Source organism: Ambystoma mexicanum, chromosome 10 (genome assembly GCF_040938575.1).
Source record: "Ambystoma mexicanum isolate Mex_15411 chromosome 10, UKY_AmexF1_1, whole genome shotgun sequence".
NCBI lineage: Eukaryota > Metazoa > Chordata > Amphibia > Caudata > Ambystomatidae > Ambystoma > Ambystoma mexicanum.
The window spans coordinates 819,314,003-819,386,091 of NC_090932.1; positions in this window are offsets into that span (position 1 = coordinate 819,314,003).

The following is a 72,089-nucleotide window of genomic DNA, read 5'->3' on the forward strand; positions in this document are numbered from 1 at the left end:
CTCATTCGTTTTCAGGACAGGCAGATGGGCAGAAGAGACTAAAGAGGAGCCACCTTTCAGAAACAACATTACTTCATGGTGGGGATACAGAGGCCTACGCTGGGCGGACGTCCACAAAACATTAGCGGAACTGGTGGCATACAGGGACCCACCTGAATTCCTGATCATACATCTAGGGGGCAACAACCTAGTCAACACAACTAGATGCACTCTATGCGAAGAAATGTGCTCCTCCCTAGCAGGCATTTCGCACAACTGGAGGGGTGCCGAAATATATTTCTCAGCCATCTTACAAAGAAAGAAATGGCTAGGGGCCAACTGCTACAAAGCTATAGACATATCCAAAAGAAAACTGAACAGGACCATAGAGAGATTCTGTATGACTAGAGGACTGGGTTTCATAAAACACCCAGCCATTACACTAGGCAACCCAGACCTTTTCCTCGACGACGGCACCCATCTGTCTAGCCAGGGAATGGAGCATTTCTTTCGGGAAATCAATACAACTCTTGCTCACAGGGGCTGCCTCTAGGGCATACTCTTGGGGGAACACGGCCAGCCAGGAACCAGCCCGTGTGGGGCGACACGGGTACAAGGGGGTAACCTCAGGACCCGGTGCCCAAAAGTATGATACCATCATGATATGTGATATTGTTATTGTCATAACCCATATCTGTACAATAAAATCCTACAGCATTTTTATTGCCAAGACTTGAACCAATTTGTGAGCCTATCATTATGGGTGAGGGTTTGGGGTTCGGCCATTACTAATGCATGCATATGGGTTCAGCAGTTATGGGCAATGCTGCATGGGCAACCCACAAGCGAGGCAGGGTAACTGCTGTTACCATCAGCAGCTGGGAGAGGGGCAGCCCCAACCCCTCGCGCCTGCTCCTCTCCTTCCCCCCAGCTACGGAGACACGCAGTCCTGGCAGCACAAAAGCCACGGAAGGGTAAGGTGCGAACAGTCATTGCACCCTTCCTCCAAACAGCAAGGTGCTAAGCGACATAAGGAAACAACCATCAGGCAGGGCCCAGGTTCAAAGATCTGCCCCCACCAGGGGGTCAGACAGTCGGCAATCCGGCCGGGGCTGCGACAACAGCGGCCCCACCACATACACAACAAAGACCCAGGGCCTCCCTGGGTCCTATAAATGAGAGCAGCATGCTCAGAGTAAACACAATCTGTTTGTGGACCCTGAACGGGGACCCAAGCAAACAGGAGGTTCACTGTTTAGTCAGTGTCTTCCAAATCTTCTTGCTTCTTTACCACAGAACCCACCCACCCTACAAAAGGGGAGAAGAACAAAAAGAATTACAAGGCACTTTACGGTGCCCGCAACAAGTTGTGGGACACAAGAAGGCGGCACAGGTCTGAGGGGGTAACCTCAGGACCCGGTGCCCAAAAGTATGATACCATCATGATATGTGACATTGTTATTGTCATAACCCATATCTGTACAATAAAATCCTATGGCCTTTTTATTGCCAACACTTGAACCAATTTGTGAGCCTATCATTATGGGTGAGGGTTTGGGGTTCGGCCATTACTAATGCATGCATATGGGTTCAGCAGTTATGCATTTACCCAATACCCAGTTCAATCCATATTGAGTGAATGGTGCTGGCTGTGGAACCAGCAAAGCCAGTCAATATATTTCCTGCAATGGTCAAAATTGGTCTTCAGTCCGTCAACATGGCCATGGTACAGCCCCCTCTAGATGACCAATGCTCTTTTGCTCTTTTGTCAACATCACCTGCAATTTTGGTGCTCTTTGTTTTAACAATATAACTACTCTCCCTAAATGTGGTTAAACAATGTTCATTTTAACCAAATGCACATTTTAAATTGCATTTCCATATCAAATCTGTCGTTTGCTGTACCTGTGTAATTTTAACAGACTAAGGACCTCATTACACGGTACGCGGGAAAAAACTGAATTTACCGGCATGGCGCTATTAACGTGTACGCCCTCACAAGAGGGCGGCAATAGCGTACCATTACGAGTTCGCGGACACGAGCATAGCGCCATGCCGGTAAACCCCCTACCGCCATGGCGCTAAAGACCCAATAAAGTCACCTACCGCCCTTGACCAATGTGCTGATTGCACCTCTGCCCTCCTGCTGCGTGGAAATATCAGTCACCGCTATTAGCGGTGACCGTTATTTTGCGGAACCGGAAATAGCGTCATCGCACAGGAACAGGAAATAGCACGGCTGCCATCTTCAAAAACACAATCCATTGCCATCCTCCTACCCCCGGACCTGTTACGAGTTGCTCAGAGTTGGAAATCATCCTGTACACCTGCATCATGCCCAAGGCCTTCAAAAAAAAAGTACTGACAGGCAGCGCAAGGAGAAATTCACTCCTGAAGAACTGAACATGCTCACACAGACCCTGGCAGAGAATGCTGATGTCGTCTTTGCTAATGACATGCGGCGGCCCACAATAATGAAGAAGAAAGCCATCTGGGAACAAGTGGCTGAAAAAGTCAGTGCAGTCGTCACCAGCACCCGCACAGTGCGTGAGTGCCGGAAAAGATGGGACGACCTCAGGCTGCGGGTGAGGGGCATCCTTGCGGAGAACCACCGGATTGCCAGTGAAGGAGGAGCTGGTTCACCCATCCGACTCAAAGAATGGGAGGAGACCTGTGGGAACCTCATTGCAGTTGAATCCATCGAGGGAGTAGGAAGCATGGAAGTCGGCGTGGCTACCACTTCGGATGCAGGTGAGTGTACACATGACAGAATGCGATGTGAATGTACTGTTTGACCCATGTGTCAGCACAGACTCCTCTCATGCATGGACACACATCCACACATGCATCCATCCCTCCCCATGTCAGTGTCAGACCCAAACACACACACATGCGCACATCACCACTCACAAGTCCCAAATACAACCATGCATGGCTGAGGCACTGAACTGGCACATCACCTGCATCCACAAGTACTAAGTCCCAATGGTGACAACTGCATCATTGATGTTAACTGCATTAAGTATATTGAAAATCAACCAATGCCATCCCCCTTCTTGTCCCTGACAGGCTCACACACAGATGGCGAGGATGCCGCTGATGTATCCCTGGCACCAGCGACTAGTAAGAGGCCAAGGGCCCAGGAATCGGAGGACACCCCCACAACTTCCAGGGGCAAGGGGGGAAGGTCACACCTGATGACCATGAAACACCGACGAAGTGCCACTGTCAGGGCAGCAGTAGCTGTACCACAAACTGCAGCCACACCACTGGAGGAGATCCCACAGGCACCAATAGCAGCCACCGAGGGCCCACCATCAGCTGCGGCAAGCTCCGCTGGTGAGGCAGCTGTCACTGCCCCCCTTTCTGATCCAGCGGACACCATAGTTGACCCAATGGGGATGCACACCCCAAGCCCCCCTAGTACCGCAGAGTCTGCACCATTCCAGACCCCCAGGGTCTGATGTGACTGTTGAAGAGAACAATCCTGCCATCATGTCCCCCATGGTGGCTTCACCAGCTGCAGTGGCTGCTTCTGAGGGCACTGCATCCAGTGCACAATCACCCAGCACTTCCCTCCAACTGACCACCATCCTGGAGCATCAACGAGAATTGACTGTGCTGGTTGGGCAGCATGTTGAGGAGGTTGCCCATCTCAGGGAAAACATTGCAGAGACGGCGAGGCACTCCACTGACAGGATGGACGCCAACACTGACAGGCTGTGTACTGAGATTTCAAGGCTCAGGGAGGTCCTATCTCACATGGCTGACACCATGGACCGCCACTTCTTGCAACAAGGACAGCCTGCCCCATCATCATCATCAGGATCAAGACAGACAAGCCCCCTCCGGCGCTCAACACGCACCACCAGGCGCTCGTCTGCCCATTCTCAAAATGCTGCCACAGACAATGACAAATAGGGGGTTGATGGAAATTCCACTGCGTGCATGGCCAAATGCATGCATGGCAGGCACATGAGTAACTGTTGTGGGGGGTGGGGGGAAGGGTGTTATGGGTGTGTTGTGGGGGGTGGGGGAAGGGTGTTATGGGTGTATTGTGGGGGGTGGGGGCAAGGGTGTTATGGGTGTGTTGTGGGGGGTGGGGGGGAAGGGTGTTATGGGTGTGTTGTGGGGGGTGGGGGGAAGGGTGTTATGGGTGTGTTGTGGGGGTGGGGGGAAGGGTGTTATGGGTGTGTTGTGGGGGGTGGGGGGAAGGGTGTTGGGATGTTCAGGGACTTGCACTTTTTCACCTTTTCATTACTCAATACACTGGTTTATGTTCAAAACACAGGCCTGGACATCCTCATTGTGTCTGTGTACTTTATTGGCAACAGGGTCCATTGCGTGCTCACAAACATACACCAGTGCATTACTAACAATATCCATGTGACAGTACGAAAACATATTCCTCAGAATATTTGGTTGATCAGATGCTGTCTCACAGCACGTCCATCCTGCCCATCCCCTCTTGCAAGACCTGCATCCCCTTCACCTCCGTCCTCATCACCATCCTCATCAGGTGCTTCTATTTCAACTTCAGGGGGCAGTGGCACATTCCGTCTGATACACATATTGTGCAACATGACACATGCCATGGTGATCTTGGACACCTTCTCATGTCCATACAGGAGAGCGCCACCAGACCTGCTAATGCACCTAAAACGTGACTTCAGAAGGCCAAATGTCTGCTCGATCACGATGCGGGTCCGGGTATGTGCATGGTTGTATTCCTCCTCGTGCCTGTTCTGTGGGTTCCGTACAGGTGTGAGGAGCCAGCTCTTCAGGGGATAGCCCGCATCACCTGTTTGGGGGAGGGAACGGGGTCCTGTCACTGTTCACCTCAAGAGCGGCCTGTTCAAATGACACAAATTGGCATTGCATTGTGATTCACGTACACAATTGACAGCATACATGCAGATGGTCTGTGTGACAGCAATGTGCAAGGGGGAGCTACACCCTGCAAGTGGACATGCCCCATCAATGCCTCAAGCAGTAATTGACATGTCCTGGGTGAGGCGAGGTCTCTGGTGTCCGTGGGGCCAGGCAGATGTAGTTCTGCACTGCTGGTGTACTGCCATACCAACATTGATGTTGCCATGCAGAGAGGCATCGCTTCAGTGGTGGTATAGGTGCGTGGTGAAATGCTATGGCTAGCGTTGATTCATTTGCATGCATTATGGGGCACATTGCATATTTGGTGTTGGGGTGGACTAATTCAGGATGGCTCTCTTGATGGCATGTGTAAAATGTAATATTTTGTGGCGTGGAATGTTGTGCAATGTGTATGTGGATGGATGTTTAATGTTTCTAGACCTGGATTGTTATCTATGTTGTGTAACTTATACCTGCATGTCGGTTAATCTCAAGTACGTTGCGGCCTTCCCAGATGGACATTGGCGTACATCTGTATGTGCATTTGTCTGGCGGACGACAAGCTACACCCATATTGAGTATGTATCTCTCCCCCCCAATACACACCCAGTTGGAGTATGTATCTCCCCCCCCAATGCACACCCAGTTGGAGTATGTATCTCTCCCCCCCCCAATACACACCCAGTTGGAGTATGTATCTCTCCCACCCAATACACACCTAGTTGGAGTATGTATCCCCCCCCCCAAAACACACCCAGTTGGAGTATGTATCTCCCCCCCCCAATACACACCCAGTTGGAGTATGTATCTCTCCCCCCCAATCACACTGCCATGTGCTTGCCCTGCTACTCACCAAGTAGCCACAAACATTGTGCGGTTTGTCGCTCCATGTAGAATGGGATAGTTGAGTTCCGCAGGACCATGGAATCATGGGTTGATCCGGGAAATCCGGCACAGCAATGTGTGATTAGCTTGTTGGCGTCACATACCATTTGGACATTGATGGAGTGGAATTGCTTCCGGTTTCGGTAGACTACTTCATTGTGATGTGGGACCACCAATTCCACATGGGTACAGTCAATGGCCCCGATGCAACTTGGTATGCCTGCCAGTGAATAGAAACCAACTTTTGTGTTTGCAATCTCCTGTGCAGTCCGTGGCATGGTTATGTGTTCAGGTGCATGCTTCAGGAGGGCATCGAGTACCTGGTTCAGCGTGCGGGAGAATACTGGTTGTGAGATGCCATGCATCTGTCCCACTGTATGCTGGTAGGTGCCTGTGGCCAGGAAGTGGAGCACACTCACCACCTTCAGTAGCGGGGGGATGGCAGTTCTGATGTCTATGAGGCTCACAATGTCGTTGTGTATCATGTCCACGATGCTGGTGATGGTATCCCGGTCAAGATGGTACAGGGTGTGTATCTGCTCAGGGGTTTGATTAAATGGACTGGCTCTGATCCTGGGGATTGGTGGGTGCCTCTGTGGTATGATTAAGTGACGTGGCGGTGCTTGCTGTGCCTGCCTTGCCCTCCTCCTCCTCCTCCTCCTCCTGCATCTCCTTTGTGCTGCCTGCTGTTGTTGCAGCTGCACTGCAATGAGGTCCTCCAGGCCATATAATGCTGCCAGTATTGGAACCATCTTGGTGTGGGAAGGGGTGTGGTGTGCTCCTTTTGAGCTGCCACAGTCTCCATTGCCTCCACCTGTGCTGATTGTGTCCACCTGTGGCAGGTGGGAACACTGCTCAGTTCTCTTAACGAGTGGTTCGCTATACCGCTATTAGCACCATGGCGGTAAGGGGTTTTGCGGGCTTTACCATGCCGCTATTAGCATGTCCACTAGCCTTGTGATGTTGTGCTAATAGCGGCATGGCATAATTTACGGGATGGAGGGTCGTGCGCACGCGGCGTGCCCGCTATTAGTGGCACCGTAATTAGAGGTGCCGCTAATAGCAGTGAGCCGGGTCATAATCTGCATGGGGATTTAACGTTACCGGTATTCTGTTACCGGTAACGTTAAATCCATAATGCCTACCGTGTAATGAGGCCCTAAAAGTCAATGTTCCATTTAAGTCAATGCATATACCATAAATAGATAAAACCTGATTTAAAGTCAAGAGTGCTGAGTGGGGCAGTGCATTGGCATCTGGGGAATTGTAGATGGGGCTTAGGTATCACTAATACCTTCACACATTTCTAATTTGAAATTACTACGGGCTATTCTGACAAACCAGACCGCTGTTTACGGCATCGTACTTTACGATGCCGTAAATAGCGGTCCAGGCGCGCGATACAACATGGTGGCATTACCGGCATGCCGTAAACCGGAGCTGATCACAAGCCATGCGGACATGCAAATAGCGGCCTACTGAAGCCCAAATAGTACCTTACTGCATGGAGTAAATACCGGCATCTCCGAGAAGGTGTTAAGAACCCTGAGCAGTGTTTCCACAGGTGCACACAATTAGCACAGGTGGAGGCAATGGAGTCTGGCACAGCACAAAAGGAGCACAACCACACACCACACCCCCTCCCACACCAAGATGATACCAATAGTAGTAGCATTACTGGAGCTGGAGGCCCTGCTTGGAAGGCTGCAACAACAACAAAAACAACTTAAACAACCACAGGCCCCACCAAAGAGGATACACAGGAGGAGAAGGAGGGTGAGACAGGCCCAGCATGCCCCACCAGTGCAGCCACCATGACCACGCCGGCAGCCCCCAATCCCTTGCATCAGAGCCCCTTCAACCTAATAGCAGAGCAGATCCACACCCTGTACTGGCTTGACCGTGACACCATCACTGCCATAGTGGACCTGATACATGATAACATAGTGAGCCTCATAGAAATACAGCCATCCCCCCTCTACTGAAGGTAGTGTCTGTGCTCCACTTCCTTGCCACAGACACTTACCAGCACACAGTGGGGCACATGCATGGCATATCACAACCCTTATTTTCCCAGATACTGAACCAAGTGATGGATGCCCTCCTCAAGCACACAAGGGACTACATATCCCTACCACGGATTCCCCAGGAGATATTCGATACAAAAGTTGCCTTCCATGCACTGGCAGGCATGCCCAATTGTATAGGTGCCCTCGACTGCATCCACATCGAGTGTGCAACGCCAGCAAGATCATCACACATTGCTTTGCCCGATATCCAGGATCAACTCATGACTCTTTGGTCCTACGGAACTCCATGCTACCACGCTAAATGGAGCGACATGCTAGACGACATGCCTGGCTGCTTGGTGGTTTGCCTGACTGGGCCATGGCAGTGCATCGGGGTTGTGAGGTGGGTGGCTACATACTCCACCTGGGTGGGAAGGGGGGGAGATGCATACTCCACCTGGGTGGGAAGGGGGGGATATGCATACTCCACCTGGGTGGGAAGGGGGGGAGATGCATACTCCACCTGGGTGGGAAGGGGGGGAGATGCATACTCCACCTTGGTGGAAATGTTGACACCAGTGCACAATGTGCACCTCACTGAACACTGTGCCCCAAAGCAAGTGAAACGGCCCATGACTACCAAATCCCACAGTGATGAAGCAAGGCCAACACCTAACACTACATGACTAACAGGTAACCAGGCCACATCCCACAACACATGCACCACTCATTGGCGGCCCTCACACACCGTAAGGCCATCCTGCACTATACACTCCATATGCACTATGTTGCTGCCTCCAGCATATCACCACACAGGACAGTCATCCCTGGGAGTGCATTGAAGTGAGCCTAACAGGGATACCAGTGCATGTCACTGGTTCCTCACACCCATAGGAGTGCTGCAAGTCACCATGGTACTGATCAGTGCACACCATAAACCGTCTTGAAGATGCTACCCCCTCCATCATTCCATTGCACAGGACACATAGCGGGGCCAGAAATGGGGTCAATGCATCCAGGGACATGTACGTATGGGCTGTGTACTATGTACTATGCACATCCTGCACAACAGCCCCAGCATGAGGACAGCCCCTCAACTAGCAACTCGACTCAGACCAGTTTGCTCCGTCGGTCGCTCCATACGCAGTGCCGCCAGGACATGCCTCCCCCTGGCCTGGGAGCGCGCAGTGACATTACTGCCATCCACATGTGGGCTATGTGGACCCTATCAGACTAGTGTGGGGTTGTTGTGGTGGGAGGGGGAGGGGGTGAGAGTGTGTTTGGGAGTTGTGGTGGGAGGGGGTGGGTGTGAGGGTGTTTTTGGGAGTTGTGGTGGGAGGGGGAGAGGGTGAGCATGTGTTTGGGAGTTGTGGTGGGAGGGGGCGGAGGGGAGGGTGGTGGAGGGTTTGTTTTTTCACATTGAAATTTTCACTTTAAATACACTGGTTGTTCATCTAAAAAAACAGAGTGGACATTCATCAATGCGCATGTGTCATTTAATGTTGCACAGTGCATAGTGTACGTGTATCCCCACACCCAGTGCCCGATGTCCTGACATCCTCACACCTTGTGACACTTGTGTGTCAGAAATATTGTCCAATCAATGCTTGCCGCACGGCATGTCCCTCCTGTGCATCTGCACCGTGATGCTGTCCTGCCCCTTCTTCCTCCTCCTCCCCTTCATCATAATCAGGTGGTAGCAGTTCCATGTCAGGGGGCAGGGGCACGTTCCGGCGGATGCACATACTGTGCAGCATTACACATGCTATGGTGATCTTGGACACCTTCTCATGGCTGTAGATGAGTGCCCCACCCGACCGGCTGAGGCAACGAAAAATCGTGCCTTCAACAGGCCAAAGGTCTGCTCAATCACCACACGTGTACGGGTATGGGAACAATTGAAGTCCTCCTCGTGCGTGTTCTGTGGGTTTCGGACAGGGGTCATGAGCCACGGCTTCAAAGGATAGCCACCATTACCTGCATGAGGGGGAATGAAGGTAAGTGTTTGTACATTCATGGCAGACAACTGAACTAGTCTTACATGGCAGCAGGTGTCAAGAGCATCGGCTATGCGGCCGAGGACCTCACAGAGCCGGTTGGTGCTGTCCGTTATCACCTGGCCCAGTGCCCTAAATTCATCCCGCCACTCCTCCCTGGCCTGCTGATTGTCCTGCATGAAATCAGTGATTGGGGCTGTCAGCTGCTCAGCCCGCTGTGCATCTGCGGCTGATGTTGTGGCCCTGCTGGGAATCAGGCTGAGATTTCCTGTCGGCGCTTCCTCAAGGGAACTGGCCACAGGACTGGCATGTCTCTGTGTTGGTCCTTGGCCAGTTAGCTCAGGTGTTTTGGTGTCACCCGAGTCACTAAAGGAGACCTGGGGGTTAGAGTGGGCATCAGGGGTGTGGATGACTTCAAATGTGTCCTCCTCAGTCGCTCCACAGATGGAATTGGGGCTGTCGGCAACATCGAGGGGGGCCGTAGCTGCCACCTCCCCAGCCACACTCGACTCCTCAGACTGCGGCGTTGGGCATGTGTCTGCAGCCAGTGCAGGGAGGGGTCGGGGCGGGGGTGGGATTGGTGCACCCTCCATGGGCCTTGCAGGAGCCGGTGGTGTGCGTACAGGTGTTGTCTTCCTCGCTGGGAGACGGCGGCCCCTGCCTTGGCCACTGGAAGTACTGGGGTGGTTGCTCTCCTGCTCCTCGCTGTCATGCTCACTGTCTGTGGGGGTGGAAGAGAGGGATGGCTTGAGTGATGATTTCAGAGCCAGCATTTATACATGGTTACAATAGCACATTCAGATATTTGTGGGTTATCGGCATTTGGGTGGGACACGGCACATAATTCAATACTTGGGTGATAAATGCATGCATATATCTGTGTTACTCATGTTGGCCGGGTACTGTGCTGTCTAACATGCACACTGTTTGCATCAACTGCCCCTTGTGCCTCATGGAATGGGCCACTTTGTGTGGTATGTGTCATATGGGTTACGGCCTCGCACCTGGCACTAGCTTGGGTGTCACTTTCTTCGGCATGATTTACAGGGGGGGCTGGCCAACCATGCCGTGACTCCTTGGCCAGACCTTAGCAGTGACTTTCATAACATTGGCATTGGCAGTTTTGACTTTGGACACTCACCTCCATCAGCGGATGACGTTGCACCACACTCCATTTCCCCGACCCCTTCAATGGCCGCACATGTCTCCTCCCACGGCATTAGTTTCATGGGCGTACCTGGGCCTCCTCCAGTCTCCAAGGCCTGGCTTCTATTTCCAGAGAGGATGCTCCGCACCCTCAGCAGCAGGTTGTCCCATCTTTTGCGGCAGTCCTTTGTGGTGCGGGGGGTGTTGCCCACATCGCTCACCTTCTGCACCACTAGTGCCCAGACGTCTTTTTTTTAGCACCACCAACCTCCGCATGTCTGTGCTGAAAACAATGTCAGCATGCTCGTGGAGGGTGTCCACTAGCATTTGCAGTTCGTCTGGGCTGAACCGCTCCTTTCGGAGGCGGGCAGCTCCCTTTTTCGGCGCTTTGGGCATTCCTCAGTAGTGGTGGTAACTCTCCGTTATGTCAACAATGTGCCAGGGTTCCTGTCTGGCGAGGATGACAATGGATTGTGTTTTTCCTGTGCGATAACGCTATTTCCGGTTCCGCATTTTAACGGTGACCGTAAATAACGGTGACCGCTATTTACGGTCACCGCTAGTGCTGCGTTGCTCCATGGCGGTAGTGTTCGCTATGGTGCGGTTCATGCCAGTAGGGGGTTTTTCGGGCATTTTTGCACCATGGCACTACGGTCATTACCGGCATGGCACAAAGCTCGTGCCCGCAAACCTGTAATAGGGCACTTTTTTGCGGTCTATTGCCAGCTTGGACACGCTATTTGCGCCATGCCGGTAATGGAGGGAACTTACCTCCAAACTCAGAATGACCCCCATGTCATTTGGATAGTGCAAGTGAAGCAAACAAGAAGTGCACGGGTAGAAGGGAGGTGCTGAGGGGGGAAGTCAGGTTGGATGGGAAAAATGGTAGAGTGGTAGGGAAATGGGGGCAGAGTGGAGGCATATAAATGCATGTGAGTGGAGGAGGGGGGGAAGAGGGCCCCTGGTGCAAGGCACATGCTGAGGATAGGTCAGGTGGGAAAGTGCTGGGGGATGTAGGTAGTGCAGGTTGGGTGTCAGGACTGGGGTGGACCAAGCACACCCCACCAGGCTAATCAGGGAAAGGTGGCCAGGAAGGGCAAGTGCAGGTTTGGGGTAGGGGAGTGTTAGGCAAATGGGAGTGCTGGGGTAGACTGGGAAAGAAGGGCCTGGTGCCCTGTAGGACTCAGAAGGAAGCAGGCAGACAGGTAATGCGGAAGAGGAGGGCATTAGCCAGGGAGGAGTACAGGAAAGGAAGAGAAAAGGAGGGTCTTGAGAAGCTTCCTGAACTTAAGGAGATCCAGCTCAAACCTGAGAGGGGTAGTGAGGCTGTTCCAGAGGCAGGCTCCAGCTGAAGAGAGAGAACTACCCCCTACTCGCTGCTTGGAAAAACGTGTGATCCGCAGAGAGTTGGAGCTAGAAGACCGAACAAAATCTAGCAGGGATGTATTTAGGGAGAGAGAGTTTGATGAATCACTGTCCTAGGCCCCAGAAAGACTTGTGGGGGATGCAGAGGTTCTTGAGCTTGATCCTCACAGCCACCGGGAGCCAGTAGAAAGATTTTAGGGCTGGAGAGATTTGGTCCCTGAGATTGAGGCCAAGAATAAGACTCACAGTCCTATTCTGGATTAGTTGAACGGGATGAAGGGAGGACCAAGGTAGATTGAGGAAGAGGCTGTTGTAGTAGTCCAGCTTATAAAGGACCAGAGCTCCGGAGACATTGAGTTTCTAGGGGAAGGTGAGATAAGGGAGATTGCCCCTGAGGAGGTGCAGCTGAAAGTGGGCCTTCTTGGGAAGGCCTGCAATCTGAGGAGAGAAGGAGAGAGAGGAATGGAATATGATGGCAAGGTTTTTTACCTTACACGAGGGTGATGGAAGGGGACCCATGGAGGGAGACCAGAGAGTAGGAGGGAAGGATGGTGCAAGGGTCCCATTGAGAAGGATCTCAGTCTTACTGGCATTAAGGCAGAGATTGTTAGCAGTGCACCGTGCCTGAATAACAGTCAGACAGTAAGGGATGAGAGAGGAAGATGAGGAAGAAGTGGGTGGAAGCTTGAAGGAGAGCTGCATGCCATACACATTCACCGGAAGGGAAGGAGGAGATCAGGTGGGCCAGAGTGGTAAAGTAGAAGCTGAAGAGGCATGGCAGAGGATAGAGCCCTGATGGACGCTGCAGGAGGTGAGTGCGGTGGAGGACAGGAAGAGGCCCAGTTGATCCTCAAAATGTTGGTCAGAGAGGAATGAGGTCAACCAGTCCAGTGCCAGGTCTGTGATGCCAGGGGTATCACAGAGCCGATTTATAAGGTTGGCATGGTTGACCATGTCAAAGGCAGAGGAAAGAGCAAAAAGGATGAGAATGGAGGCAGAGTTGGAATCAAGATTTGTGAGCAAGTCTTCAGGGTTGTTCAGGGGAGCGGTTTCCATGCCTCTGGCTGCTCTGAAGCCAGACTGGTGGTCGTGGAGAAAACCAGCAGATTCAGTGTGGTGCTTCAGTTGGAAGATGACCAACATTTCCAAGAATGTTCCCAGGAAGGAGGTAATGGAGATAGGGTGGTAGTTAGCCAGGCAGGAAGGGTCCATACAAGGCTTTTTAAGGATAGGTTGCACCAGGGAGTGCTTGATGGGTAGTGGGAATGTGCCTGGGGCAAAGAAGTGATTGCAGAAATCTGCCAAGGCTGGAGCAAGGGAGGCAATGTTGTCTTTGATAGGTCTGGAGGAGCAGGGGAGCTTCTGTTTGGAGGAGACTTTCCTAGATAAGACTTGTTTAGATACCTCATGCAGTGTGATGGGTGACAAGGAGGAGAGTAGGAGGGAAGGAGGAGGGGGGTAAAGGGAGGCCTGCGAGCGGGTGTGGGAGTAGGGAGGGGAGTAGAGGAGAGTGCAGGCATGATATCCTGGGTTTTAGTTGTGAAGTAGGAGGCCAGTGCAGTGCAGAGGGTCTGGGATGGCAGAGGAGAAGTGGAGACTGCAGTAGAAATGGTGAGTTCCTTCCAGATTTTGAACAGTTCAGCCATGTTGGTGGCCCTGAAGGTGCAAAACCTCTTCTTCGAGTGGATGGAGAGTCTGTATTGCCTTTGGAGCAGGTTGCAGGCCAGTCTGTCAGTGGATGTGCTTGAAGCCAGCAATTTCCGTGCAGCCTCTGCACTTGCGTTTCAGAGAGACTAGGTCGGAATCATACGAGGTGTCGCACTTGGAGTCAGGCTTCATGCGGATCCGCATGATATGGGCAAGGATGTCCAGGGTGTTGGAGATGGAGAGGTAAAAATGAGCAAGGGCTGTGTCAGTGTGAGGGTCAGAGGCTGGAGTGGAGGGGGAATGAAAGTGCTGACAAGGGCAGCAACTAGTTCTCCCTTCCTTGGTCAAATGATGGAGAAGTACACTAGCGGTGCAAGAAGAGGCTTAGCCGGGGGAACCAAGAGATCAAGATGAGAGGACAGGAGAGCATGGTCAGACCAGGAGAGAGGTGTAGAGAGAGGGCTGGATATGGAAATGTCTGCTGAGATGAGTGGATCCAAGGTGTGTCTGGCTGAGTGGGTTGAATCAGAGGGAAGAATAGTGAGGGAAAGAGAGTCACAGACAATGTGGAAGGGTCCAGATGCTGCATCAGGAGAGTCAAGGTGAATATTGAAGTCTCCAAGGAGGAGAGGCTTGGAGCTAGAGGCCAGGAGAGAAGAGGCGAGGTCACACCTCTGTGAGATGATTTTGGAGACTTGACCGGGGGTCTTGTAGATGATGGTTAGAGTAAGCAAGAGTATAGGAGAGACACCAAGCCTGCCGGTGAGGCATTTGGAGGAGAAGTAGGACTGAGTGGTTATGATGGTAGCACAGACCCATTCAAGGAAGATCAGGGCAACTCCACCTCCACACCTGTTAGGCCTGGGCTTAGAGAGGCTCTTGTAGCCCTCAGGGAGGAGTGTGTCAAAAGCAACGACAGAGCTAGCTGTGAACCACATCTCAGTGAGAGCGAGGACATCAATTTAAAGTCTTCAAGGAGGTGACAGATGTCAGAGGAGTGTTCAATGGCAAAGCGAGAGTTGAGGGTAGCTAAGTAAAGCTGGTTACCACCTTTGAAGGTCTTCCGAGGAGGGTTACAAGGATGTGGTACACCCATCGGTGCTGGCAAAGGGATCATGGGGGTGGCAGAAGAGGAGAGGCAGGACAAGGGAGAAAGTTGAGGAGAGATGGAAGACGCCTATCAAGAAGGAGAAGATTGGGCACGGAACCCTGGGCCATGACAGTGCCATTCTGGTAGACATTATTGAGACACCTAGAGGATGGTTAGTGTGCTAAGAGTACTTCCCATCTGGTTCCACCATTAATGGGTGAGGAAAAGAAAGGGGAGAGGACTGAGACCATATGGTGAATCCATAGGTCCGAAGAGGGAGCGACAAAGAGGATGTCAGTGACAATCTGCCTGGAAGAAGTGTTGAAGTAGGTGTCATATAAATAGGGATCTACTGCATGTTGAGCAATGGCTCTGCTTCTAGGAGGCCCCCCCCCATAACCTCCTCCAGGCTCAAGAAGATAGAGATCAAGAACTTTACCACAGCCAGAGTAAGGGATAGGTGGGCAGTGATTTTTAGTCTATGCCATAGGTCGGATTCTATGAGACCTGTCAGGGAATTAATAAAGGGGGTGAAAGTCATGATTCTCTCATTCAATACACTGGGACAAACATCACCAGATGGTGCAGCGACTGCAGCTCCTACCAACAATTTGCATCGTCTGACCTGCTGTGGAATCCCCAATTTGGGCCCTACCATATCAAGAGTAGGCAGACAGTCCAATCTAAATTTAAGGTACCAATCTCGGAGCTTGGCTGAGGGGAATTTTTTATGTATAGACTAAGCTCTCTCTGGGGCAAATACCAAGCTCCCTGTTCCGCATATCTCTTTAGGCATCCCAGGTCTTGAAGGTCTGTTATCCTCTTCCATTTCTTAACCCTAGATTTTAGTATGTCATAAGAAACTGGGCCCTTCACGTCCAACTGTTCCAGGAATGCATAGCACCTATTCCAAAATGTATGTAAAACTGGATTGAATCCCTTTCCCATCGTGATTTTCAGGTAGTGGTCGATGTGTGGGCTTCCACTCTCGCCAATTTGAAGTAAAGTGAGAGACAGTGCTTCATCCCTTGTGTCCACCATGACACCAACCCCAATTCTAGTTTGATTAGATTCACTGGGACTGAGGTTGGAAGCCACAAGACTCTTTTTAAAATCATTCCCTCCTGCGTGTCTAACAATTTCCTGCTCAAACCATGGGTCAACTCTGTTAAGACGGATTTCTGAACTCTGTCCTGGTGGCGCAGAAGTTCAGAAGGCCAACCTAATTACTTGGAGCAGGGTAACCTCTGGACGAGCCAGACCAATCAAGGTAGCGATCGCGGCGGTCAAGACTAGGTTTCAAGAGGGGTGAGGGTGACTGAAAGCCCGCAATGAGCACACAAAGCAAGATCACTTACAAACTACTCCAAACAGTTGTTATATTAAAAATATATACACATTTATTTCAAGGCCTTTAAAACAATGACCTTAGCGAGAAAATCACAATATCACGATAGTAAACCAACACATACCATATCAACACAATATATATACAAATACGACAGTCGCAAGCGTTATATGCACGAAATGTGTAGTCCACCTAAAAGGGAAGGAAAACAGGCAGTGCAAAATAATGCTTAGACTCAGTTCGCCTTCAGAGGCACCTAACTAGATGGAAGTCCGAGCCCTGGGAAGAGTGGAGCCTTGTGCTCAAAAGTACCTGCACGCGCTGGTGCCAACGGGCAAAAGGAGAAGCTCTTCGAGGGAAATCAGGCAGTTCAGTTTAGTGCACAAAAGAAGAAGAACAAGTTCCGCGACTCAAGCGCAGCCTCCACAGTGGGCAGAAGCAGAGCACGAGTACGGACAAGGGTGCTGTTTTACACAGCGGGGAAAAGCAATGGGCTCCTGCAGGAGGGCGACCAGATCCTAGCTATGCTACTCACCGGTCCCCGATGAAAGCAGACCCAGGCTTCTCCGCGTCAGTTCCAGCAGCTGGCAGGTTCAGAAGAGCAGGGAACGCCTCGTCGTCGTGTTGAGTAAAAAGACGTCCCAATCGAAGAAAACTGCACAGTTTGTTACCACAGCAGGGAAACGGAGCGGCCGTGTGTATCTGAGCCAAATGTACACTACTCACTTCAGACCTGGGAACGCCAAGTGTACGAAGCGTGTGAGAGTGACAAGGACTCGAAATACTACACAACCTGGCGGCGGTTACAGAGCAAGACTCCCGTGTAAGCTGGTCAGTCAGCTGGATGGCCCAGAGACGCTTCCGAAGGCTTACTGGCAGGAGATGGTGAAGATGCCGAGAATAGCTGTTCCCGCTATTCCAAGGGTCGAAGTACCAGTACAGGCCTTCTGGTTCGATCAAAGGTGAAAAGGGTTTCACAAGGCGACAGCAGTGCAGAGGAGAAGTCCTTCAGCGGGTCACCAGCGATTCCTCGGTCCAGCCTCTTGGTTGCAGGATACTTGGCTCCTGTGTTCCTTTGTTTGTGAGAACTCAGGAGATCGACATGGTAGTGGTGTTTCCAGCCCCCTCTTATCCACGGTTCCCTTCGCGCCAAAACGGAGGGGACCCAATGGGAGATCCGCTCATCAACACTCACACCATTCGTGGACCAATCACGGACCACGGTGGTCCCAGGCATTCACACCACCCTAGACTCTCTGGCACCCAGGATGTGTATTGGGACCAGACATCCCAGCCCACATCCTGGAGGCACACACAAGACATGTAGAAGCCCGCGAAAGCATCTGTGTTTCGCGGGAAAGTACATGCCCAAATAATGAAGGCCCCGGGTCGGCTCGACCTGGGGAAGGTGAAGGGAGCAAGACGGTCAGCGGACAGGACAAAGGAGCCTCGTGGTCTGGCCATTTTGGGAGCCAGGCCGCCATTGTGGGTTAAGCGCGAGAAACGCGCTTAGAACGCCAAAAGGGGCTCAAAACACAAGAAACGATCGCTGCCACCATTCCCGTCCCTGAATTACTTGCACCGATCAGATACAATCCTAAACGAGTATCTAGGGCCTGTAGAAGGCTAGAGACCCAAGAGAGCTGTAATATAGCTTACAGTACCCTCTTGTGTCATGTTGCACGAAAGCCGCAACATGATGAAAGAAACTACGGGAAACAGCGTTCCCTGGTACTGACAGTCTTAAGGGCATGTCAGTTTCCCCATAAGAAAGGAGCGAAAGCCCAGAGGAGTGCGGCAGAAGGCTGCACTTCTCTGGCAAAGTCAAGAACAAGGTGAAAAACAGCAGCAAAAAGTTTAGGGGTTGCCACATGGAAGGAAAATTACCTACAATTACGAAATCTTTCCTAACAAACTCGGCTCCATACAAGATGAATGCTGAGATCTTGGCCCTGTCTAACTCAATTAGGGGCAGGAGGAAGAATTCACACAGTCTGCTTTTCACTGCTTTGGCTAGGTACAGGCTGGCCCCCACCTTCGCTTCCATTTTGGCTTCAGCCACTAATCGTCTGTGTGACAGCAGACTTGGCTTTCATTTCTTTGCCAATTTTTCTGGGTCAAATTATTCAATAATACAAGTGATATTGGCTCCAACAATGCCATGTATATCATATTTAAACTTGAAACAAAGCTCCCATAGCATAATTTCGCTGTAAAAAAAAAAGAATTAAAAATAAATCTCCCTTAAGAGCTTTACATATCCATGTACGTTCGGGAGATGTTTCAGCATGTTGGGGCTGATTCATGGAAAAAACACATACAATAACATAAAAGATTTCCGAAAGAGAGGGAAATGTTAGGGTAAATGGAGGAACAGGTGTGGCTGGTTGGTTGTAATGGTTTTACAAGAGGAAATGGAGTCCAGTGCATGTGTGAATCTTATCCAATTAGACCAGCACATTCAACTCTGCTCTATAATATATCAGTAGATTAATGAATATACAGATGAGATCTATGTGTATCGTGCAGGTAACTGGTTTAGGTTTAAAACTGGCAAAGAATCACTCAGATTTTCATCCTTCTGAAGTTTTTCAAATGACTAAAGTTGAAGTGGGACATGTTAAGATTGCATGTCAGAACTGCAGAGTCAGTCAAATGTCAGGCATGCCTTGATCTGTTTTTCATTACTCGTGATGTTTCATACTGCTGAGTTAATTTCATGAGGACTACTAGGTTATTAATTTAATATTAGGTAATGTCTATGGGTGCAGGTCAATGACCACTGAAAGGCCAGTAGGGCTGAGGTAGTGTCAGTCACATGTCAAGCATTCATGATTTAGACTAGAACATTCCTTAAAGGTATACCATTTAGTCAGGTAGGATTAACATTTGATCTATACCTGGAATTACACCCAACACATTGCACAGTACCTCTGACATCAGAATGCATCTATCCATCTCATTAAAAATCTGGTCAAGCTGCACCCATAATGTTTCACATGCTTTCCAGACTACTTCACTACACCCATCCACATGTCTGCTCAACATGGTTGACTAGGAGGAACCTTGCTACCCCTACCTACTTTCGTATTTGCTAAAATGTACAAACACATTCTATAGTTCTCTGATGAACTTCCCATACCTGACTTCTGCCCCCTGAGGGCATTCAACCTGCAGCGCATTGGGATCATACCAATGGTGAACGGCGCTATACAAAGTACAATTATATTATATGACATATGTACAGTGTCAAACATGCTCCAGATGCTAATATAGGCATGAAGACGACTAGCACATCATGTGTGCCGCAGCACAGCCCTCTGGAAATTTGCAGGCCACCTCTGTGAATAAGGAGACCTGCACATTTCTCAAAGTATTGCAAATAAGAAATGCATCATCTCAGCAATTTGTATTTACATTACTCTTTGTGAATTTGGCACTGTTGTTTAAAAGATTACATTTTTTTTCAGCTGCAAACCTAAGTTAATTAAAGAACAGTGAGGTGCAACTAATAAGTAATTTAGACACTTGGTTACCTTTGAAATCCACCCTGGCAGGAAAGGTTCTGAACTTCTGACCAATTCAATTAACTTTAAACTTTGTTTGGTACGTGTTACTGACAGGAGGTGGTCTGATTTCTACATCCCAATGTTAACAGCAATATATTGTCAGGGTCACCTGAGGTCTTCAAAGGTAATTTGAACCCAAATATACAGAACATTTGGTTGATACTGCGGCTGGCCATTTTTCTTCTCCCAGGCTTACATATAGACAACCATTGATTTCGGAAATTAGCTAATCACATAGTTGTCATGCAAGGTACCATGTAACTGTAATTGGTTATTTATAACGCCCTTAATACCCAGAGGTTTCTAAGCGTGGACCCAGGGATCGAATCTGTGTTGCTCTGCATCATCTTGCTTCCAAGGCGAGCGTGTTGACCCTGAGCTATGCTCCTGGGACATCAAAAATCTGGTCTGGCTGCGCACATAATGTTTGACATACTTTCCAGACTACCTCACTGCACCCATCCATGTGTCTGCTCGACATGGGTGACTAGCAGGAACCTTGCCTCCCCTACCTACTTTCATTTTGGCTAAAATGCACACACACATTCTATAGTTCTCTGATGGACTTCCCATACCTGGACTTCTGTGCCCCAAGGGCATTCAACCTACAGCACATTGGAACCATAGCAATAGTGAAAGGCGCTATACAAAGGACAATTATATTACATGACATATTTATTGGTAGAGGCCTATGGCTGCAGGGAGTGTCAGACATGCTCCAGACACTAATATAGGCATGAAGACGACCAGCACATCATGTGTGCAGCAGCACAGCCCTCTGGAAATCTGCAGGCCACCTCTGTGAATAAGGAGACCTGCACATTTCTTAAACTATTGCCGATAATAAATGCATCCTCTCAGCAATTTGTATTTAGAAATGTAGACTATTCCTGGTGCTATACATATCACATCATTGTATATTAGAAAATGCTTTCAAAAGCAACATCAGATTACCACAATAAATTAAATAAGCAGAAAAAGACAACTGAAAAGGAGCAGATATCATATGCAAATGTGTAATAGTGTGAATCTACCTGTAGTGTCAAATTAACACACACGCACACCCTGAATTATATTGGTGTTCAAAGCATAAATGCAAGGTGCCATAATGTTAACTCCTTTAATAGCCTCCACGTAAACACATTTAATATTGTCTATTAATTGACACTAAAAGAATACGTGTTAAAACAAATATATTTCGCTTTAAATGAGACACCCCACATGGTAAGATTAATATTTCTGGAAAGAGTGTGGTTCTGTCCAACAGGAGACATCAGTTTCACCACTGTTAGTCCTTGGATTCTCATTCGGTACCTATAGGATTACCATTCATGGATGGATTTAAAACGGTTTATCCGAAACGGCCTTCGAATTGTGCTTATTTTGATCACACTAGTACATAAATCACACATATTTGATATAAGCCACATTTCATATTATTCATTGCAAAGGTTCCAAAATATGTTTCTTCTTGTCTCTTGACGACATGTTGACGTTTTTACAGTTTAGGCAGTTATTTGTACCCTTCTTCTGTGTTTTTTTAACATGACTCTGGGCATATAACGGGCATACGTATGAAGGTGTTAGGCATTCACACATAAAAGCACTATAGAAATCCCACGGTTTACAGACTTAACATGTACATGTGAAATGTAATAAAATCACATTGCAACCTGGACGTACCATTTATAATACAGCGGTCCTCTTTCTCAAAATATTGTCCTGACTTTTGTGTTCCAGGTGTCAACACAAACCAGGAAAACCTTTGTATTCCGACCGGTGGCACCTATAGACAGTGCTTTAAGTGGGCCGGGGCCTTCCGGGGCTGGGCCCTAGCAGTCTCCAAAAAGTGGGGCTGAGCCGGGGCTCTGCCGGGGCCCCCTGTCCCAGAACACGCAACATTGGAGGGATGCATTATCCCGTCGCGGCCGCATCCGCGACGGAGATGCGCCGGCCATGAAGTCAGACTAGCTGGCAGAAGTTGCAGCCAACCACAGCGATGCTGTGTCTAGCTGCCACTTCAGTCAGTCATAGTAACTCTGGTGACCCCTTACGCGCGAGGTCACCAGAGGCAGTTACTGTCCCTTTGTTTCCCCAGGTCTCTGAGGCGTCTTTAACCCTCGGCGAACCTGGGGATTCCTCGAAAATTAAAGGTTTATTAAAGATGGCTGAACAAGTACACAATTCAAGCCATCTTTTATAAAGCTTTGCCAACGGACAATTGTGTCCGCAGTCAAAGCTTTATAAAAGATGGCTTGAATTGTGTACTTTCAAAGCCATCTTTTATAAACCCGAAATGTTTTAAGACAATGGCCTGAAAACTAGGCAAACCGTAAGGTATGCACACAAATATATATAAATGTTATATATCTGTGTGCGTACCTTACTATGGTTTGTGTACTTTGAAAGCCATCTTTTCTAAACATAGACATATGTTACATATTTCCATGTTTAGAAAAGATGCCTTGCATATTACTCAAACCATAGTAAGGTACGCACATAGATATATAACATTTATATATATTTGTGTGCATACCTTACGATTTGCGTACATTTTAGGCCACCCCCCACAAGCCACGCCCCCAATTGAGCCCCCCTCGATTCCTTACACCACTTAAAGCCCTCCGAAGAGTGTGCAGTGGGATTGACAGTTGCAGATCTAAGAACATCCCAGATGAGATACTGTTCCTGAGTCTTTTTTTCCTCCTCATGGTCTTCCTGTCAAAAGCTAGCTTCAGGGCAAGAGCACTAATGACAGGTGTGCACAACAGGAACATGGCAGCATTACCCAGAACCAAAGAGAAACACATGCTTGACATGAACATTTTATTTTTTAACATTTATGGAAATGTGAAAATACCATTTGTATGTAGCTGTCCCTTGCTTGTAATAAACATTACTACCGAGGAAGGCCTGCCTGCATTGCTTTGTAAGCAGGGGCATAGGAGACACATAAAATCTGGGGGGGACAGGGGACAGCTTGGGGACTTTGCTTTATTTATTTATTTATTGTGTTTTAGTCAAAGAACTCGACTTTTCACAAAATTAGAATTAATATAGCAGTGCGTATTAAATTACAAATATCACTGTATAAAACAAGAGAAAAGAAGAAAAGAAAACAGAAGAAAATTAAAGGATGCAGCAACAAAGAACATGTCTTTGTATGTTGCATTTCTGGATTTTTCATCTGACTATGAGCTCATGGAAAGAGAGAGGAAATGACAATTACTTCCAGTGGGCCACAGCTAGAACGCCAGCTCGTTAAGAGGCAGATCACCTGTAAGTGGACTCCTGCCAAATAAAGGAGTTGCAGCCTTTTCTACCAACTGCAAAATGCTACTTTTTTATGTGGGGCAAGGAGATGTGTGTGTCTCTTGGAATGGAAAGATGGGGGTTTCAAAGAAAGAGGAAATCTTGTTTGTACCTCTGAGTAAGCCCTGTTATGTGAGTAGAGGGACCAGGTGTGTGATGTTGCTGCTTTGACTGTCTTCTGGGGGGGTACAGCAAACAAGGAGGATGAGCGATCGCAAGCCCACCCCCTCATAAGCACTCCCCAGGTCCGCAGCCGGATGTGTCAGACCCAGGGGCTGCCTAGTAGGTGGGGTGTAGGTGGACCCAGGGGGGTGGCCAGAGGGGCAGCCCGCTATGTGGGCTGCCCCTCTAGCACCCCTGCGAGGGCCGGGCCAGCCTCTATCGATGAGTCTGGTCCCTCTTATTCCATCTCATGCTGGCTTCAGAGCCTAGCCTTTCTTTGCCTTTGTTATTCTGAATGCAGAGCTGGACTCTGTTCCTTTCTCGTTTAACATTTGCTGCAAAGCCTGATCTATTTGATTCGTTCATATTTTACTAGGACGGCAGAGCATGGGTCCTCTGACCTGTTACAATATTCAAAGAGCCCCTCTGGCCTTTATTTGCCTCTCCCTTGTCTCACTGATTGCTCGCATAGCATACATACCTCCTTGCTTGGACACTCAACATATTCTCCCTACCACAGCAATGGCAGCTGCAGTCTGTCTTAACTTCTATTTGTTCCGTTTCTTGAATTGGCCTCTTATTTCTGCTTTTCTGTCTGCAGGGGAAATACATTTGCCAGTCACTGCCATGATGGTTCTACCTGGCCCTAAGAGGGCAAATTCTAGCCAATATTGGAAGAACATGGGCAACTGCCTTCCTAATGCCTACACAAGAGACACAACTCTTGCCTTTGTATCTAACAGTAATTCAGTGGGTGAAGAAATGCGACAACACACATATTGCTTATAAATTAAGGGGATGATGTCACACTTGATTAAGATATTTTGATCACCAGGAGCTAATTTCCAGCTGCAATTAAACGATTACCTTTTAGACTTCTGGCTTTAAATAACATTACTATCACCTGGAAAGCACAGAGGTGGCTCAACAGGGTTCCTGGAACACGAGGGGTACCCTACTTGTGGGCATGGATGATTGGAGGGCATTCTTGCCCTGGTTTGGAGCCTGGCCCCTACAGCCATGATGGGGGGAGGGGACTATTACTTTTGGTTGTACGTACCCTTTGAGGGTGGGCAGACATTGCCTCCTGCTTTAGCCCACTAACAGCTCTGCTTTGCAACTTTATCACACATACCTGTCAGGTGGCATGTAATTCAATGCTACTAATGTTATCAGCCTCAGAAGTCTGGAATCCTTTGCCACATCAACTAGGGTACATGCTTGCCACCTGAGACTTACCCATGTCTGAGTCGCCATCTGTCGCCCTGTGGGGAAGACACACACAGAAAGAGCGGGGTACAGTGCCCTTGTGGGTTTTTCACACTTCTTCCTCGGGGTGGGCACAATTCACACCGCAGAGACAGTGGCACATGCTGGGCAACATTCTCCCTCTTTGACAATGTCACCCAGAGAGCGAAATTGGCCATTTGAAATACCTCTGTCGACTTATTATTGCGCAATCCACAGTGATGGGTTTAAGCACCTGCTTAACGCGCAATGGCAATTTAGGGCATTTGCCAGCGCACTCAAGAAGCACAGGACACCCTCTTACCAGCGACATGCCATGCTCACACATTCTGATCACAAATTGCCATTTATTTGGGCTCATGTTAAATGTATTTATTTATTTATTACATGTGTAGCATCATGCAAAACCCCCAAGCATCAAGGCGCAAAGTAAACTGCATGGAGTGGACAACTTCCATTGGTGCACGTTTTTACTTTTCCGCCTCAAAATGGAAGATTTTAGCGTAAAAGGCAGGTGAAATCACATTGCTTTTCTACTTTGGAAGAGTGTAAATACCTCGCACAATTAGCTATCGCTGGAGGAATTGACAATGGCTTCCTCTGGACTCCGCCCACTTTTACCAGGTTTCATTTCAAAGCAGATCCCAGTGGAATCCCGTTCCTTATTTCCAACATGAGAATCCATGCTGGCAGTAAGGCCGCATTTGTCTGGTGGAGTGGGAAATACAGGGGGTCCTGGTGTGTCCACTCAGCTCCCGAACTCCACCCAGAAAATGCACGAAAATCTGGCCAATTAGAAAAAGCGACAGTGATAGAGTTTTCCACCACTTTTTCTGAACCAATTGACCTGGAAAATGCTGTGTTGCATCAGAAGCTGAATGCATTGACTCTGCCTATTATCCCACCAGAAGATTAAGCCAGGTGCTGAACACAGGTGTTACATATTCCTGTGCACCATCTGCATTTGGAGCATTAACTAACTGAGCTACCTTACAAATGATATCTCCTCTGGGGCTTTACCGTCTTAACCCCTTAACTGCCATGGGTATTTCCCCCAAGTGCCAAGGCCTTTTTTCGTGATTTCGGTATGTCGCCATTCAATCCCTTGTAACTTCTTTGTTACCCGAGATATCTCGGCCAAAGTTGTCCCCTTTTTTCCCACATGTAGGTTTTCGTAACGTCACCCAGGAATCTCAGTTTGCCGTAGGAGGGTGAGAGAAAATGACCAAAAAGGAGAACATTTGGGGTTTTTTCAGAAAATGGCAATACAAAGCTGTACAAAGAAGCCTGTGGTGTTTTCCTTGTAAGAGCTAGGAACACATGGTTTGCTGTGCTGGATTTGCCATTTTCCAGGCTTTCATGAACAGATTGAGTGGAAACCAAAATAACATATTTTGATATGCTAATCACCCGTTTTGTGAGAGGTAGGCGCTTTTGGCATTTTTTGTCCAATGGGACATGCGTGGATGGAATTGAAGAAAGGGGTAGGAAAGCTGAATGGGAAGCCAGAAAGGCATACATTTCTGAAAAGTAGACAATATTCCAAGTTTAGGAAGGGGTGACTTGCGCAGGTCAGGCAACAACTATGCAGGGAACGATTCAATAGTTTGGGGGGAAATCAGGAAAATGACAGAAAAAAAACCCACAATTTCCGCACATTTCACTCTGGTCACCCACCGAAACACGCGGCCAACAACACATAGCCTACCTTCCTGCATTCCCACAGGTTTCCCAATGAAAATGGTACCTCACATGTGTGGGTGCACCTACCTGGGTGCAAAGGAAAAAAGCCTAGAACACTGGTAACCCCAGGTCTTTTCGCACAGCAGATTTTCAGGTTTTGCTCATGTGGACAACCTACAGATTTGGGCCTAGGGTGTTGAAACCATGAAGGAAAACAGGGAACCCCATGCATTTCTGAAAAAAAGACACCCGTGGGAATCCACAGAGGTCTGACTTGCACAAATCCCCTCATAATTTATGACCCACTATCCCTAACAAAGTCTGAAATTTGGTGAAAAAAACACAATTTTCATTTTGTCTGGGATTGTGGGTAATAAATTCTAGGGCAATTCGCGCAAGTCAGACCTCTGTGGATTCCCGTGGGTGTCTTATTTCGGAAATGCATGGGGTACCCTGTTTTCCTTCGTGGCTTCTACACCCTATGCACAAATCTGTAGGTTGTCTCCCCAAACCCTTTGGGGGTTACCAGTGGTTTAGCCTTTTCCCTTTGCGCCCAGGTAGGTGCACCCACACACGTGAGGTACTATTTATGTCGGGACACCTGTGGGAACACGGGAAGCTAGGACATGTGGTGTTGGCGGTGTGTTTCGCTGGGTGGCAAAAGGGAAATGTCTGAAAATTTTAGTTTTTTCACCAAATTTCAGACTTTGCCGGGGATTCTGGGTAATACATTCTGGGGCGATTCACGCCAAGTCAGACCTCTGTGGATTCCCACATGTGTCCTCTTTTTAGAAATGCACGGGGTTCCCTGTTTTACTTGGTGGCTTCAACACCCTAGGCCCAAATCTGTATGTTGTCAACATGAGCAAAATCTGCTCTGCCGAAAGGCTTGGGGTTACCAGTGGGTTAGCCTTTTCCGTTTGTGCCCAGGTAGGTGCACCCACACATGTGAGGTACCGTTTTCATCGGGACCCCTGTGGGAACGAAGGATGGTAGGACATGTGTTGTTGGCGGCGTGTTTCAGTGGGTGGCCAGAGTGAAATGTCTGAAAATTGTGTTTTTTTCCACCAAATTTCAGAGACATTTCCCTCTGCCCACCCACCGAAACACGCCGCCAACAACAGATGTCCTATCTTCCCACATTCCCACAGGTGTCCCGATGAAAACGGTGCCTCACATGTGTGGATGCACCTACCTCGGCGAGAAGATAAAAGGCTAATCCACTGATAACCACAAGCCTTTCGGCAAAGCAGATTTTGTTCATGTGGACAACCTACAGATTTGGGCCTAGGGTGTCGAAGTCACCAAGGAAAACAGAGAACCCCATGCATTTCCAAAAAGAAGACACCCGTGGGCAACCCCCTTTCCACTAAAAACATCCATGGCGGTTTAGTGACCCCCACACCCACCCAAAACAAGTTATAATTTTTTTTAATTTTTGTTTTTGTTTTGCCTCTTTACTAGGGGCAGATTGTGCTAGCAATCTGCCCCCAGGGAGGGCTACATGAGATGCCCCCCATCCATTTGGGGTGGGGGGAGAGGGCCCCCCCTTTCCACTAAAACATCCATAGTGGTTCAGAGGCCCCCCACACCCACCCCAAACAAGTTATAATTTGTTTTATTTGTGTTTTGCCCCTTTCGTATGGATCTGCCCCAGGGAGCAAAACATACTGTCCCAGGCTTGGGGGGTGGCTCTGCCAATATTTGCAGTGGCCTCCCCCCCACCCCAAATGGGTGGGGGCATCTCATGTACCCCTTCCTAGGGGCAGAAATCTTCCCCAGGGGAGGCTATATAAGGTGCCCCCATCCACTTAGGGTAGGGGGAGAGGGCCACCCCCCCTTTCAAACACAAAAATCTCGGTGGTCTAGTGGGCCTCCTACCCCACCCAAAACAATATATATATATATATATATATATATATATATATATATATATATATATATTCAATGAAAAAACTTTGTTAAAGGGGATGTTATGGTTAAGTTGCGCTACTAAAAACCTATCAGATTCAGTAAAAAAACTTTGTTAAAGGGACGTTATGGTTCAAAGTAAAACCGAAACCCCCTGAAATTCGGCAGTTATGGTAAGCACCACCGTGCACTGCTAACACTAATACCCAGGACATAAAAGATGACATCACAAATGTCATTGATGACATCACTGATGACCTCACATGTGCATTTACTTTTCATGAAAACTCTGTAGGAGGGATTCTTATAATGTTGACCAAAAAGTGTCAAGGATCATTTGAATAAATATCATGAGCTTATTAGTGCATTAAGCAATGCATTGATATAAATAGCATTCTATTATGAAGTTCTATCCAGTATACTAAGCAACTCATGCATAAACGTAGGCAGTGTGTGCAATATACATGATAAAGGTGCAATATTCATAATCTTGCCATGTAGAATAATGAAATAACAACTGCTTTCTTATTAGAGTTTTGCGTACTGTGAAACATGTAATAAGTAGCTAATAAAACCCACTTAATACATAATTACATTATTACAGACAAAACACAAAGAGACAACAACACATACAAATATGAGTATATACAGGGACCGAGAAGTAAGCAAAAAAGCAGAAGTAGTAGCAGAAAGAGTTCATGACCTAACTGATTATCTTTATGCAGAGAAATGATTGCTCTGTTTCAAAACTGCTACTTACTGTATGTATGTGTATCAAATGATGTCAGTGAACCCTAAGGAAAGGAGTGTGAGTACAATGTATACAAATATGAGCATATACAGGGAAGGTATAGTAATAAAAATAAAACTATGAGAAAGTGCTGATAACTCTAATGATTATCTTCATGCACAGAAAGGATTGCTCTCTTTCAAGCCTGCGTCTTCCGCTATATATATATGTTTCATATGATATGACTTGACCCTAAGTCTACAAATATAGTACCTTTTAAATTTTTACTTCCTGACTGTTACTGAAGAAAACTATGTGGCTTAGGCATGTCAGTAAAGGAAAAAAAGGGAGAGCCAGCCATGTGATGTCATCAGTGATGTCATCAATGACATTTGTGATGCCATCTTTGATGACCTGGGTGTTAGTGTTAGCAGTGCACGGTGGCGCAAGTTATGGATGCTTATCTTAACATAACTGCCGAATTTCAGGGGTTTTTCGGTTTTACTTTGAACCATAACGTCCCTTTAACAAAGTTTTTTTACTGAATTTGATAGGTTTTTAGTAGCGCAACTTAACCATAACGTCCCTTTAAAAAAAGTTTTTTCATTGAATTTCATAGATTTTTATTAGCGCAAATATGTTTTTAGTAGCACAACTTAACCATAATATCCCTGACTTTATATACATGTTACATAGAACATACTGAACCCCTAGCTAGTGATTTCGATGTCCGCGGACTACCGCCATGTCTGCGGACATATCGAAAATCTGAGCGTGGTGAATGTAAATTTAAATAGTGTGCCCCATTTCCCCTTTCAGGTTGGCTCTGAAAAGAGCCATTTTTTTGGGGGGGGGGGGGGGTTTGCAGATGCTTGGCAGACACCTGTTATTTTGTATTTTTTTTTAGTTTTTCTTACTTTACTCCTAAAATCTTCACATAACCTTCTCCAAAGCAACCCATACATTCCAAAACAGAATGGCATTTCCCATAAAATATAAGAAATTCTATCTTCTTTAAAATAAACAGCATTACTGGAATCACTATTCTCATTATTACAGAAGAACATACCAGCTCTAAGCATGAAGGCACACATGCCTCGGTTGATTACACACCTAGCATTGTTTTGCTGAGGACAAAAAACTGAACTATTGTCCCATATTGCCCTAGGTACGAATCCAGAAAAAATTACTTTGGCATTTGGAAGGATGTTCATTACTGCTTGAACCAAGTGTTCCAAATCTGCCAAGAAAGTAGGGGCACTGACATAGCCCAAATGGAAAGCACCATAGTGCAAAACTAACACATGGGAACTGTTCATCCTGCCCATATCTTCACAAACTTGTACAATTCCCTGTACACTGCAATCAGGCACAGTGCTCCACACCACCTCCACTCCTTTAACATCAAAATTCTTTGCAACATGCCTGCATTGAGCATACTGTTGTAAACCATGCACAAACATATCTCCAAGCACCAACACACTGACTTTCTCCACTTCTGCCATCTTCACTACACACAGTCTCTTTGAACACAAATCCACAACCTCAACATCTGATTGGCTGATCCCTACAGTCTTCTTTCCATGCTGGATTTGCTGGAAAACCCCGGATGTAGCACGCCCTGTCTGGGGACCGCGTAACTCTTAGACAGCCCTTCTACCATTTCCACTTCACTCTCTGTGCTATTCCCTCATTGGATACAGCTAAGCAGGCACACAATACGGAGAACGTCCTCAGAACACCCCCATTTTCTTTATGTACGAACATTTCAGGACACCGCAAGTGTTCTTAGAACACTTTCAGCTTGACAACGAACAATACAGACAACGTCTTCAGGACACCCCCTGCGAACATTCCAGGACCCCACAAGTCTTCTTAGAACACTTTCAACTTGACACCAAATCCATTCTGTTTATTTACGAACATTTCAGAACAGCCGTGTTGTCCGCAGAAAAATCGAACACAACAAAAGCGTCTAGCACATATAAAAAACAGAACATTGAACATATCTCATACTCCCCCACCCTCCCCAAACACTCTTACACACCAACACACTCCACTAAATACAATTTTTAATCCAAGTTTCACCACGCTGTCCGCAGTCGTCGGCGAATACAAGATGGCGGGTGGCACAAAAAATCTGATGCGCTCCATGCGCCATGCCGTCCAATCAGCGAACATGGAAGTCCGTCTGCGAAGCGAACAGAGATGTCACTAATTTTTTTGCCTTACATTATGGTCATTTTAAAAAAAACTACTGGACGGATTTACACCAAATTTTCAAAAGCACGCTTTCGGGTGCAAGCTCCCGCTCCTGCTGCAAATTTGGTGTAAATCCGTCCAGCGGTTTGGGCTGTAGGCGTGCGCAAAGTTTTTTCCCATTATGTCTATGGGAAAAAACAAAAGTTTTGGGACCCCCCCTATAACTTTGCCCCCCTTGGACCAAAACTCTCCAAACTTTGCAAAGAGTGGGCCATATACTTGTTTTGCAAAGTTTGGTGAGGATTCGTCCAGAGGGAGCGAAGCTATATGCCACCCAAAAAATGCTCTTCCTATGGAAAGACCAACTTAACCAGAACTACATGGACGCTACTGCGTCCATGTAATATATATATATATATATATATATATATATATATATATATATATATATATATATATATATATATTCTTTTGCCCTTCCCTAGTGGCAGATGGGCCCATGTGTGTGACCACCTGCCCCCAGGGGGGTGGCAAAATGTACTGCCCCAGGCTTGAGGGGCGGGGTGGCTCTGCCAATAATTGCAGTGGCCTCTCCCCTCACCACAAATGGATGGGGGCATCTCATTTACCCCTTCTTAGGGGTAGAAATCTGCCACCAGGGAGGACTACATAAGGTGCCCCCATCCACTTAGGGTGGGGGGGAGGGCCACCCCCCTTTCAAACACAAAACATCCTGGTGGTCTAGTGGGCTCCCTCACCCCCACCCAAAACAAGTTATTATATATATATATATATATATATATATATGTTTTCCCCTTCCCTAGGGGCAGATGGGCACATGTGTGTGGCCATCTGCCCCCCAGGGGCTGGGGGCAAAAGTACTGCCCCAGGCTTGGGAGGGGTGGCTCTGCCAATATTTGCAGTGGCCTCTCCCCCCACCCCAAATGGATGGAGGGCATCTCATGTACCCCTTCCTAGGGGCAGAAATCTGCCCCCAGGGAGGGCTACATAAGTGCCCCATCCACTTAGGGTGGGGGGAGGGCCACCCCCCTTGCAAAAATCCCTGGTGGCTAGTGGTCCCACCCGCACCCATCCCACACAAAACTAGATTTAAAAAAAATATATATTTTTTTGTTTGCCCCCTTCCCTGGGGGCAGATGATCACCCATCTGCCGCAGGGTATTGCCCCCATGCTTTTGGGGCCTGTGGGAGAGGGCAGCTTGCATAATAAGCAGCCCCACCCCCCACTTCAAAAAACATATCCCAGCACGACACACCAAAAACATATTCTGGGGGGGATCCATGACATTACACCCTCCCGCTTAAAATTGTGGGGGGATTTGTCCCCCCTGTCTGCCCCATGTCCTACGCCCATGTAATGTATTGCTTAGTGGTGGATGCATGTGCCGATCCCAGGGGGTGGGGGGGCACCTGCCGAATCAGAACTACACAATGCTGTGCCTCCATTGCACCCCTTTTCCCCGGGCAGCAGGCGTAGGCCCAAGTTGCTCTGCTTGCTGCCCCTATATTCAGAAAACCAGCACAGAATAGAAGGGGAATTCATATCCAGGATGACTACTTGGGACCAACATCTTGAGGACATTTGCCTGGCACTGCCAAGAAGGAAATTCCCCTAAAGCATCATGGGGCATGCATGCATTGGCAAGCTACTGTGCCTTTAAATAAGGGGCACCTCTGGTTTGCTTTTTCCTTTTTGTGAGTGCCTCTGCGTTGCAACCTCTGCTTTGTCGGTGCCTTCTCGCCAGCCTTTTCACACACATCTGCAATGTCAGGTCCATCCATTCCACACCACCGCATGACCATCCTACCTCGCCCACACAGCCACCACAAGGAGGGGACCCGCCCAGGTAAGTGGCTTGTTTGGGAGTTGGGGGGGGACGGCTTTGGCCGAGATGGAGTGGGGCTTCTGTTGTGGGGAGTGGGAGGTACAAGTTAGGTATGGGGCTTCTGCTGAGGTTTTTGGGGGGTAGGTTGCCAGCTGTGGGGCTTGCAATCTTGATGGTAAGGGGCAAGATGACAAGTGTAGGGATTGCAATCTGGGTGGTAGGAGGGCGGGATGCCAGAGGTATGGTGCTTGCGGTTTGGATGATGGGGGGGGGTAGGATGCAGATATGGGGCTTTTGCACTTTGCCCTGGGGGCAGGATGTCAGGTATAGGGCCTGTGCTCTAGGTGGCGGCAGGAAGGGTCCCAGGTATGGGAGTATGCTCTGGGAAGTGGAGGGCAGGATGCCAGTTATGGGGCTAGCAGTGTTGGTGGTGGAGTACAGGATGCCAAGTATGGGACATGTGTTCTGGTTAATGGGGTGCAGGATGCAAACTATGGTGCTTGTGCTCTGGATGGTAAAAACAGGGAGGGTGTCAGTTAGGGGACTTGCAATCTTGGTAGTGGGGGGAAGAACATCAGGTAGGAAGACTTAGGACCTCAGTAGTGGGGAGCAGGATAGCAAATATGGGGCTTGTGCTCTGGGTGGTGGGGGCAGGATGACAGGTATGGGGATTACGCTCTGGATGGTGGCAGTGTTGGGACATTTGACTTTGGACTTGTGGGGCTCTACCTTACTTACAGTGACATTAGCAGTGACTTTATCAACCAGGAAATTGTTTTATGGTTTATGGTAATTTCATCTAAAACCATTGCATCTAATGCCATTCCATCGATTTTTTTCCAACTAAAAAATGTCCATCTAATGCATTTTTTTTTCATTTTTGGGGGTGTGGGGGGAAAATCCCCATTTTTTTACCCTTTAAAATGCACCTGAACAAAAATTAACCCTTTACCTCCCAAAAACATGCATTAGATGGACATTTTTAGATGGAAACATTTCTATGGAAAGGTATTAAATGGAATGGATTTAGATGAATTGACTAGATACCTGTTTTTTATTGGTCTGTTGAAGCAGCACTTGGCATATTATTGGAGCCACTGCAAGGATATACATTACATATGTTTACTGACCCGGCACACGACAGCATTATTGGTGATTAGAGTCTGCACTTACAACAGAACATGCCATACAGGGGCAGGCTTGGTGAAGGCAGGCACATCACTGCTGATTGTGATTAGGTAGTGTTCTGTGAAACTGTCAGGAAGGTCTGTAATCTCCTCTTCTTCCTGTGATACCCCAGACTCCCCTTCCTCCCCTTCCTCCTCACCTTGAAGTCTCCGGCGTTGGGTTAGCGTTGGATTGTCCTTTGTTCGAGCCTTCACTCCTTTTTTTTGAAAATAGGGACGACCAAGGTAGGACACCACAGTGACACCCTTTGGGTGATCTGTGGCAACCCTCCTCGGTCGCTGTTCAATGGGGAAAAAGCCAATGGCACAAAAAACTCCGGAAGATTAGGATCTTCAAACGTAGTGAGGTAGTAGTTACACACTCCGGAGGCAGCAGTAGAAGGAGAGGAATCTGATGAACACGGTCCAGATATAGAAGAAAATCCAGGAAGAATCGGGTATGAGACCAGATCAATAAAAGTTCCAGAACAAATAGACAGTAGAGGGCTAGGCGAGGCAATCCACTAGGCAAGCAGAGGTTGGTACACGAGATATCAACAGGAAGTAATTCCGATACTGGATAAGCAGGTAAGGGCTGGACGAGGCAATCCACAAGGCAGGCTAAGGTCAGTACACCGGGATATCACAGATAGAACAGAGGAGGGCAAAGAGGAGGACCAAGAGTGGTGATTCCCATACAGGAAGAAGACAAGAATAGACGGAAAAAAGAATAGAGAGAAAAGCTCAAGACGGAAGGGAGGAAGGATACTAGATGGGAACGGAACAGACAAGGGAGGAGGGATAAGAAGATGAGGAGGATAAACTCGATAAAGGTACGGAGCGAAAGAACGGGAGGTGGAAATGAAAAGAAGGATCATGGAGGGTAAAAGGGAAACTACACGAAAAATACAGCGGCGCAGGAACAGGACGAAAACACTGTACGTTGCAACGCACCTGACCCCGGAAGTGAAAGGATTAAATACCGGTGTCAGGAACGTCGCAACGACAACTAGACCTGCACAGCATGCAAAAAAAAACATGTGATGGAACCCGCTATGGCGGGTGCAGCTTCCACTTCTTCCAAAGCCACCAGGTTCCCTGAGGCGTGACAGTATGCCCCCTCCTAAGGTCCACCCCACCAGGTTTATTGGGGTGTTTGAAATGGAACCTACGCAACAGGAGAGGTGTATTTAAATGTGCTCTGGGTTCCCATGTGTCTTCAGACCTCGGGTATCCTTTCCAGTAGACTAAGTACTTTAAACGTCCCTTATGGTATCGAGAGTCACAAATTTGGGATACCTCATAGACGTCTTCAGTGGGGTCTGGTGGGACCGGAGTGTTTTTTCTTTTTCGGAACCACTTATCTTCCATGAAGGTCTTCAATTGAGAGGTGTGAAACACCGGATGCACACGACTTAATCGAGCAGGCAGCTGTAAGCGAAAGGCTACTGGGTTGATTACATGTGTTATCTTGTATGGTCCAATATATCTAGGGGACAGTTTAGATGGGTGTACCCAACGTGGTAAAAATTTAGTGGACAGAAGTACCTTGGATCCAACTCCCCAATTGGGCACTGGTCTCCTGTGTTTATTAGCTTGGGATCTATTCTTTTCTTGAGCCTCTATGAGTCCCAGTCTAGCCTTGTTTTGGGCTTCTCGAATAGTTGCTAACGAAGCTTCCACAGAGGGCACCGAGGACTCAATGTTGGCCAAGGGAAGAAAGGTACGGGGATGATAACCGTACGTACAAAAAAAGGGCTGGAACCTAAGGCTGAGTGGCAAGTGTTGTTATATGAGAATTCGGCCGTCGGGAGTAACTGGACCCAATCATCTTGTTGTTGGTTGACAAAACACCGGAGATACTGCTCCAATGTACCATTAAGACGTTCAGTTTGTCCATTTGATTGTGGATGGAATCCCGAGGTCAAGGCCCTTTCAATGCCTAATCTCTTGCATAAGGCAGACCAGAAATGAGAGGTGTACTGGCTGCCACAGTCTGAGACGATCTTAGTAGGCATACCATGTAGCTTAAATATGTCTCTCAAGAAGACTTCAGCCATGCGAGATGCAGAAGGTACCCCAGGTAGAGGTGAAAAATGTGCCATTTTAGTGAATGAATCAATGACCACCATTATACAGGTACAACCCTGAGACTCTGGCAACTCTACGATGAAGTCGGTCGAGGTAGTGGTCCATGGACCTGTGGGAATGGCACCGGATTCCAACAATCCCAGAGGTTTTTGTGTGGAATACTTGTTACGAAGACAGGTAACACAAGACTGAACGTATTGTCTGGTCTCTTCCTTCATCCTAGGCCAAAAAAATTATCTCGATAAGAGTTCTTGAGTATTCCGAATACCACGATGGCCCGCAATCTTGGTATCATGGCACCAGGATAATGCTGTCTTCCTTAACGAAGGAGTTGGCAGATACAACTTGTCCTTAACCATATATAACCCATCCTTGATTACATAATCGGTCTTGTCGCTATGTCTTTCTGCTTCAAATCTCCCTCCAGAATCGTCCTTGACCTGTTGCAGGAACGTGGACACCACTCCTATCCTCTGAGATCTTGCAAACATCAGTTCTGTAGTTGTTTCTTGTTCAGACAGGTAGTCACTACGTCGAGACAGGGCATCAGCCACTAAGTTTTGTTCACCCGGAATGTAAGTAATATTAAAATCAAATTGGGCGAAAAAATGTGCCCACCTTGCCTGTCTTGTGTTGTAACATTCAAATTGACGCAATACCTGCAAATTCTTATGATCCGTTCGGAGGGTAAAAGGGTGTTCTCCACCTTGGAGGAGGTGTCGCCACTCTGTGCAGGCTAATTTCATAGCCAGCAATTCCCTCTCTATCACAGAGTAGTTACGTTGGCTGGGGTTCAGTGTTTTGGAATAATAGGACACTGGATGTTCCTTCCCCTCATACTCTTGCAGTAACACTGCCCCGATAGCAGCAGAAGATGCGTCAGCTTCCACTATAAAAGGACGGAGCTGGTCAGGTTGCCTTAATATGGGAGCTGAACAGAAAGCTTGTTTGAGTTGTTGGAAACTCTCTTCTTAAGATTTCTTAAGGAGCGAGGTCATCGGGAGTACCTGTTGAGAGAAGTTGGGTATAAATTTCCGGTAGAAATTCGATAAACCAAGGAATCTTTGGATGTCTTTAACAGACTTGGGAGACGGCCAATCTAGAATAGCATTGACCTTCTGAGGGTCCATGGCAATTCCCTCAGAGGAAAGAATGTATCCCAAATATGATATGGAAGTTGCCGAAAACACACACTTTTCCAGTTTGACAGAGAGATGATTGTCTTTGAGTCTGTGAAATACCTCCTTGACATGAGTGTTATGCTCAACATGTGTGTGGGAGAAGACCAATATGTCATCAAGATAAATGATGACAGAGTGTCCCAGAAGATCCGAAAAAAGTCTGTCCATGAAACGTTGGAATATCGATGGAGCATTTACAAGGCCAAAGGGCATCACTTGATACTCATACAAACCAAAAGGGGTCCTAAAGGCAGTCTTCCACTCATCTCCGGTTTGGATCCTAAGCAAATGGTATGCGTTGCGTAAGTCTAGTTTTGTAAACACAGTGGCCGACTGCACAGCATGAATGATTTCAGAGATGAGAGGCATATGATATCTGTCCTTGATGGTTACCTTATTTAATCCTCTGTAATCAATACAGGGGCATAGCTCTTGCGTGTCTTTCTTGGGAATGAAGAATAAAGAGGCACCAGCAGGAGATTTGGAGGGTCTGATCAACTCATTGGCTAAGTTCTTGTCTAGGTAGTCTCTCAGATAATGCCTTTCTTGCATAGTCAAGGGATACATACGACCAAATGGGACTAAGGCATCTGGGTGCAATTCAATGCAGCAATCTTCGGGTCTGTGAGGAGGGAGCTTTAACAGGATCTTCTCCGTCACAACTTCAGTGTAACCACTCAAATAGGATGGTAAGCAATGTATGGACTTAGATTCTATCCCACAGGAAGTTTGCATCATAGAAAAGGTTGGTTTCGGCAAACAGCTTGCTTTGCAGAAGGTTGAATGAAAACTTAACAGGTTTCTGGACCAGTCAATGGTAGGGTTATGCCGACGCAACCATCCAATGCCTAGAATCAAAGGGAAATGAGCAGCTCTGATAATATCAAAGGAAAGGCGTTCAGTATGCTGCATGATACGCATGGTGAGAACTTCAGTAGAATGGGTAATAAGGCCTGAGCTCAAAGGTTCGCCATCTACTCCCTCCACCGTTTGGTCCTCGGTTTTAGCTATCCGAGTCAGTCCTTGACTCTCTGCCCAGTGGGTATCAATGAAATTTCCTGCGGCTCCACAATCCAGAAGGGCCTGAGTCTGGATTGAGGTCTGGCCGCTCAGAAGAGTGACTGTCATCACCATAAGTCGATCATCGTCAGAACACTCCAAAGTGGTGACTGAGAGGGTAACAAAGGGACTGGAATCCTTCCCTCGGTAATATGTCCCTAAATTTACCGAGGGTGCTCGTTTCCTGAGCGTCTAGGAGGCACATCAGAACAATCTCGAAGTAGGTGAGTTGAAGATCCACAGTACATGCATAGGTTCCCTTCTCGCCTCCTCCTGCATTCTTCAGCCGAGAGAGGGGAACGGGTGATGCCGATCTGCATAGGCTCTTCACGCGAGAGACGAGTAGAGGGAGCTGGTGCAGAAGGAGAAGGAACTGGGGGCATCGGAAGACCACTCTTAATCTTACGTCGCTCAGCTCGCCGTTCAGACAGCCGGAAATCGATCCGAAGTGTTGCAGTGATTAGATCAGCAAAGGTTAAGGGGCGTTCGATACGTGCAAGTTCATCTTTTAACTCTTCTCGCAGACCCCTCCGAAAGATGGCATACTGAGCTTGTTCTTGCCAACCTGCTTCCGCGGCGATCTGTTTAGATGAGGTGATATAGGACATTAAGTCTGAATTTCCTTGTCTGATGTCCAACAGATCCTCGGAGGCCAGAAAGGTGCTCTCGGTGCAAAGGAAGGTTTGCTTCATCAAGGTCTTGAAGGCCTCATAATGCTGAAGCACAGGATCAGTTCTATTGACTAAAGGCGTGGCCCAAGCCAAGGCATTGCCTGACATGTGGGTTATCATAAAACCAACCTTGGTATGACCAGAAGTAAAGGCCTGTGGACGAAATGAGAAATGCAAGTGACACGCATCCAAGAACTCCTTTAGCCTTTTGGGCATCCCATCAAACTTCCCAGAGATTAACGGTAGAGGAGGCAAATCTGTAGTCGGTAGTTCCCGCTCTGCTATCCTCTGTTGTAGCACTGCATTCGTGCCCTTTAGATTCTGGACTTCCAGGCTCAAGTTTTCGACGGCTGCTACTAGTTCCAGAACCTGCTGCGGAGTGGCCATGTCGAATTCGAGGCATTGCAAACTGTCAGGAAGGTCTGTAATCTCCTCTTCTTCCTGTGATACCCCAGATTCCCCTTCCTCCCCTTCCTCCTCACCTTGAAGTCTCCGGCGTTGGGTTAGCGTTGGATTGTCCTTTGTTCGAGCCTTCACTCCTTTTTTTTGAAGATAGGGACGAACAAGGTAGGACGCCACAGTGACACCCTTTGGGTGATCTGTGGCAACCCTCCTCGGTCGCTGTTCAATGGGGAAAAAGCCAATGGCACAAAAAACCCCGGAAGATTAGGATCTTCAAACGTAGTGAGGTAGTAGTTACACACTCCGGAGGCAGCAGTAGAAGGATCTGATGAACACGGTCCAGATATAGAAGAAAATCCAGGAAGAATCGGGTATGAGACCAGATCAATAAAAGTTCCAGAACAAATAGACAGTAGAGGGCTAGGCGAGGCAATCCAATAGGCAAGCAGAGGTCGGTACACGGGATATCAACAGGAAGTAATTCCGATACTGGATAAGCAGGTAAGGGCTGGACGAGGCAATCCACAAGGCAGGCTAAGGTCGGTACACCGGGATATCACAGATAGAACAGAGGAGGGTAAAGAGGAGGACGAAGAGTGGTGATTCCCATACAGGAAGAAGACAAGAATAGACGGAAAAAAGAATAGAGAGAAAAGCTCAAGACGGAAGGGAGGAAGGATACTAGATGGGAACGGAACAGACAAGGGAGGAGGGATAAGAAGACGAGGAGGATAAACTAGATAAAGGTACGGAGCGAAAGAACAGGAGGAGGAAATGAAAAGAAGGATCACAGAGGGAAAAAGGGAAACTACACAAAAAATACAGCGGCGCAGGAACAGGACGAAAACATTGTACGTTGCAACGCACCTGACCCCGGAAGTCAAAGGATTAAATACCGGTGTCAGGAACGTCGCAACGACAACTAGACCTGCACAGCACGCAAAAAAAACACGTGATGGAACCCGCTATGGCGGGCGCAGCTTCCACTTCTTCCAAAGCCGCCAGGTTCCCTGAGGCGTGACAGAAACACATAAAGCTATAATTAACTGGCAGGCTGGCACTTTGTGCTGAAGATTGCAGTTTTTAAGAGAACCATGGTGTATCTAAACATTACCCCAGGCAGGCTGGCACTTTTATTGGCAAGTCCCTCTAATCGAGCATCACGGCCCAACCTACACTGACAGCACTCTGCACCATTTCAGCAACACTAAGGTATACTTTGATGAAGAAACATGGTGTTTTGGTGGCTACACCGTACAACTAATTCTGCAACTAATTGTGTTATATTCTGGCACTTCCAGACCCTCCGTTGTGCATTGCATGATATCCTGGCACAATATTAAAACTGGTGCCGTTTATCCTTACAGTTGATGCCTGCCATCAGCATTTAATTGTTCCTACATAATTAATTGTACATATCTTTTCTTAAATCCAACTTTCCTTGAACATTGTGTGTAGAAATGCACTATTTCTACCACCTCGGGATCACTTTAGGCTACTTGCCCCTTATTAATTTGGGAAAACATTCACATTGAGGGAAGAAAGGAAGGAAGGGAGGGAGGGAGGAAGGGAGGAAGGAAGGGAGGGAGGGAGGGAGGAAGGAAGGAAGGAAGGAAGGAAGGAAGGAAGGAAGGAAGGAAGGAAGGAAGGAAGGAAGGAAGGAAGGAAGGAAGGAAGGAAGGAAGGAAGGAAGGAAGGAAGGAAGGAAGGAAGGAAGGAAGGAAGGAAGGAAGGAAGGAAGGAAGGAAGGAAGGAAGGAAGGAAGGAAGGAAGGGAGGGAGGGAGGGAGGGAGGGAGGGAGGGAGGGAGGGAGGGAGGGAAAAGTGTTAACTAGAAAAGAAAAACAGGAGATAGGTAGGCAGAGTGGGGGAGGATAAATGGTGGCAAAAGTGAGATGTGATGAGAGGAAGAACTATAGGTTTCAGACCATTATCATTAAAAGTAAAATTGGGTAATTTGATGTGACGGTAATAAAATCTGTGGACCTGCTCGTATTTTTCCATGAGAAAATATGAAGGGAATACTATTTAAATTATAAAAATCTGCAAATCACAGTTCCAAAATGCAATATAACAATTCACTTGATAGTAGTAACTTACATTATGGTGTAGGTTGGATTATTCGCGCCGTGTACATCCACACATCCACAACTGTTTCTCTGATTTGACGCTGGTATCTGAATTATTTTGTGCTGTTGTGAATGTATTCTATTTGCTCTGTTCTGTTGTGTATTTGCTCCATTTTTAAAGTCATAAAGTATAGTAATGACATGTGAAATAAAAACGGCACCCCTATTGTTAGCATGCGTTGGGAGAAGGTCACAACATAATGGAATTCTGTTGACTGAAGGCTGCTATCAGACTTATAGAGTGTTCCCATCAGTGGCATTTAGAACCACTTGTGTTCCTTACCGATTTCTGTTTTATGTCACAATAGTCCATTCAGTAGAGTCAGTTCTTATTATCTGAAATAGTAAAGCGTTTTTATAAGAGGCATGAGGCATTTCTTGAATTCTGATGATCTTTTTGGTGCATCTAAAATAGGTCTAGTTCAAAAATGTAATGACTGAATCTGAGAGTATTTTGCAACAGTTTTGTAAAGTAGGAATCACACCATCAAATCCCTATGGTACAAAATGTATTTTTAATATAAAATATCGTGTAGTGCTTAAGAAACCACACCTCTTATGCTGGTTAAGTAATGAGTTGGCTAGAGAGAGAGGTCGTGTGTGTGTGCTTGTGTGCATGTATGCATGTGTGTGCTTTGGTTCACACACACCTGGTTTCTGTGATGAGAGTAGACATACATTATGTTCATGGGCGTAATTTTAGAGGGGGACAGGGGTGTTTGTCCCCCCCAACTTTCATGGGACCCCATTTTGTCCCCATTCATTTGGCTGTGGCAGCTTTTCTTCACATGTCATGTCCCCCCCAAAATTTACACCAAAGTTACTCCACTTACTATGTCGTGTGACCGAGACACTCTGAGAACTGATCCGTATCATTTCTAATAGTGTTTATAGACAAACGAGTGCGTGTACGCACAATGTAAACAAACAGAGACATACCCTTAGATCGGATTCGATAAGCTTCCCTACTCTCCAAGTGCACTCGCAGTTGCAACATTAATAGGCAATGTCTGTCCTCTACTTGACAATTGAAAACAACAAAGCCATGTGTGAATAATTAACGATGAGGACGGTGAATATCTTCCGCCATTAAGTGAAAAAATACCTCTGCCAGTTCATTGCCACTCAGTGAAGAAAGGGAAAATATCACCATTGACCGAAATACAAACTTCGGTTTACAGGTGCAGGTCAAATGAACACTGGTGGTAAAAGTGGTACCTGTGGTTTAATGTCCGTTAAAAACAACAGTCCTATTAACGTAGCTCATAGCACTTAAAGGTCCAGGTCTAGGGATTCCTGCCATCACCTATGTTGATTTTATAGGTCCCCAGATGCTCTTATGATTAGACATGGTTTTTGAGCTGCAGAGGCATGGTACACCCCACTTTACTTTGCATAGGGTACAATCAAAAGCTTTTTGTTACAACGCGCTATTGCTTAATTATACCGTGTATTGCAAAGAAATATCTGCCGGAGCAGGAAATAATGACCCTTGTTCCCCAAATTGCGATAATGCGTCCATGAGTGGTGGAGCAATAGCCTATTTGAGCTCTAATTTGCCACTGCCAGCATTTTTATAAGTATAATATGATATGATATGATATGGCATTTATAACGCGCCTATACACAAGTGTTTCAAGGCGCGATGAGGCAAGGGGGGGGAAACAAAGGGAGGACAGCCAACGATCCTACTAGGCCAAGTGTCATTCAGATCGCGCAAGTGCATGGGAAGAGGGGAAAGGAAAAGTGTGCGGGGGAAGGGAGATGGGAAAGTGCAGCAATGGGAAAAGTGGAATAAATAAGAAAATAAATAAACGGCCAGCTGGTGGCAAGTGCAAGGAAGTGCAGATCAAAGTGCTGGCAGGGGGACTGTAGGGATACAGAACAACAGTCCCCGGGTGCAAGGGTTTCCAGGGAGGCAGTGCAAGAGGGCACTAGATGGGGCCTGGGCCAGAGATCAGAGAGGGTGGCCAGGTAACCCGAGCAATTACAGTCAGGATATCAGCAGGGGAGAGGTGGAGAGAAAGCAGAGGCAAAGAGGAAGGTTTTGAGGTGCTCCCGGAACCGAGATGGTTCTCCTTGAGTTTCAGGGAGGCAGGAAGGCTGTTCCAGAGAGAGGCCCCAGCCGAAGAGAGTAATCTGCCACCAATTTGTTGCTTGGAGAAGCGACTGACACTGAGGGAGTTGGAGGCAGATGAGTGAAGAGCTTGAGAAGGAAGATATTTAGGAAGAGAGAGTTGATGGTATTTCGGCCCCAGACCCCAGAAGGCCTTGTGTACAATGCAGAGGGTTTTGAACTTAATCCTTGCAGCCACTTGGAGCCAGTGCAGGGATTTCAGTCCTGGAGAGATACGATCCCTGGGCTGAGGCCAAGGACAATTCTCGCAGTCCTGTTCTGGATAAGTTGCAGAGGGCAGAGAGTAGAGGCAGCCAGATTTAGATAGAGGCTGTTACAATAGTCTAGCCTAGAGAGGACCAGGGCTCTGGAGACAGTGAGCTTCTGCGGGAAGGAGAGGAAAGGAAGAATACCTCTAAGGAGGTGCAGCTGGTAGTGTGACTTCGTAGAGGCATCAGAGATGTGAGGGGAAAGGGAGAGAGCAGAGTCAAAGATGACCGCAAGGTTTTTAGCCTTGCAGCTGGGAGTAGGGGGAGGGCCAAGAGAGGCCGGCCAGAGAGCTGCAGGGAAGGAGGAAGTGGGTGTGCCGATGAGTAAAATCTCAGTCTTACTGGCATTGAGGCAGAGGTCGTTGTCGGCACACCATTCCTGGATGGCAGACAGTCAGAGATGAGGGAAGGAGATGAGGAGGCCGAGGGTAGCCTGAAAATGAGCTGGGTATTGTCCGCATAGCACTGAAAACTGGGACCGAGAATGGCGATGCGGTGGGCAAGGAGTGCCAGGTATTGGTTGGACAGCCAGGGAGAGAGGTTAGATCCCTGGGGGACACCACAGGTAGAGAAAAAGATGTCGGAGAGAAAGGACCCCAGTTGGACCTGGGACGGTCGATTGGAGAGGAAAGAAGTCAGCCACGCCAGAGCCTGACCAGTGATACCCAGGTTATCACGGAGACGGTTGAGCAGGATGGCATGAGTGACAGTGTCAAAGGCAGAAGAGAGGTCAAGCAAGATGAGAATGCACAGGGTATTAGAGTCAAGGTTGGTGAGCAGGTCTTCACGGATGTTCAGGAGAGCAGTTTCCGTGCTTCTGGCAGCTCTGAAGCCAGACTGATGGTCATGAAGACAACCAACAGATTCAGTGTCGAGATTGAGCTAGGAGATGGGCAGTTTCTCCAGGAGCTTGCCCAGGAAGTTAGTGTGTGGACAAGGTATCCACCACTGGTATGTTTACATGACCAGAAGTGGCATTTACCAATAAAATCAATGCAATATATTACACAGCCACAGTAGTGGCTGTGTAGTTATGGTTAAGTTGCTAATCCCATAGGAAGAGCACTTTTTGGGTGGCTTATAACTTCGCTCTCCTTGGACAAATCCTCACCAAACTTTGCAAAAATAGTTTGGTGAGGTTTGGGCCAGGGGGGGCAAAGTTATAGGGGGGTCTCAACATTTCTTTTTTCCCATAGCTTGAATGGGGAAAAAACTTTGCGCACAGCTACAGCCCAAACTGATGGATGGATTTTCACCAAATTTGCGGCAGGCGTAGCGGCTTGGTCTCGAAAGCGTGCATTTGTAAATTTGGTGAAAATCCGTCCAGTAGTTTTTTTTTAAAACGATCAAAAAGTAGGTCTTAAAAAATTAGTGATATCTATGTCCGCTCCGCGGACACACTTCCCGGTTCACTCCGCGGACAGGAAACCGATTGACTAATCGGCTTGTGTCATGTCCGTGGACATGTGACGTGTACGCTGATTGGAAGGTGAAGAGCGTGAAGTGTGTTAGATTGTTCCGATGCGCCAGCCATCTTGGATCCGCCGTCAGCACGGCGGTGAACAGAGGCAAAACGCAATTTGGGGAGTGTTTTGGTGTGCAAGAGTGCTTGGGGTGGTTTGGGGAGTAAGAGATGGGTCAAATACTGTATTTGTTTAGGTGGCAGGTGCCCCTGATGTGTTCGCCATGAAAGCGGACAGCTGCCCTATGCGGGGTGTCCGTAATTAGTCAAAATGAGGGGTGTCCTAAAGACACTATTCCCGTCCGTGCTGTCCGCAGGCAAGTTGAAACTGTTCTAAGGACATGCGCGGTGTCCACGGACATAAAAATTGCCCATATGGCATAGTTAAAATGTTCTATGGGCGTGATCTATGGTGTGATATGCTGCAGTGGTTGTGGCCAGGGCCTAGAGTCTTGGGTGCATGGCCATGGCCCTTGATTTATCTGTTTGGTTGCTGCAGAATCTTGGGGCAGTTAGATACCTGTTGCCGTATTCTAACTATTTATTTCTTCTTATAATTTAGTGGTATTGATTTATCTGTTTGGTTGTTATGGAATCTTGGGGCAGTTAGGTACATGTTGGCGTATTCTGTTTATAGTTTTTTAATTGAAGTTTTATTAATGTTTATTCACAGATTAGTTATTTGTGGTGTTGATTTCTTTGTTTGGTTGTTGATACATCTTGGAGCAGTTAGATACCCGTTGGTGTATTCTAACTGTTTATAGTTTTTTAAATTTAAGTTTTGTTAATGTTTAAGTACAGATTAGTTATAAAATTTAGTTTTTAAGAAGATTAAATAAGCATTTATAAGATTTGCTGGTTATCTCTGCTTTATAGTAATGGTACTATCATTACATTCAAACCATCCACAATTCTTTTTTATATATGCAGTGTAGTGACCTGCATTGGTTGTGGCTCCTGCGTGGTAAATTATACCTATTGTTGCAAAGGTTTTCTTACCAAGCATTACTTGACCATGTGTCAATCCAGTCAGCTTGCAGTTGTTTTTGGTACCATCTGAATTGTAACGTAGAAGCATTAATATCACGTATTTACTATGTGTTTGTATTAGTAAGGTGGATCGATTATCTGAATTGCAGGTAGTTCATAATCTACCATGGTTTGCATTTTGTACAAGTTGCTGAAATGGGACGGATTCACAATTAGGTATGGATACATACACAAAGCGCTCATTAGGGATTTGCTCCTGTGCCACATTGTTGCAGAGGGTGTATGTATGTTTCCAAATCTGGAAGTTTTCATTTATAGGTATGTTTTTGTTTTCCAGTACTTGTAGTAAGTACATAAGAAATTCTTGTGGATCTTCTTGTGAGTTTATAGTGAATTTCACCATTCCAGCACAGTAGTCCAATTGTCGTCTTATTCCAAAAACACTATATGTATTGTCAGGATTGTTGGTTGCGTTTCTATGAAGGACTAACATTTCCAAACACAATTGGTCTGTACTGTGAAAGTAAATGTTGTCAACAATTGGTGGCAATTGAAATTGAATATTGATTGCTACATTTGCGTAGCAATTTACACCAGTTATATTTGAAAATTTGAATGGACCAGATAGTTCTGTGTCCAAGTCATTTTTTCGGAGTGTGTGTTGCTTCTTTGAAGAAGTACCTGAGTTACTTTGCATAATAGATTCTTCTTTGGTTGTAATAATTGATGAAGTATTAGCTTCTTTTACTCTCTTTGGAGGATTTGCAGTGAGATCCTGTTACATTTCAGTTTGAATTAGTTTTCTTTTACAACGTTTTCCTTTTTGTGGAACATGATATGTTTTTAGATGGGGGGTGTATAGTGAACGTAGTCTATTGTATTCTAAAATACAAGGAATATCAGCTTTTACTTTACTTGCATCAAAGTTGATTAGAATTAGACCGTCAAGTGAACGTAAGCATGATAGTGCTACGTAGCTCATGCCTTCTTTAAAGACTGTTCCCAATATCTATCAATGCTTTATCTAGGGTAAGACCTTATGATTTGTGAATGGTGACTGCGTATGCTAGAGTTAGAGAAAATTGTTCTCTGCGTACATACATGTCTTTGAAAAGATGGAATCGAGCTGTTGCGCGCCCTATCATTTTTACTTCTGAAAGTTTGTCAAAGAGAATATTGAAAAACTGAATCTTGTTGTTGCGTGGGTATGTTTGAAAGCCAACAACTGTACCCGCTTCTCCATTAACTAGTCCTTGCTCTACATCAAGGTTACGTTTAAGCATTACTCTACAGTTTAAGGATAATTTTAATATTTTCTCCAAACCAGCTGTGTTGGAGATAGAATTTCCTAAGGTTTTTAGTCATGTTGTGGCTTGTTGACACATGGGTAGTGTCATACCATGTACGTCCAGTGTGTCTGTGGAGCAAATTTCAATTATTGAATGCATTTCTTTTTTCTACATTGTTTCATTGAATTTGGAACAGCTTGCAAAAGTTGGCATTAAGGACATAAAATGGACATTTTTGTGTGCTAATTCATCAGGAGCACATGAGTTATGGTCATAAAGTGCATGGATGTGCCCGGTTTTTAATATTGCTTGTGATTCTTGAGATAGTATATCAACTCTAATACTTTTAAAAATGTTGACGTAAGTGAGGTCTGCAGATTGGCGCATGTTTTCTGTTAATTCATTATATTGGAAAAGTTTGCCAAAGGCTGACATTTCCTATGCTGCCAACAGTTTTATGGCAGAGTTTGTGTCCTATGGTTTTAAAAATAGGTTCACCTTTCACTGGTGTCAATTGAGGAAGATCCCCGAAAACAATAATGTGTTTTCCTCCAAAGAGCTCTTCGTAGTTCGTTTTAAGTAAGTCTTGTAATCTGAGGTAAATCAAAGTCAACATTAGGTTGGAGACCATGCTCACTTCATCTATCAGTAGCATTTTCATTTGTTTTAACACTCTGCATAGTTCCATTGCAGCTTCTGTAGACAGTTTGTAATATTCTAATTTGTTTTGGTGTTCTACTGGAAGGAGTAGTAATCCGTGTAAAGTGACACCGCCTATGTTGTAGGCAGCTAAACCTGTGGGGGCAGTTACAACAGCTGACAGTTTGTTGTTTGTCAATTGTTGAAGGAAATTGCTGATGATTTTGATTGAGAATGTTTTGCCTGAAACAGATTCACCACTGACGTATAGTAGTATAGGTTTGTAATTTTGGCAGGAACATTCTTTATTTTCATGTTGTACACTGTGTGCAATTTCTTTTGTTACTTCTTGAAAAATGGTACGCTGGTCTTTGTTCAATTTTGATTGTAGTACAGTTAAGTCTTCTGTATCTTCTTCATAGTGACACATGGTGTTCTCTACTTATGTCATAGCTAATTCTGCCTCATTTCCTATTAGTGCCTGTCCCAGTGGTTCTTGGCTTCCTGTTACAGAAGGTTGACCACTGTCGGGTGTGTCCTTATCTATTTGGGCCTGGAGTTCTTCTTTGTGTTGCTGTTCATTGTGCAACATTGTTTTTTACTGTGTAAAGTTTACATCAGTGATAGTGCTTTCATTTGCTTTGAAAGCGTCTTCATAGGAGTCATAGTTTTCTAGTATCTCTTCTTCTTTTCTCCATGGTTTAAAAAGTTGTAGCAGGGACATGTAATATAGTTCTTTATGTTGAGGAGTTTTTAATGACAATTTGATATGATTAATTAAGCTTGGTTTGGTAAGTTTCACTAAGCTGCCTTTACAATTTGTCAATCTATATCTACCTTTTTTTCATCAGGTTTTATATTATTTTTGTATGTGAAGTTTTGGGCTATGTGGTATAGACACATGGTTTCCAAAGTGGTACTCCCATTTAGGTAGTATGTGTCTAGTACATTTTTTTGCAAAATGTCTTGGCTGTTGGGATCATTTTTGGCTATTGGTTCTATGTCATCGTATGATTTGAGTACTCTTTTTCTAGATTTAGCAGGACTAAGACTTAGCCATACTATATTTTAAGAGTTTCCATACAAAGCAGTACCGGTTAAACAATATGCAGCTTCATAGGAGCCACATTCTCTATGAGAGAGGATTTTTATGCCTAAGCTGTACAATTTCTGAGATAGTGTTTTGTCTGAGGATAGGTCGTTCCAGAGGTATTAAAGCTCTGTTTTTCTGCTTTTGTTAAGTAGGCTGTAACATATTGTGTATATATTTTGCTTCTTCTGTTCTTTTTATGTAATATGTGTTCTTAGGTGATTTACCTTTAACACTATGCCTAACTGTAGACATGAAGTTGTTCACTTCACCTGTTTCTGTAACTGATCTAGGGAAACCAAAGTAGCATTTGTTGTAATATTTCCCTTTATTTTTGTATTTGTGATGACAATATTTGCCACATTTGTGTCTTTGAAATTGAACAATTTGTGCATGAAGATCACTATTTGTTGCTTCCGATGGAATTTCACAAGTGACATATTTTTCAATAAACTGTAAAACAGTGGCATCACTGTCTTGACCAGATTTAGGAGCATCTTTAATCCATAAAAGCATGTGGATATGTGGTGCTCCTCGGCTTGGTATTCTTTTCTCCAAAAGAAGTGTTGCACTTCTCTGAGGGGAGGAACAGTTTTATTACAAACAAAGTGTAGCATAGCAATGAAACGATGATGGAAATAACTTGAAACATTAACAGGATCTAGAGAGCAAAGTTCTCCAGGTGTTAGTATATCTATGTTTGTTTTGTTTTTGTTTTATATGCATAGGAAATCATGTAAATCTTCCCATGCATATTCTGAACAACTTAATGTAACAAACCAGGTGGGCGGGCCAAGGTTTCTTATCATACAACGTACATCTCCGTGACGTCGGAACCAGTACTCTTTCGTACCACGCATGTTTGCTAACAGATTGTAAGGCTTGATTGCAAAACTTCATCTTTTTCTTGCATTTTTTGTATTAATTGTGTAGCTGACATATTTTGAAAGTGGGTTCCAGATTTCAATGTGTGTGCAACTCCGTAACATTGTTGCTAGTTCACTTTCAAAGAGTAGGTGGAATATGTATTCCACATTTTGTCTAAATATGGGATCTTCAGAATACATTCGTAATGAGCGGTATTCTGATGCTGTTATCTGAATAGGTCTATCATCGTACCATCCTCCTTTGCCAGTAGGAAAGAGTAGAGGAAAAGCATGTGCTTTTATATTTTTTTCCCATATGCTGATTGGTGATCCTTTGGTTTCTCACATTTGGTACGTTTCTGGTGCATCATTTATGATGTCATTAGAGTGTAATGGATGAATTGTTAAATGGTCTAAAATATTCGATACTGTAGCAGGATCTAGAAGTAAGTTCAAAATTACCAGTTTCTGGTGACTATTGAATTATTTCTGTTTCCCTTAAGTTTTCTTCAATATTTATTTCTTTGTAGTATTCATTATTGTCTTTTAGATGTTGCAAGGCTTGTCTAACTTTATGTAAGTCTACGATTTTTGTCTTTTGTAGGTACACCATTTACTAAGACAATTAAAGATTGCTCTATTGGACCTTGCACTCCCAGAGTGTGCACATTTTCTTTTAGATCTAATGCTAAATAAACTACTTTGCCATGAATGCCTTTCACCAATTCAGAGGGAGGTAAGTTTGCTGTTTTTGGTTGAAGGCATATTATTCCTTGAAATGGGTGCACTGTTTGAATTATGATGATCTGATATACATTGAGTTGTTGGAGGGGTTTTGGTAGTGGGAATAATTCCAAGTTATTTGTGATAGCACGTGAATGAGTTTGGTTGTTGTCAAGTTTTGTAGTGCAGTAACTGCAAATTTTTAAGGGGTCAGTTATTTCGTATTTCTTTTCTGCTATAAGGTAGAGAGCTAATTCAAACCATTTGGAATCTTCTTTGTCTTCTATTTTGTATGTTACATCTATAATTTTTGTGTTACTTTTATAAAAAGTTCTGCGGCAACACACACACACACGCAAATGGATTGGTATTTCCACGGATGTACTTTTAAATTTTAGTATTTCTTTTTTGTATGTGTGTAGTAGAAGATTGCCATGTGTAGAATTGATGCTAGTGTGTTGTAAAGCTATTGCATTTTTAAAGTGGCTTTCAATTCCAAAATATTTTTTCTCGATATGGTCGATTTCTTTGAGTAGGTCTTTGGCTCTTAAATTGGCACGTGCTAAAGCAGGACTTTTAGCATAGTACAGTTTATAGACTAGATTTCTTATAGTTGAATGATGTGTTAATATCATTTTGATATGATGGAAGGTGCTTTTCCAAAAAGGTCCTGAAATGCAGGCTAATGAATGTCCTTGTAGTCCTGTGTATTTGCGCACTGAACAGGTATCCATATTTTGCAGCAGTTTAATTTTGATTTTGTCTTTGCCTTTCACATACTGATTGAGGAACTGGCATAAAGATTTTAATGATTTTTTGTGAATGTTAAACATTGACGTTCATTGCCATTTGTATACCGGATGTTGTGGTTCAGTCGAATGGAGAGGTAATTCTGAGTTTTCTGGGGATATTTTTGTAGTATTTCTTGTTGCATTATGGTATTATTAAGTTTTTCATAACCTCGTCCACTGCAAAGTATTTGAGCAACAATGTTCCGCCACAGAGTCCTTCAGAATCCTATAAAAACAGGAGACAAATCATGCACAACCCTTAAAACCTACCATAGAAAATTAATCTTAGATGCTTTGATAGACAGTGCAATCCTTCTCAAAAGAAAGTTATTTATTTTAGTGTTAAACAGAATGAAACCACTCACAAAACTAACTACTAAATCACGGAAAAGACTTCTCTATAAACGGAATGTCAACAAAAATAAATTCTTAAATATCCGTGGAAGTGAATGGAGTCACACCACAAACACAGAACCATATTTTAATGAACTAGCATACAAACAAAATCAAACAAACACAATTGCCATACATAGCAGTGGACGAGGTTATGAAAAACTTAATAACACCACAATGCAACAAGAAATACTGCTTACAAAAAATCCCCAGAAAACTCAGTATCAACTCTTCATTCGACTGAACCAGAATGTCCAGTATACAAATGGCCTTGCACGTCAATGTGTAATATTGTCAAAAAATCTTTCAAATCTTTACGCCAGTTCCTCAATCAATATGTGAAAGGAAAAGACAAAATCAAAATGAAACTGCTGCAAAATATGGATACCTGTCCAGTGCGCAAATACACAGGACTACAAGGACATTAAATGGCCTGTATTTCAGGACCTATTTGCAAAAGCAGCTTCAATCATATCAAAATGATATCAACACATCATTCAACTATAAGAAATCTAGTCTATAAACTGTACTATGCTAAAAGTCCTGCTTTAGCACTAACTAATTTAAATAACAATCTTCTAGATTGTACAGCCAAAGACCTACTGGAAGAAAAAGAGCATATCCAGAAAAAATATTTTGGAAGTGAAAGCCACTTACAAAATACAGTAGCTGTACAACAGACTAGCAACAAGTGTACAGATGGCAATCTTCTACTACACACATACAAAAAAGAAATACTAAAATTTAAAGGTACATCCGCTGTGTACCAAACCATGTGTGTGTGTGTGTTGCAGCAGAACATTTTATAAAAGTAACACAAAAACTATAGACGTAACATACAAAATAGAAAACAATGAAGTTTCCAAATGGTTTGAATTAGCTCTCTAACTTATACCAGAAAACAAATACAAAATAACTGACCCCTTAATACTTTGCAGTTATTGCACTACAAAATTTGACAACAATCAAACTCCTTCACGTGCTATCTCAAATAATTTGGAATTATTCCCACTACCAAATCCCCTGCAACAACTCAATTTATATGAGAGCATCATAATTCAAACAGTGCACCCATTTCAAGCAATAATACGCCTTCAACCAAACACAGCAACATTACCTCACACTGAATTGGTGAAAGGCATTTGTGGCAAAGTAGTTTATTTACCATTAGATCTAAAAGAAAATGTGCACACTCTGGGAGTGCAACATCCAATAGAGCAATCTTTAATTGTCTTAGTAAATGGTGTACCTACAAAAGACAAAAATCGTAGACTTAAATAAAGTTAGACAAGCCTTGCAATATCTAAAAGACAATAATGAATACTACAAAGAAATAAATATTGAAGAAACCTTAAGGGAAACAACTGAAATAATTCTAGAGTCACCAGAAACTGGTCAATTTGAACTTCTAGATCCTGCTACAGTATCCAATATTTTAGACCATTATACAATTCATCCATTACACTCTAATGACACCATACATGATGCACTAGAAACATACCAAATGCGACAAACCAAAGGATCACCAATCAGCATATGGGAAAAAAATATAGAAGAACATGATTTTCCTCTATTCTTTCCTACTGGCAAAGGAGGAAGGTACGATGATAGACCTATTCAGATAACAGCATCAGAATACCGCTTGTTATGAATGTATTCTGAAGATCCCAGATTTAGACAAAATGTAGAATACATATTCCACCTACTCTTTGAAAGTGAACTAGCAACTCTATGTTACGGAGTTGCACACACATTAAAATCAAGAACCCACTTTCAAAATATGTCAGCTACGCAATTACTACAAAATGTGGGAGAAAAAGATGAGGTTTTACAATCAAGCATTACAAATCTGTTATCAAACATGCGTGGTACTAATGAGTACTGGTTCCGACGTCACAGAGATGTACGTTGTATTATAAGAAACCTTGGCCCACCCACTTGGTTTGTTACATTAAGTTGTGCAGAATATGCATGGGAAGATTTACATGATTTCCTACACATATCAAACAAAAACAAAACAAACATAGATATACTAACACCTGGAGAACTTTGCTCTCTAGATTCTGTTAATGTTCCAAGATATTTCCATCATCGCTTCATTGCTATGCTACACTTTATTTGTAATAAAACTCTTCCTCCCCTCAGAGAAGTGCAACACTTCTTTTGGAGAAAAGAATGCCAAGCCAGAGGCGCACCACATATCCACATGTTTTTATGGCTTAAAGATGCTCCTAAATTTGGTCAAGAAAGTGATGCCACTGTTTTACAGTTTATCGAAAAATATGTCACTTGTGAAATTCCATCAGAAGCAACAAATAGTGATCTTCATGCACAAATTGTACAATTTCAAAGACACAAATGTGACAAGTATTGTCATCGCAAATACAAAAACAAAGGGAAATACTACACCAAATGCTGGTTTGGTTTCCGTAGACCGGTTACAGAAACAGGTGAAGTGAACAACTTCATTTCTTCAGGTAGACATAGTGTTAAAGGCAAATCACCTAAGAACACGTATTACATAAAAAGAACAGAAGAAGCAAAATATATCAATGATTACAATGCAATCATTGCCCTATTATGGAATGCAACATAGATGTGCAGTACATTGCAGACAATTCCACTGCAGTTGCACGATATGTTACAGCCTACATAACCAAAGCAGAAAAAACAGAGCTTCAAGACCTCTGGAATGACCTATTATCATACAAAACTGTCTCAGAAATTGTACAGCTTGGGCATAAAAATGCTCTCCCATAGAGAATGTGGCTGCTATGAAGCTGCAGATCATTTAACTGGTACTGCTTTGTATGGAAAATCTGAAAATATAGTATGGCTAAGTCTTGGTCCTGCTAAATCTAGAAAAAGAGTTCTCAAATCATACAACAACATAGAAACAATATCCAAAAATGATCCCAACAGCCAAGACATTTTGGAAAACAATTTACTAGACACATGCTACCCAAACAGAAGTACCACTTTGGAATCCATGTGCTATACCACATAGCCCAAAACTTCACATGCAAAAATAATATAAAACCCGATGAAAAGGATGGTAGATACAGAGTGACAAATTGTGAAGGCAGCTTAGTAAAACTTTCCAAACCAAATTTTATTAATCATATCACATTGTCATTAAAAACTCCTCAACATAAAGAACTATATTACATGTCCCTGCTACAACTCTTTAAACCATGGAGAAAATAAGAAGAGATACTAGATCACTGTAACTCCTATGAAGATGCTTTCAAAGCAAATGAAAGCACTATAACCGATGTAAACTTTACACAGTACAAAACAATGTTGCACAATGAACAGCAACCCGAAGAAGAACTCCAGGCCCAACTAGATAAGGAAACTCCCGACAGTAGTCAACCTTCTGTAACAGGAATCCAAGAACCACTGGGACAGTCACTAATAGAAAATGAGGCAGAACTAGCTATGACAGAAGTAGAAAACACAATGTGTCACTATGAAGATACTGTACTATAATCAAAACTGAACAATGAGCAGCGTAGCATTTTTCAAGAAGTAACAAAAGAAATTGCACATGGTGTACAACATGAAAATAAAGAATGTACCTGCCAAAATTACAAACCTATACTACTATACGTCAGTGGTGAAGCTGGTTCAGGCAAAATATTCTTAATCAAAATCATCAGAAAGTTCCTTCAACAATTGACAAACAGCAAACATAGGCGGTGTCACTTTACACCGATTACTACCCCTCCCCGTAGAACACCAAAACAAATTAGAATATTACAAACTTTCTAAAGAAGCTACAATGGAATTATGCAGAGTGTGAAAACAAATGAAAATACAACTAATAGATGAAGTTAGCATTGTCTCCAACCTAATGTTGGCTTTGATTCACCTCAGATTACAAGAAGTACTCAAAACAAACTACTAAGACCTCTTTGGAGGAAAACACATTTTAGGAGATCTTCTTCAATTGGCACCAGTGAAAGGTGATCCTATTTTTAAAACCTTAGGACAAAAACTGCCGTAAAACTGTTGGCAGCATAGGAAATGTCAACCTTTGGCAACATATCCAATACAGAGAATTAACAGAAAACATGTGCCAGTCTGCAGACCTCACCTACGCCAACATTTTAAAAAGTATTATAGTTGGTGTACTATCTCAAGAAGCACAAGCAATATTAAAAAACCTGGCACATCCATGCACTTTATGCTCATAACTGCTACTGATGTCATGGAACAGTTAGCACACAAAAATGTCAATTGTATTTCCTTGATGCCAACTCCTGCAAGCTGTTCCAAATTCAATGAAACAATGTTGAAAAAAGGAATGCAACCAATAATTGAAATGTCCTCCACAGACAAACTGGACGTACACACTCCCCACAACCAGGCAATCGATACTCAATGCTACGGGTGCATTCATGGGTGTGACATGCTGTGGTGGTTGTGGACACGGCCTACAGTCTTGGAAGTAAGGCCTTCGGCCGACGGCCATGCATCCAAAACTCTAGGCCCTGACCACAACCACTGTAGCATGTCACACCCATGGCGGCATACTAATGAATACAACACCCATAGGAAAAAGTAATGCAATTACGGCATCTTGTCAATTTCAATGGTCGCTAACACCACTCGTGTCCTTACAACAGTTACAAGTTGCCTGTGCACTGCATGGACTGAAATACTACCGTTATTGGAACCCTCATTTTCTGTGCGTACAAAGTGTCCATAGAAAATACATCATGAAGGCCGACCGCCAGAACAAAGGCATTGATCGCCCATGTCTTACTGTCTGAACTTTTCCCAACGCTCTATGACACAGCAAAAGAGTTTTATAAATATGGCATGTTTGCGCTGGTTGTCGCTCCGCTATCGGTGGATCCAAGATGTTGGGCGCATCCAAACAATCTGACGCAGAACACGTCTCGCTGCAGCCAATCGGCAGAGACGTTGCGTGTCCGCGGTCATGATGCCAGCCCCTTAGCCAATCGGTATCTTGTCCGTGGACCAAACAGGGAAGTGTGACCGTGAAGCAGACATAGATATCACAAATTTTTTCAGACCTACTTTTTGGTAATTTTTATGAAAAGTACTGCACGGAAGGTCACCAAATTTGCAAAAGCATGCTTTCTGGACCAAGCCCCTGTACCTGCCGCAAATTTGGTGAAAATCCGTCCAACGGTTTGACCTGTAGCCATGCGCAAAGTTTTTCCCCCATTCAGTCTAGGGGAAAAAAGACGTTTTGGGACCCCCCCCTATAACTTTTCCCCCCTGGACCAAACCTCAGCAAACTTCAGAGTGGCCCATATACATTTTTTGCGAAGTTTGGTGAGGATTCGTCCAGGCAGAGCGGAGTTATAGTCCGCCCAAAAAGTGCTCTTCCTATGGAAACAGCAACTTACTATAACTACACAGCCACTACCGTGGCTGTGTAATATAGTGAGACAGAGAGAGAGATGTGCAAAAGTTAAGAGCATGGATGACTGATGGCCGAGGATGATCGGACCTATGAACAAGTGACAAGTATCACAAAAAAAGGGGCACGTACGTTTGTGCGTATCTCTGAATGATAGAAAAGAGGCCTCGTTGGTTCTGCACATTGCTTTTTCTACAAAGAGTTTATACATGTTGACACAAACAGAGTTACTATATAGAATGCTGCCACCACAAATATGGACAGTGGAAAAGAAAGAGAAGATACAGTAAAGGCATGCTTTCAGTGTGGCAGTTAGTTGCATCTCACCAAACTCTGTGAAATATCCCACTAGGAAAATCATTTGTAATTGGGGCCACAGTGTGAAACACTTTGTAAAATGTTATAGAAAAACCGCACCAAGGAATGCCATCAGTTGCAAATCTGTCAGAGTTCCGCAAAATACAAAAACATGCAAGGATGGATAATAATTTATGGAAGAGGAAAACAGTCAAGAGGATTATGACCTGTAGGAAGAGATTATGTCCTCTGACTGACAAGTGGTGGGATTTGCGATACCTGGCTGAAAGATGCATAAGGATGGGGTGAGGAGTGTGAATGTGCAAGGCAGAAATAAGTTTTCATTGAGTTAAAATTTAGATGTTGTCAACATTTGGGGTAATGAAAACTCATCTAGAGATGTCTGAATGCACCAACTTGGTGGATAGGAAAATGAGTTAAAGAAAATACACTGACATTGCCCAGGGTTGCAATAATGAGGAAAATGTCTTGGTAGGATACACTAGTACTGTTTAGCGATTCAAGGACAAGCAAGCCCTATAAAAGTCTATGTGGGCTGGAGAGAACAAAATAAATGAATGTATAATTTAACAGACTAATGATGTGGAGAATTTGCCCCCAATGGTTGTGACTAAAAAAGAAAATGGTGATGTACATCTGTATGTGGGCCTTCATAAGTTTAACAGACATTTCGTGGTGGAACGTCATTCCTATTAGAAGATCATGCATAATTGAGGATTTGTTCTGAACTGAACTACAGTTAATAAAAGCACACATATGTTTGTCTTGTTTCTGTGGTATTGTGAGTTTCTGTTCACTTTCCAGGCTAGAAATGATGGGCTGATTTGCAATCAGAGCAATATTATAGGCCCTGGGTTTCTTTAAAGTTTGTGAAGTAATATACCCTGTCAATTCTTTAGTAGTTTAGAGAAACAGGGACAAATTGAGCTAGTGGGTACATTTCCATGAGAAGTGGGATCAAAAGTAGGTTCTTCGAGTATAGGAATGATGACAGCATGCTTTAAAGATGATGGAAAACATCAGTTAGACAGTGAGATATTTAGTAGCCAGGTCATATAGGATATAAGTTGTGGGTAGATAGAAATGCCAAGTGAGTAGGGAAGGGGTGCAAGAGGAGAAGCCATAGTGTAAACTCGTGTTAGAATAGAAGCAGTATCAGAGTCAGAAAGGACAGAAAATGATGATAATATGACTGGGGGTGAGAAGAAGGGGGTCAGTAGCAGGGGGAGAAGGAGTCAAAGAGAACATAGAGGACATTTTAGAGGTAACATAATCAGCACAATCTGAGGATGAAATAGGAGTTATGGATAGCTCAGTGACAACATGCGCATCTTGGAAGCAAGACCACGCTGAGCAAGACTGGTTTGAATCCCAGATTGATGCTTACAAATCGACCTCGGGTATTAAGCATGTTATGAATACCTGCACTTGCACGATCTGAATGTACAAGGCACAGTAGGATTGTTCTCCCAGCCCTAGTCTTGTTCCGTCTTTAGACACACACTTGTATAGGCGCATTACAAACAATACAATACATTTACAAAATAAATGGAGAGGGATCAGAGAGCCTGTAGTGAGAATATTACTAAGGTTGTGAGAATGATGAGAGTGGAAGATGGCAAGCTTTGCATAGTAATGAATCAAAGGATGAATGAAGAGATGAAAAGCAAACAGATCTGAAAGGGATTGCGATTTGTTCCAGGGGATTTTTTCTAGTGCTGTACTGTCTTGTGGGGCATGCTACAAAGAGAAATGGGACTAAGGGACAGTCTTGGTTATGAAGTTTTGCGAGAGGGTGAGAACGTGTGGGCAGGTAGAAAAGAGTCAAGAGTCATGAGAAGTGTGGAGAGTGAGGGAAGGGAGATACAAAAGATGATGTGAACATAAGCACACATGGCAATGAGTAAGAATGAATGTGGGGTAGTTGAGCAGGAGCAGAAGAAAGAGAGGGGGAGAATGAAAGCAAAAACTGATCAGAAGAAAAGATAGGAGATGCAGTTATAGTTATATCAGTAAGAGAGAGGAGAAGATGAACCTGAAATGTGAGATGGAGGGGAAGGGACATGAGTTCAATGTAAGAGTCAAGAAGAGAAAAAAGGGGAAAGTTGAAAGAATGGTAGCCTGGTGTAGGTTAAAGTCCCAAAGAAGAAAACATGGAGAAGTAACAGGAAGTAGAAATTAAAGAAGTGAGTTGCTGTCCTTAATGAAGCTAAGGAAGGGTCCTGGTGGGCCTTTGGAGGACAGGAAATGTTTGATACAGAGAGAGGTTTTTGAAAAGAGATAAAACAATATTCAAAAGAAGAGAAATGTGGTAGGTTTGGAAAAGGGATCCACAAAGTAATGAATAGACTACTCATTGAATGTAAAACTGTGCAGTTCTTAAGAGATGACATCTTGGTAGGAGGACAGGACAAGAAAAGATATGTTCAAATCTTCAAGAACATGTTGACAGTTCTATATAGGGCCAGATTGTGTATATTGAGAAATGTCTATTCAGGTCGAAAACATAGATGATCTGGGATGCCACATGTCATTTAATGTTTTGTTATGTTATCTTGCCTTTCTATACCGCCTCTTTACATATGTTATTCTGTCCTCCTCCTGTGATGTTCTTGATGATCTTTTGTCTGCTCTTAGTCCTTCTAACTCTCCTTTCTTTCTTCTTGGGGACTTCAATCTCCATGTATCTACTTTTCATTCCACTGTTCCATTATAGTCTATTCTTGACTCTTTCATCTTTCTATTTTTTGTATTGACATTTTTATTGATTTTACAGCAATACATACACATTTGCACAAACACAGGCAGGACTGGATAAGCACTTAGTTTCTTTCTTTTGCTCAAAATTACCCTCTTCAGTAGAGACATTATACATATGCAGATCTGTTAGGAAAGGTGACATTTTTGCAGTCCCTCTGGATGATTTCTTGTGCCAAAGGGGCTGCTCCAAAAAAGCAGCACCTCTGCACATAGCTCAAATCTTCTATTAGGGTGTCTTCTCCCAATATTACAGTCAGAAAATCTAAATCCATTCTGTCATTAAAACCCTATGCATGGTTCTTGTGAGTTCCAACCAAAACGACCTCACCTGGAACACACCCAGATCATGTGCTCAAATGAACATTCTCTGTGGCCACACCCCTAACAAACATCTATGTCAATCATTCCTTGCACAAACATTTTGACTGCAGACCAGAATACATTATTCAGTAGTTTGACCTGACAGACTCTTTCACCTAAATTCAGCGAAGTCAATGCAACATTTCCATAAATCTTTTCCCAACTCCCAGTCATCACCTCTAAGCCCAGGCAATCAGACCAAATCCTGAGAAGTTATTTATTTGGGTGCCTGAAACTCATCAGGAATTTGTACATATTAGCAGTGCAGTAACCCTTTGCTTTAATTGCCTTTAGAAGTCTCCTAAGAACATCATCATATGATTCCTTCACCTCCCTCAATGCCTGACTTAATTTACAATGTTTGCCATACGTGCATCCTTGAAGGTCGAGATAACTAAATTGTGGAATGTCAACCATTTATTGTCCACGATAAGGTCCCCAATCCACTGTACCCCACCTAGGAACCAGCCCAGACAGGAAATGGTTTCCCATCAATTCTCACAACTGGTGACCTTGCCAGAACAGTGTCCTGCTCCCCATTCATCTCCTCCAACTTTCGCCAAGTACTCCTAAAAAAATAAGCAGTATGACCATTTGTGTTTATGGATGTCAAGAGTGCCTTCGGTGACAGTGGCATGTTCAGTTCAGTTTCTGCCCTTGTCCACTCATCCCGCAAATTCTCCAGAAATGACAACAGGTGAATGGCAGAGAAAGATAGATGATGCATTGCAAATTCAGGGATCCCAAGACCACCTTTCTCACAAGGGAGTTGTAACTTCCAAAATTTAACTGTTGCTGTTTGTTTTCCCACAAGAGGTTTTGCAGCAAACTGTCGATCTCCTTAAAACCTTTCTTCTTTATCTGTAGTGGCAACATGCCCATCACGTAATTTTTGCGAAGCGCAGATGACATTTTGATGGCATTAACCTTCCACCACAGTAATAATTTCATTTCAGACTATCTAGTCAGCCCTGTTTTCAGTTTCGATGTTATGGTCTCATGTTGACATTCACTATTTGACATAGCTCATTTGTTAGCCAGACGCCCAGATGTAGTTTCATCTGCTCCGGACACCAACAAGTCTTGTGATACAAAGGCTGAAACAGGTAGATGAAGTTGGCATTGCCTAAAATGTTGCTTAATTGATTTTCTATCCTGAATAAGACTGAACATCTCCTATTTGCTGCATAGGACCAAGCAGGGAGGAGTCCCGGGTCTGCAGCATCAACAGCATGTCATTGGCATATAGCCACACCTTCTAAAACACATCACCATACTGTACTTCTTCAATCTCCTCATCACATCAAATCCCCCCCCCCGCCAGTGGCTCCATTGCCAGTACGAAGAGCAGTGGTGACAGCGGGCATCCCTGTCGTGTTCCGTGGCACAGCGCAATGGTTCTGATGTCCATCCATTAGTATTCAAAGCAGCTCTTGGCTTTGAATAAAGTAACACATTTATTGTACGATTTCTGTACCAAATTCTTAGTTCCTTAGTAGTGCAAACAGGAAACTCCACTCAATTCTCTCAAAGGCCTTTTCAGCATCCAAGCAGAGCATGGCTACATCAGAGTTTAACGTATTGCATTCCTGCATTGTTAATACTAATTTGTGCATGTTGGTTGAAGTGCTCCTTCCTCTTACAAAGCCGGACTGGTTGCGGTTTATTAGGTGCTCCAGTTTTTTTTTCAATCCTCAAGGAAATTGCTTTGGTCAGGATCTTATTATCAATATTGATTAGACTGATTTGTCTGTAACTTCCTAGAGAGGTCAATGGTTTCTCATTCTCTAGCAAAACTGAAATTGAAGCATGTCTTGTTGTTGCTGGCAAACACTTCTCCACCTGGACTCTATGAATACCTCAAGCAGAATATTGAAGACTACCTTCTGCAAGATTCGGGAGCATTCAGTAGGCAACCCATCCGGACCAGGGCACTTCCTGATGTTTAACCTGGATGTCACCCCCATCAATTCTTCCACCAATAGATCTAGGTCAAATACGGTCCTCAGCTTGTCAGATAATTTATTCAAGCCACATTTGTCCAGGAAATGTGTTAGGCTTTTGTTGGCTCAGAGATCTTCAGAGGTGTATAACAGAATTCTTTATTAATATTAGCTGGGTCAAATGTTAGCCCCCCTGAAGCTTGGCTAATTGCACATATAGTTAGCTCTGCTTCCTGGCCCCTCAGGCGATGTGCTAGTAGTCTGTCACATCTTTCACCAACTTCATAGTAAGTACACCTGGTTCTAAATAGTAGTCTTGCTGCCCTTTCAGACAAAGGCTGGTTCAGCTGATATTTTCTACAGGTTAACATCTCCCTTGCTTTAACTGTTGGATTCAAGACATATTCCTCTCTAGCTCTAGGACTTCAGCGTGCTGGACATTCAATTCATTCTTCACAGGTATCCAGGCATTGCATCGAGTACATAGTATCGAATGCAAAAGCATTAAAAAAAATGCATCACAAAAATGATTTTTTTTAGGTAAAGTTTTTTTTTACTATAATGGATTTTAAGGGGTAAAAAAACAGGGTTTGGGGGGGACCCCCCCATTAAAAAATAAAATGCATTTTTTTCAATGGTTTTGCATTCGATGCGTTTGCATTTGATGCAATCACTAGAAACCTTCTTCAACACTCTACTTCTCTTTCTGGATAGTCCAATTAACAAGCCATGCATATAACATTTAAATACCTCACAGGTCGATATCACACACACGTCCGGTGACCTAGTCACAGATATACAAATTTCAGCTTCCTTCACACTCTTTTCAGCAAGTTTATTATCATTCGGCAGAGCAGTATTTATCTTCCAGTAATAGCATTTGGGCATTATGAAAGATAATGCAATCTCTATCCAGACTGGAGCATGATCAGAGATTAGTATAGTATGCACATCTGCATGAAAAATGTTTTGTGTACATTGGCCAGCAATCAATAACATATTAATTTGTGAAACAAACATTGTGGCATCCATAGTGATATGTATAATTGTATAATCTTTAACAGTGGGATTGGCTAATCACCACACTTCCACAAAATGGAACTCATCAACTAATTCATTTACAAACATATGATTATCACCCATACTAATTGCATTGCCCCCACTCTAATCCACACACGAGTCATTGGTTTCATTAAAGTCTCCGCCCAGAATCAAATTAACCTGCCCAACTCCATGAAGAAACTGAGCGAGAGACTTGAAAAAGGAACCATCCTCCCTATTTCAGGCATAGATATTATAGATCCCAATAATGGAATCCTGTATTTTAATTGTCACACAGATGATCATGCCCTCATCATCCTTTTTAATCGCAAGCACAGTCAAAGGCAGAACTTTTCTCAACAACATACATACGCCTCTTGAATTAGAATAGTAACAAGCTGCAAATGTTGTGCCCACCCATCCCCTCCTCCTCCTCACATCTGTATTCAAGTCCACCAAAAATGTCTCCCGCAGAAGAGCCGGGTCCACCTTCATTCTGTCCAAATGATCAGGGCCCTTTTCCGTTTATTCAGATCATTGAGTCCATTGACATTCCAAGACATCACCTTCAGACTGTGCTTGCCTTGAGTTGTCTTCATGGCAACATCACTCCCGCTGCCTGACTCAACACAAAAACACAAACTAACAAGAAACAAAAGGACAACACTAAAACACGTCCTGGTATTATCACACCAGGCTGCAAAGTTCCACAAAATACCAATTGTGATCATAATTCCAATAAACCCGAGCCCCCCCCTGCATAAACAACCCCTCAAAAAAACATGTTCCAACCCTATTTTGAAATCACAACAAACCCATCAACACCAAGTTAAGTGCATTGATCATAGACCACCCTCCCCCCCACTCCCCTGCAGTCAATTTCAAATATGTGACAAAGGTTTCAAAGTCACACGTATGACCTTTAGTTCTAAACACCAAACCATACATAATGGTTCATTAGCTTACATCCTAAGCGTTCATTTATATTACTATATACCAATTTTCTGCACGGAACAACATAAAGCGTGCATTGCAATATAGACTTCACTCTTTATATGAATGATTCATAATGCCCCCATTCCTTATAATATGTGTTGTTTTGTAATTTGCTAAATTCCTAATAGAACAGGAATCATTCTTAAAAAGTCTAAAGCCCCTCCTTACATAGATTAAATCAACTTCCTACAAATACAAGCAGAACCTGGACCCCTATGCCTTCTTTTAACAAGCATATAACATTTGCTCCATATATCTGAACCTTGTATCAACCAACCGGAGGTATTAACATTGCAGGCGCTGACCCCCCTACCCAATAATTAAAACCAAATATATGTCAATGCATGTGTTCATTAAAGCTCAGTGCGAGCTTTCCAATAATGTTCCAGCCCTGGAAGCCCTCCCCCATAGAATAAAATCATCCAAGCATATAGTGTGCTGCTAATGAAACTGATCACAGCAATGAGGGGAGCATGGAAGTTGATAGGCAAGAACCGGCTGCTGTCCTATGCCGCTTCCCATTTACCATTTATTTTAATAAAATCATCAATCTAGGGACTAATTCACAACCACCCCTGCAGTATCAATTACCACTCTGCAACCCCGGGATCCGCCCTCAACACCAGCCCCTATCAAGGACACAGATTGAAAAACAGAAACCAGGTGTGTTCAGCAAGTTATGACACCAGCGCGTTACTTGGAGGACACAGGCTCAAATCCCATTAAAAAAGTCAAAGCGCATATATTTATCACAATAAGCTCAATGTGTGAGGTATCTACAACAACTGCCCAGCAAATACGATTAGAATCAGAAGTGTTAAAGAGCTCATATCTAAACAGCAGTCGCTTGAGCTTGCGTCGCGCGGAAGCACGGGCTCCTCTCCTTTCCCATTCTCCCTTTCTCTGATGGTGTCCCTCAGGGCTCGGTCTTCGGCCCTTTTCTCTTCTCTCAATACACTATACCTCTTGCTTCTATGATTTCTTCTTTTGGCCTTACTTATCACCTTTCTGCCGATGACAGTCAGCTTCTTTTCTCTTGCTCTTAATTTTCGGAACTAGTCATTTACTCTTTCAAACTGCCTCTGTGCCGAGCCTGGATACCATCTCACTATCTTCATCTGAATCCTTCCAAAATGGAAGTCCTCTTTTTGTTCCCTGACTCTACAATTCCCCCTTCTCTTTCTCCCCTTTTGAACTCATTTCCTCCATCCTATCTTCCTATCTCTGCCTCGGCCCGCAACTTGTGCGTTATCTTTGATGTCTCCCTCTCTTTCACTTCCCTTTTTGCCTCTATATCAAAGTCTTGTAGTTTCCAGCTTTTTAATATCTGCAAGGCCTGTCATTTCCTTACTTTTGAGGGTACCAAGCTCCTTGTTTCGTCTTTAGTATTCTCCCAACATTTCTATTGCTCTAGCCTTATCCTTGGTCTTCTTGCATCTCACCTAGCTCTCCTCTGCTCTATGTATCATGGTGCTATACTTGTTCTGTGTGTTATTTCTCCCTGTGACTCCATCTCTGTTTCACTCCAACATCTTCACTGGCTTTCCTTTGAGGCTTGTCTTCTATTCAATTTCTTTTGTACTGTCTTTAAATCTCTACATGGTCTTGCTCCTCATTATCTCTTCTCTGTTTATACTCTCTCTCATTCTCTCCATTCCTAATCTTTTTTTTAACTGCCCCTCACCTTCCTTGTGCCTCCTTCTGTTTCTGTTCCTTCACTCTCTAAGCTCCTAAATATTGGAACTCTCTCCCTCTCTCACTTCGCTCTCTCTCCTCCTTCCCTTCATTTTAGTCCCAGCTCAAGACTCACCTTCTTTCCTCTCCATAATCTCCATGTACCTTAATTTATTACATTGTTGTTCCGTCATTATTTGTACAGCGCTTAGGCCTCATGTACTAGAGAAATTAAAATAAAATACAATTTAAAATACAAATACAAATAAAATACAATTACAGAGGACTTTGCCTGCCGGGGGAGAAAAGGAGGAGTCAAATAGAACTTTCATTAGTAGTAGAGAGGAGCAAAGTCAGGTAAATCGTTGGGATGAGGATGTAGGATAGATAAGATGCTAGAAAGTAATGAGAAGGAGAAAGTGCAGGAGCTATGTGTTCAATTGGACCAAATTCATCATGGGACACAACTGTATTCTATGGGACACAGGGTACAAAGGAGAGAGAGATGGGGAGAGGTGTTTGCTTTGCCATAGTTTATAGCTGGAATCAACTCACTGCATCGTGTGCCAGGCACGTTGAAACCATGCCCAAGAAAACACTTCTACATGCTTCACTAGGCCCCCAACAGCATTTTGGAGCAGTTGTATGTCAGAAATCTAAATTGTCCCAGTTTGCAGAAGCTCCATGAAAAGAAAGGAAAACAACCTCAATATTTTATGATTTCCTCATTTATGGCAGGTTTACCACATGGATATGTTATGTCATATACTTGACCAAAACCCCAGGCATGAGCCTCTTGGAAGAGTGCTAACCACCAAAAGCGTGTCTTTGGCTCAGCAGTTGTCAGGCATGTAAGCCTTCCACAGTGTCATGGAGAGCCATGTCGAAAAAAGCACCTCTGCTAAGCCCAACTAGATATTTCCATAGACCCGACCAACATTTTGGAGTGGTTGTATGTCAGAAGTCTGAATTTGAGAGGTTTGCAAAAGCTCCCTGAAATAGGACCAAAAAAAAAACTGAACATGTTTTTGGTTTACTCATTTATGTCATGGTTTCATATACTTGATCAACTTAAAGATGTACAGCTGTAGAGTGAGATTGTGATTTCTTTTAAGGATGTCTGGAAACTTGAAACTTGTGAACAGCCGGCTTCCTACTTAGACATGGTAATGTTTAACCATCAGTTTGTCCCAAGGTTTGTGACAAGATAGTTTACTTGTCTTGAGACAATTATTGAGAAGGAGAAAGGTGGTTGTATGATGTGACAATGTGAGAAGTCATTTGAGGCAATATAAAGAGAGCAAGACTTTATTGTGAACAGTATTGTCACAAAGAAAACATCTTTATTAATGACAGATACTAGTGCTGATGGGTTGGGTCAGTACTGTCCCAGGTTACTAACTTACTGGAGGACCAACATGTACATGCTTTAGGGGCCCAGAGCTTAAACACGCTGCTATTGAGGGAAAGTTCATGGCCAACTGCGGGCAAATTCAACAATATAAGGTGTTCTTATGGGCTACATATCACAAACCATGTCATCCTAGTCCTAGCCAGGGAGTGGGTGGAATACCTTGCATCACCCACCATCTGCTCACATGCATTCACACCCCTGGAGAAGGTTCTGACAGCCCCAACGTTTTGGCTATGGGCTCATTGCAGCACACCTAGGTAATTGTTGGGAGCATATCGCAGGTCACTCAATCCCAGCCCCTGACCAGGTCTTGAGCTGCATAACGTCATTTGTGCATAGGAACATATGCATGCCACTTACACTCGGCAAGGCATAGAGTGTTCCAGGAGTTTTATGCCATAGCACACTTCCCACGGGACTGGGAGCCATTGATTGTACGCATGTTGCACTGCAGACCCCCCCTGAGCGATGGAGCACATGTACAACAACCAGAAGCATTGGCATTCAATGAACGCACAGGTTATCTGTGATGCAAATGGAATTATCATGCATGGGAATGCAAATTTCCCCAGAAGCATGCATAGTAGCTTCATTTACCGCTGTTCGCCATTTTAACAGGGCCTTGCATCAGGAACCTTTGGCAACACATGGCTCATCGGTAAGTATCAAACATCACACACATGCAAGCAGTCACATGACACACAGAATATCATCCTATGACAATCAATGCTAACAACAACCATGTACAAATTTTCAGGGGACATTGCCTACCTGCTCTCACCACTCTTGCTCATACCTTTACAGAATCCTGCCACCCCAGCAACGGTAAGGTATAATGCAGCACACATAGCCATTATGGGCATGGTGGAGTGTACATTTGGGGTCCTTAAGGCATGCTTCCACTACCTTCACCACCCTGGCAGCATATTACCATATGCCCCACCAGTAGTATGCAAGATCATCGTGGCATCTTGTGTCCTGCACAATGTTGCCACATGGCATGGCATATCAGTAGAGTTACAGGAAGGACATTGCCCTCAGCCATAGTCACTATCCATCTCCTTGGCAGGCCCATAGGGCACAGGGACTGTATGCCCGCAATCAGGTCATGCAAAACAACGTCACCTTGCCCATAACAACAACCTGAGAATTTGTGTCTGGGAGAGGCAACCTGTGGGTGTCCATAGCCATCAAAGCACGTGCACAGATGACTGACACAGTCCTAGCAAGTGGAACCAACAGTATCCAAGTCGCTCATACAAAAGCACACAACCCAATCCATGAAATCTCTCACCACTTTCACATGCTCACCACCAATAATTGTGCACTCCGACACCCAACAACAAACAGGAAAACCCAAGTCAAAAGGCACAACATACAATGTAAGCAGGAACAAACAGTTGTGAGGACTCTCTGACCACCCTAGGTGTGCCTCTCCCTAATATACAGGTGGAGTGGCTACTCCATTTCCTGCCAACCATACAGCTCATAAGACACATCTACATATAAATAGTCATACAGACTCAGAAAAGTGTAAGTTCAGTTAAAGAAAGATGTCCAGATCACCTCCATTTTTTTCTCTTGAGAGCATGCTCCAGCTGTCCTCAGTCTTGTAGCAATGCACTTCTCTTTAGGTTCTGAAATCAGCCTAGTCTGACAATGTGTGGCATGCAGGTATTCCACAGCCCCTTGTTCTTGCATAGCATCAACTGCCTCACCTAGCAGATTGCCTCAGAAGAAAGGAAAACACAAGGTCAGAGCAGGTAAGACATCCTGGCACCCAATTACACTGTACCCTCTGCCACCCTGATTGCCAAGCAACAACTGCAAGTAATGACTCCCCAGCCTTCCATCTCCATGTCACCGTCTGCACCCAGGCAGCTAGACCTTCTCACCTCAGGCCAATGCACTGAAAAACGCCCCACACAATTACAGCATCCCTGCCCACAACACCACCATGTGGGCCCCCCTGAGTGCAATGCAACAAGTGTAATCATTTGCCCCAGTTTACACAGGATTATCAGAGTGAATGCTTTCCTGAGTGAAACGTCAGAGGGAACTAGACACAGATGGTCTGAATGTTCATCTGGCCCAATACCTATGTTGGACCAACTATTAGCATGTCAGGACCCCTATGGACCACCATCACCACAGTAGCAACTGCCATCACTTTGGCCAGGCATTTCACACCATATCTTGGGTCCTGTCACATATGCTCATTCAACACCTCCACAACAGAATGGTTGATAGGTACAGGTGGCATGCACAGTTCAATGGGATCATACTTCAGATGGTGTATGCTGGCCCTCATGCCACAGGCTTTGGTTTGACCCACCAACTTGTACACATTGGTGTGGGAACATGTGCAGAATTGGTGCTTTCTCTGAGTCGGGGCAGGACTGACAACGGTTACAGCCTGTGTCATGCTTGATCTGTTTCTGGATAATGGTGGGTCGGCAGCTACAACAGGCGTTTTCCCCTCTGCTCTATCACTCCCCTTCTACCGTGTCGTACACCTTCCAGAGTTCTAATATGATCTGCCTCCTTTTCAGCTTTTTACTCTTGTAAATTGACAACAGGTTTGTATACATGTGCTCAATAATCCCCTTATTGTGCGTGCCTTCTGCTGGCCAAGCAGTAAACCTTTTCCCCTCAGTCTCTGTTGCCTATTCTTGCCCTTCACAATCTCATCCTATATTTCGGTAGCTCCTTGCACATATGTTCAACTTCCCTTCTCCAATACATTCTTCTCACCCACTCTCCAAACTCACACTAAACCACTTTTGTCTCTGATCAAATACCACCTTTTTCTATCTACACTTTATACAACATAGTCAAAAATAGTCAACAGTTCTATACACAATGTTTATTTTTACGCCTCTCACTCACTTGCCTTATAATGGAGGGGTACAGTTGTTGTAAGTGCAGTACTTACCACTCTTAATCAAGCAGTGCTGCCCTCCCTTTTCTTTGAGGGACTTTATACTTCAAAATCCACAATTAATACTACTGTGACACCAACGCTCCTCCCTGCAGGAGGCCTCTTCTATGTCTACTAAAATCAAAAACTTAAAACTACAGATGTATACCATATGGTTCATTCTTTGTGCACTCCATTCTTACACCAATATTCACTCTCCCATCTGTTGTTCTTGCGTGAGGTGCACTACGCTCTCTATGTTCTTCCAAGGTCTTCCAAAGCCATCTCTCCCCTTCAAGAAGGCCTGCACACAAAGGGGTGGTGTCCAGCCTTCAGCGATCAGGTAAGCTGATGGCCAATCCCAGCGCTTGCTACCGTCCTCGTGGTCTATGCAGTTTTCTGCTCCCTGCAGGCAGGCAGGGAATGCGGCAGAGGTGCTCTGTGCCGCCAGAAGAATCCTGGAATCACTTCGGGGTCACCAAATGTAGGGTAAGCCACAAAATCAATATTATAAAAGTAATTGAAAGAGCAAATAAAAAGTGCATGGAGGCAAGAAAAACAAAACATTTATTACATGCAACCTCAGCTGGGAACAATCCACTAATCATTCAGTATGACATCATTACATGGTAGCTTATATAGTGAGAAGTGGAGTGAAGTCTTAGACAATATTTCAAGATGCATGCATTCTCTGATTTCACAGTCTTGGTTGCTCTATAGGTGATTCCATACAATACCTAGCCCTATTGGCCTATCATATCCTTGTGACCATTATAATAACTACCTATTACAATGATTTCATGATGGGATTATCTAGTTTCAAACAGTTTTCATTGGCTTCGGATATCCTGGGGAGAGTCACTTCCATCATAGTTGATCAATAAAATTGTGAGATGTGAACAGTGTGGCAACAAAAAAGAATACATCACATCCTTTC